Source organism: Prionailurus viverrinus, unplaced genomic scaffold (genome assembly GCF_022837055.1).
Source record: "Prionailurus viverrinus isolate Anna unplaced genomic scaffold, UM_Priviv_1.0 scaffold_101, whole genome shotgun sequence".
Taxonomy (NCBI): Eukaryota; Metazoa; Chordata; class Mammalia; order Carnivora; family Felidae; genus Prionailurus; species Prionailurus viverrinus.
This window is the reverse complement of record NW_025927491.1, coordinates 1-58,303: the sequence shown is the minus strand read 5'-3', so window position 1 is coordinate 58,303 and position 58,303 is coordinate 1. Positions and strand designations below refer to the sequence as shown.

The window sequence follows — 58,303 nt, the reverse complement described above, 5'->3', positions numbered from 1 at the left end:
TGAGCCAAGACCTAGTCGGTTGCGCAAATGAGGCACCCAGGTGCCCCACAGTCTTTGGTTTAAGGACTGTTTTGTCTAACAAAAGTATCGCTATTTTTTCTTTTAACGTGATAAATTTTTCTCCATCCCCTCGCTTTTCATTTTTTTAAATAGAATTCATTGTCAACTTGGCTAACATACAGTGTGTATAGTGTGCTCTTGGTTTCGGGAGTAGATTCCGGTGGTTCATCAATTGTAGACAACACCCAGGGCTCTTCCCAACAAGGGCCCTCCTCAATGCCCACCACCCACTTTCCCTTCTCACTCACCGCCCCCATCAACCCTCTATTTGTTCTCTGCATTCAAGAATATCCTATGGTTTGCCCCTCGCCTTCTCTGTTTGTAACTATTTTTCCCCTTCCCTTCCCCCACGGTCTTCTGTTAAGTTTCTCAAGCTCCACATAGGAGCAAAAACATATGATATCTGTCTTTCTGTGACTTATTTCATGTAGCATATTACCTTCCAGTTCCATCCACATTGCAAGAGATAGCATGATTTCACTCTTTCTCCTTGCCAGGTAGTATTTCAGTGTATATATAAACCACATCTCTTTATCCATTTATCAGTTGATGGGCATTTAGGCTTTTTCCAGAATTTGGCTATTGTTGAAAGCACTGCTATAGACACTGGAGTACATGTGCCCCTATGAATCAGCACTCCTGTATCCTTTGCATAAATTCCCAGTAGTGCTATTGAGGGGTCTTAAGGTAGTTCGATTTTCAATTGTTTTAAGGAACGTACGCACTGTTTTCCAGAGGGGCTGCACCAGTTTGCATTACCACCAACAGTGCAAGCATCCCCTCACTTTCAATCTTCAGGTGTCTTTATGTCTAAAATGAGGTTTTTCTAGGCAGCATACAGATGGGTCTTGTTTTTTAATCCATCCTGTCACCTTAGGTCTTTTGGTTGGAGTGTTTATTCCATTTATATCCAAAGTAATTATTGACAGGTATGTATTTATTGTCATTTTACTACTTGTTTTGTGGTTGTTTCTGGAGATTTTCTCAAATCCTTTATTCTTTTTCTCCCTTTGATGTCTTTCTAATTTGCTTTCATGATATATTTGGATTTCTTTCTCTTTATTCTTTGCATGGTTATTAGTGGGTTTTGGTATATGATAAGCATTAATTTGTATATCACCTCTTCTGCGTGTAGCAGTCTATATTAAGTTGATGGTCACTTAAGTTAGAGCTCATTTTTTTTCTCCTCCCCATGTTTTGATAAGCTATTATATTGTGTATCTTTTTTTGGGGCATTCCTTGACGATTTTTTTGCAGAAATATACATTTTTACTGCTTTTACATTTCCTGCCTTTATACTGTCACTTTTGATCTCTCCTTTCCACTCAGAATTGCCGATAATATTTCTTACAGGCTGATTTATTGGTCACAAACTCCTTCCATTTTTGTTTGTCTGAGAAATTCTTTATCTCTCCTTCTATTATGAATGATAGCCTTACTGGATAGAGTATATTTGGCTGCAGATTCTTCTCATTCAGCACTTTGAATATATCATGCCATTTCCTTCTGTCTTGCAAAGTTTCTGTTGAAAAATCTCCTGGTAGACTTGGGGGTTTCCATTAGAAGTGAATGACTTGTTTTGCTGCTTTTAAGATTTGTAGCAGTGGGGCGCCTGCGTGGCTTAGTCGGTGAAGCATGACTTAATCTTAGCTCAAGTCGTGACCTCGCAGTTCGTAGGTTTAAGCCCTCCAGTGGGCTCTGCAGCGACAGCACAGAGAGTGCTTGGGATTCTCTCTCTCTTTCTCTCTCTCTGCCCCTCCCCGGTTGTGTCTGAGTTTTGTCACGGAAATAAAAAAAAAAAAACAAAAGCAAAAAACAAAACACTAAAAAAAAAGATGTTAGCAGTATAAGTTGCAAATTTAATTACAACATGTCTTGGATGTTGATTTTAATGGAAATTCTTTGTGCCTCCTGGATCTGGATGTCTGTTTTCTTCTCCACATTACGGAATTTTTCAGTTATTGTGTCTTCAAATCAATTATCTGTCCCCTTCTGTCTGCTTCTTCTGGGACTCTTATCATATGAATGTTTTTACATTTGATGGAGTCGCCGAGTGCCTTAAGTCTATTCTTGCATTGGATAATTCTTCTTTGTCTTCTTCAGCTTCACTGCTTTCCATTACGTTGCCTTCTAGGTCATTAATTTGTTCCTCTGCTTCCAGCTTGCCGTTCATTTTTAATGCACTCTTCATCTCTGACTCTTCAGCTCTTTTATGTCTGTGGTAAGGGTCTCTCGGATGTCTTCCATTCTTTTCTCAAGTCCAGTGAATATCCTTATGATCATGGTTTTAAATTCTCCATTAGGCATGTTATTTATATCTGTCCCATTTAGGTCTCTGGCCATGGCCTTATCCTGTCCTTTCATTTGGGATAAATGCTTCTGTCTTTTCATTTTTTCTACGTATCTGCCAGCTTCTGTGTGTTAGAGAAGCCAGTTATGTCACCTGCTCCCGAAAGTAATGGACTTAGGAAAAAGACGTCGTGTAATGCCCAGGGTCTAGCACTTCAGGGAGTGTCACCAGTGTGTGCTGCATGTGTTCTGCTCTTGTGTTCTGGCTATGCTATCCTTCAGGAGAGTCGTCTGCAGAGGCTCTCCTTGCCTGGTCTGGTGAGTGTTTGGTCCCTGGCCTGAACGTAGCGAGTTTAACTAGATGTGCTCTGGTCTGCTTATGATATAAGACCTGTCACCACCTCTACTGGAACTGAGGCCAAGGGAAACTCTCTGGTTGGGAGATGTGGAGTGGGCAGGCATTTGTCCTGGTCTTCTGGGGGAGGGGTCTGCTGTGCTGGAACTCAAGCAAGAGTGATTGAGAAAGGTAGTTCCACCAGTGTGCAAGGGGGTGGTGTTTGGTGTAAGCAAGTTAGGTAACCAGTGTTAGCAATGCACTGCTTCCTGCAGGTGGCTTTATGTTTGTGGTGAGGGGCAGGAGGAGATGGTGCCAGCCAGCAGTTTTGTTCCTACATACAGGTCTCTCTGAACTTTGCTTCTGAAGAATGTGCTCTGAGAAGAGCAAATTATCTCCCCACTGTGTGCCCCAGGCACTCTTCATACCACTGTACCCATGCTATATGCTCCCACGTTGTTTGCCTGCCCTCTGTCCAAGAGCAGTGCAGTACCTCAGGGCTCTAAACCAGCTAAATCGGATGCCCTTTAAAACTCCAGACTTTATGCACTACTGGTTGCAAGAACTCACGAAATGCAGCCCTCGTTTTCCAAGCCAGTGGGTATGGGGAAATGTTCTGTTTGTGCATTCCCTTGTGCATTCCTCTCTCTCACCCTTACCCAAATCCTCGACTCCCTCCCCTCTGCAGAAGCCAGAATCTGTTTGTCTTCTAGATGACATTTCTGCATCAAGGACCTTCTTGTGGCCTCTTCTCTCCCTTTTGTTGTGAGTTTGTTCTGTCAGTCTTCAGGTCGCTTTCTGGGGTTTTTAGGGTGAGCTGATTATCTAGTTGTATTCGTGGGATGAGGCAAGCCTAGAGTCCTCCTACTCCTCTGCCATCTTCCTGTCTCTAAGATCTTTTTCTAAGATTCCCTTCACTTCCAACAATTCTTACAAGTAGGCAGGAATGCCTCTTTAGAATGTCCCCTCAGGTTAAGGTAGAAGCACAGAGACCTACAATTTGAAGCACAATAGTTGAAAAACTAGAAAGAGTCAATTTGATAACCAAAATTGGGCCTTTGGTCTGATTTCAATGAAAGGAAATAGGCAGCTTTGAGTATTTTTTAATCCATTGAATACTCAATCTTCATTCTCCTTTCCTCAGTGAGGAAATAAAGAGAATGTCATGGAATCATTTTTCATCTTTTCAGTAGCAAAACAAATGTATTGTCCTTTAGAACTACTTAAATTAACTGCACATTCTCCTTTACCTTATTCCAACCTTCTTTGTGTGGGGAGGTAAGACCATTTCATCTTTGTGTTGTCCCACAATGCTTCTCCATATCATACAAGTTGGCTTCAAAAATTTGTTGTCATTCAAATTACCAATCTAGTATTTGTCTCTGATAAATCAACTTAATAGTACCTCACTTTGTACAGCTGTATTATTTGAATGATGTAATGTTTATTCCATTAATTATACGCTGAGCTATAAAATATAGCTATGCATATCTTTCTATTTAAGTGAAAGAACGGGAAACAGGCTACTGTGTTTTCCAAGAATGTAGGATCTGTGCCAAGAACAGGATTAACACTAGTGTTACACACAAGAACCAAGTCAGAAGAGGATCTCATTGTGAATTGCAAGATGATGGGTTAGCAAGGTTGTTTAAGAGGAAAGAGGAATAAGCCCAGGGTTAATCTTTTCCTTCCTAGATGGTGAAAACTATGGAAGAGTCTATGCATTATAAAGAGATAAAAAAACATACTGAAGTAAATGGTAGACTGAGTCAAGAGATCCTATGGCCAAGATTTGATGGAAATGAAAGTGGGCAGCACTGACTGAGACACCAAAAGTTTGCACAGGCGGGTAACCTGGGTGGCTCAGTCAGTTGAGCCTCAACTTCTCAGGTCATGATCCCAGGGTCATGGGATCAAGACCCCTGTCAGCCTCCACACTAAGTGTGAAGCCTGCTAAAAATTCTCTCTCCTCTCTCTTCTCTCTCTCTCTCTCTCTCCCTACACAGCCCCTTGTCTTGCTTGTGCACGCACTAAAAAATAAATAAATAAATAAATAAATATCTGAACACACTAAAGAAAGAGCATTTTATCTTTTTGAGCCTGACTTCACATTGAGTCATGGGTTCAGCAAGGCATAGTCTGGCGAAAGGGTCCTTCAAGAAGCAAAAGTCTCTATAGGAACAAAGTTAAGTTCTACTACATTGATTTTTTATTATTACATAAGTGACTGGTAATTTGCAAGATAACTAGGAAAAAGTTTTCATAAAATTTGATATGGTACTGGCATAAGGACAGACATATAGATCAATGTATTAACATTGAGCATCTAAACATAAACTCTCACATTATAGTGAACTGATTTTCCACAAGGGTGCCAGACAATTAAATGGAATAAGACTAGTCTTTGTAACAAAAGTTACTGGGACAAATGGATATCCACATGCAAAGTAATAAAATCAGACCTCTACCCCATAGCATATATACAAAATTAACTTACTATCTAAGAGCTAAAACGATAAAACTCTTAGAAAAAAGCTTACGTGTATATGTTCGTGACTGGAATTGACAATGATTTCTTAGACATGACACCAAAAGACAAAAGCAGATTAAGTTTACTTCATCAAAATTAAACACTACTATGCTTCAAATATCACCATCAAGAAAGTGAATAGGCAAGTGACTAAATAGGAGAAAGTACCTGAAAATCCTGTATCTGCTAAGTGATTTGTATGTAGGCTATTTAAATAACTCTTCCAATAATGAAAAGACAATCCAATATAAAAACTGGAAAAAGAATGGATTAGTTCTGTAAAGACGATACATAAATGGATAATAATCACGTTAAAAGGGAGATGTTTGGGGTGCGTGTGTGCCTCAGTCAGTTAAGTTTCTGACTTTGGCTCAGGTTACGATCTCACGGTTCGTGAGTTCGAGCCCCTCATCTAGCTCTGTGCTGACAGCTGGGAACCTGGAGCCTGTTTCAGATTCTGTGTCTCCCTCTCTCTCTGCCCCTCCCCTGTTCACACTGTCTCTCTCAAAAGTAAAAGAGACACGTTCAACATTATTAGTTGTAAAAATGCAAACCAAAAACCACATGATGCCATTTCTTAGCCACTAGAAATGCTACCATAAAAGCAACAGATAATGACAAACATTGGCAAGAATCAAGAAAATGGGAACTCTCAAAAACTGCTGATGAAAATGTAATGTTGCTGCCACTTTGGAAACAGTCTGGCAGTTCCTCAAAAGGTTAAACTAGAAAAACAATTGTTTTAAACTTATTTGAGAGAGAGTGCACAAGTAGGGTAGAGGAACAGAGGAGAGGGAAGGAGAGAATCCCAAGCAGGCTCCATGCTCAGAGCAGAGCCCAATGTAGGACTCGATTCCACAACCATGAGATAATGACCTGAGCTGAAATCAAGAGCCAGCCACTCAACCGGCTGAGCCACCCACGTGCCTGCCCCTCCTCAAAAGGTTGAAAAAACAAAACAAAAACAAACAAAAAAGGTTTATTTAACAAAGTTACCATATGAACTAGCAACTGTATTTATAGGTATATACCCAAGAGAAATCAAAACATGTTCACATAAAAAGGTGTTCATCACACAAACAATAACCTCAAAATGGATGAAAGACCTCAATGGAAGACAGGAAGCCATCAAAATCCTCGAGGAGAAACCAGGCAAAACCCTCTTTGATCTTGCCCACAGCAACTTCTTATTCAAAACGTCTCCGGAGGCAAGGGAAACAAAGGCAAAAATGAACTAGGGGGACCTCATCAAAATAAAAAGCTTCTGCACAGTGAAGGAAACAATCACCAAAACTAAAAGGCAACCGACAGAATGGGAGAAGGTATTTGCAAATGACAGATCAGATAAAGGGTTAGTATCCAAAATCTACACAGAACTTCTCAAACTCAACACCCGGAACACAAGTAATCCAGTGAAATAATGGGCAAAAGACATGAATAGACACTGCTCCAAAGAAGACATCCAGATGGCCATACAAATCAAAACCACACTGAGATACCACCTTGCGCCTGTCTCTGTTTTCTAAGAAATTAAAGAAACGAAACGAAACAAACAAAAAACTATAATCAGTAGTATCTTTTTATACTGGGTCTGATAGTTCTGTTTTTTCTAGAACTATCCCTGTTACTTCTTTTGATTCCTATCTGCCAGAAAAGTGAACTAAGTCCTAGTTAGTTGGAGAAAATTAACTAATTTTTCATATTTGAGAGGAACTTGTATATGGTAGAACATAGTGGCAACCACCAGGATTCTTTTTTTTTCCTTCTGAGTAAAATAGGATTGTTGCTTGTTTCACACATTCTGACATCATGATTTTATCTATTCTTTTTAAACCTTTCTTCAAATGGATATAAAGGAATGTAGGAAATTTCAAGGCAAATACCAAGAAAAAGATTTTCCAAGAAAGATATTCTGTGACATAGCCTTCTGACTGTAACCATGTGTAACACATCAACCCAAATAATAAAAAATTCATATAACGCCGTTGTGTTAAAGGCATCCCAACAACACCCAGATTTGATTATTGACCAGAAGAGCTCCCAGACCTCAGCATATAGTTGTTTGTACTCATGCCGGTGGTTTGGTATGGGGAGAGGATAGAAAGGCCAATCAGCACAGAGAAAAGGTGCATGGGGCGAAGGCCAGAGGAGACCAAGCACAGGCTTCCAGGAATCCTTTCTCTATGGAGTTAGCAGGATGTGCTTAATTCCTCCAACATCAGATTAGGACAGCACAGGTAAAATATTGTCTGCCAGTATGAGGCTTATGGATACTCAGTGCCCGAGTTCTCATCAAATGCTAATCACATAGGCATCTTCTCCTTAGCATGTCCCAAAATTCCAGGTTTTCAGAAGGAAATCAAGTGTACGGCCTTAAGCACATTGTACCAGCACTTAGGCAGAGTGAACCACTCTTAAGCAGCTAGGGAATGGTGGGAACCCTCCTTAAATCCAAGATCCCAGGGCACCACCAAGGGCCAGTCATTCAAGTAGGATGTTCTGAGGGTAGCCATCTTTGGCCTGCTGAATGAAACCTGTTCTTCATAGGAATTATACCCTTGACGTCATTTTTGGTGGTGTCTTCAAGTTTTATTTTACTAGCAAGTAACATGATGGTTACCATGGTACTGGTTTCAGTTTCATCATCCATATGAAGTAGGTATTTGTACAAAAATTACTAAGGCAATATTAGGTCGTTATAATCTTTTTTTATGTGATTAAGTTTTCATTATGATTCTAAGATACAATCAACATAATGATTTTGGATTTAAAATTAGAATAAAATCTCTTAATTATATGGAAAACCCAGGTTTGATTCATATAGTGCTCAATCCCTGTTTATAGTTATAAGATATTTGATCCTATTCACCAATTGTTTTCTTGCCTAAGTATATGAATAACTTTTGTATTTTTGTGTATTGCTTTATGTATTTTCATATACTTTCATATGGGAGAGAGTCTCCATATTGTGTTAATTTGATCTCTATCTTAATTTTTAAGGTGACTCTATCATGTGTTAATATATGCAAAGAGTAGCTTCAACGGACACCCTGTTTTGTTGTTGCTGTTGTTTTATACATTTAATAAGCCTTATTTTTCACAGCACTTTTAAGTTCACAGCAAAATATAATAGAAAGTACAGAGAGTCTCCATATACCATACCATGCTCCCATACATGCCTAGCCTCCCCTGTTGTTGTCAACATCTTGCACGACAGTGGTCCATTTTAGTAGTATATATTTTTTTCAGTTCCTTTGTTTAATGTTGAGCGAGAGAGCATGCATGTGTGTGAGCAGCAAAGGGGCAGAGAGAGAGGGGAGAAAGAATCCTGTGCTGTCAGCACAGAGCCTGATGCAGGACTTGATCCAATGAACAGTGAGATCATGACCTGAGCTCACATCCAGACTTGGACACTGAACCAAATGAGCCACCCAGGCACCCTGAGAACTGTGATACATTTTATATGGACACTAAGTCATCATTTTAAGGCAAAGTCTCTAATGTGCATTAGTGTTCAGCCTTGGTGTTATACATTCTATGAGTTTTCACAAATGTGTAATGCTGTGAAACCACCTTTGTGATATCGTGTGAAAGAGTTTCACTGCCTTAAAAGTCCTCTGTGCTGTGCCCCTTTATCCTTACATTCACCCCAACCCTTACCTCCATAGTCTTGCTCTTTCCAGAGTGTCATATAGTAAGAATCATACAGTGGATATCGTTGAATGTTTAGAAAATTAAAATTCCCCGGCAATTGAATGTAGGCATTCAAGATATTCTTTGCCCTTTGTTTTGTTTAGTTGATCATCAGTAGAGGATCTGATGGCCTCTGCTTTCCATGAAAAAAGCATGATTTCTCTAGATGTGTGTCACCTAATGGGGAGGGTTGAGAAAAATGACATCGTGAACCACTACATAGCACTCACATTAGGATCATCCTCCTCTGTGTTGTGCGGTGGGTCTAGTTAGACTCTCTAGCAATGGAAGGAGATAGTCTCAAGAGGTTAGAACTTTATCAAACTGGAATGCCAATGTCTTCTTACTTACCTTGCCATTGGAAATAAGGCCAGGGAGAGTCTGTTTGCTATGGTTTGGCCATGCTGCAAAGTACAATAGCTATGGAGCTCTAGCTCTATAGAGCCCACTTTGTGAGGGGGTGTTTCATCCTAAATCTGAACAGTCTCTACTGAAGGGCTGGGGAAGTTCTGCTGTGTGACTGCAAAGTAAACATACTCTCTTTTAACTCCTCTCATAGTGGAGGTCCAGAAAAATCATGCTAGTTTCAGCTTGACATTGTTAGCTTATGATCATCATTCTCCTAACGATACCAGTTTCCTCCAGTGTCATAGAGTCAGTCAGTGATGGTCATTGTAAACATCATTCACCTGTAGGTGTCAAATTCCGATAAAACCTATTCTTGCTTTTGGTCAATATAGAGGAGAAAGTAAGATTTCTTAGTGCTTTAAGCCTCCCAATAGTATAATAACCATTCAGTGTAGTGTGGTTTCCAGGTGTGGTCCCAAAGCAATACTTTTTGACAAATCATAAGCCATACACTTGTAATTTCCTCTATTTTTCAATTGTTGATTTACCATGTCTTTTGCTTTCTTCTTTAGGAGCAGATAAGAATCCTGAGGAAGACTCTATATCCAGGTAGGATTTTTATGGATTTGTAAAAATGACATTTGTTGGGGCACCTGGGGGCTCAGCCGGTTAAGGGTGTGACTCTTGATTTCAACTCAGGTTTGTGAGTTCAAGACCCACGTCGGGTTTTGCACTGACAGCCTACTTGGGATATCATTCCCTCCTGTGTGCACTCACTCTCAAAGTATAAAGGAATGAAATGAAATGAAACAGAAAATTAAAGGAAAGGAAAGGAAAGGAATGAACTGAAAATTATGTGTTTCCTAAGGGAACACAGAGAACAAAAGCAGTTGGTGAGTGTTCTACCCTGGACTAAACACTATATCCTATACATAACATCTGTTAAGTTATACCGTCATTGCATAGCTTTGCAAAGTATCTATGTTATTGTAGCCTACTTTTTATTACTATCGCAACTGTTGTTCAAGGAGGTTGATTACTCGACCATGATTCCATAGTTAATGAGTAACTGAGGGGTTTGCCCGTCAGCTTGTGTAGCTTCCACATCCATTCTCTGGTTCCTCAGCAGCACTAAGATGAAGACACAGATCCTAGGGCAGATCAACTCAGAATGTCAAAGCTAATGATGTCGGAACTCTAATTTAGGGTTTTCTTAAGAACCCAGGTTAGTCCAAGCATTTGGCCTTATATATTTGACCAGTAGTGCTAGCAAAAGTAATCAGTGCAGTGGTAACAAATCCCTTGTTTTTACCACCCGAGATTTTAGGGTGGATGACAGCTACGGCCATGGTGTCATGGCTTTTACATAATAAGCAAGATCAAGTCAGGCATATCCTTAGATGTTGTAATATCTCCTATTCTTGAGACAAATGAGTTTTCTGTAAGGGAAGGATATCTAGTTGTTACGTTATGTTAATTAAATTCAGCCTCTATTTCGAGGATATTGCTATATGATTCCCTTTGGGCTAGTATGCTTAACCAGTTCTAGGAAGCTTTTTCTTTTTTTGGAGATTGTTTTCCCCCATGATTTTTTTATACTGTGTTTTTGCCTTTTTACTTTCTTCTCTGGTTTTCTTGGTATTTTTTTTCCATTAATTTTTCCAATTGTGCCAGCTAAGGACTCTCCATTTTTCCAGAGGCCAAATCAAAAGCACTTAGAATCTCAAGATTTAGTGAACCTCAGAGATTAATTCATCACAATACCCTCTGGTACTTCAACCTATGTTTAACCTCCTTGCCCAATGGTTGTACCCATGGAGATTTGAAACTCAAGAGAGATTGAAGTCACCTAGTGGGATATGATAAGTGACAGAAATGAGATTTAAATTTGGGTTCTTTTCTTTTTTTCTTTACTTCCTTTCTTTCTTTGTTTTTTGTGTTCATCTTGTAGGCAAATGTTTTAATAATAGAAAGCTGGGAAGTGGGTATAATGAATACAATGACAGAGGGTAAGAATCGAATTAGCAGAGGAGATCAGGTTTCAATAAGAACAACACTGAGTTGTATAGGAATAAGACTTTTAAAGAAGATGTCAGAATATGGGGGTTTATGCCAAGTGAGATAAAGGTGAATGACAGGAATGAAGGTCCTAGGATTAGGGGAGTTGTTTAGAATAGCATATTCAAATAGAGAGTTCAAGAGTGTCCTGACCAGGTTTCTGCTTTTGTGTGTGTTGGTATCATTGAAGGTGCGAGCATACCTCAGATTTTCTGATGAGACAGATTAAAAATCATTTGAGCTGCTGGGAAGTGTCTGTTTACAGCAAATAGAAATAAGATATCCCCTACTTCCACCCCAACTGAGGGAGGATGGCTTAGATCCTCTGAAGGAATTGGAGGTGGGGGGTGGAGATTCTGAACTACAGAGATGTATGGCCCAAGACAAGCTGTCTCCTCACTCCACCTCTTTTCCTAAATCTGTGATGCCCTTCCCATGTACCTGTAGGGCTGGGCAGGGCTAGGATTGACTTGTCAAATCAGTAAGGGAGCTTCATCTGGATCGGTGATAACATGCCTAGGTTGAGGTGACTGTGTGGATGACTGAGACTCCCAATTCGCTTGTTCTCCAGGAGCAGGACATGGCTCCTACCCTCGGTCATTTGAGCCCATCCTTGTTGTAGGAGTCTGTGCCTTCATAGGCTAAAGATCGAAAGTTTGGGCAATGCCACAGAACCGTGTGGAAGAGTGATGTAGGAGTGGGAGCTCATAGGGAAGAAAATATTCAGGCAGTGTATAAAGAAATAGAGGCACAACTACCAGGACCATTTTGATCGCAGTCTCTGTCCTTGGGTAGCTAAATGCCCCTGAAGGCTTGGAATGTCTTGCTAGTTATTATGGACCTAAATAAGGCAAGACAAGTGTAGGAACAAAGTTGGCCTTGGGAACTTGTAATCTTTTAATCTCTAGTTAGTACTGCCATTCATAACATAGAAATTTTACTTGGATATATTTACTTAAATGGAGGTCTACCTGACACACAATGTAATATGTGATGCAAGTACTCTGGATGTTCCATCATGCTCGCCATAAGCGTAGCTCCCATCTGTTAATGTATGATGCTATGACGATACCACTGACTAGATTCCCTATGCTGTACCTTTGAGCCTTGTGAGTTATTCATTCTATAACTGGAACCCTGAACTTCCCTCTCCCCTACCCCCGTTTTGTCCATCCCCCCACCTCCCTTCCCTTCTGGCAAGAGTCAAATCTCTGCATTTATGGGTCTGTTTCTGCTTTTTCTCTGTTCATTTGTTACCCTTTTTAGATTCTACATAGAAATGAAACCATATAGGATTTGTCTTTGTCTGACTTATTTCACTTAGCCTCCTACCGTCTAGGTATATCCATGATGTTTCAGATGGCACGATCTCATTCTGTTTTATAGCGGCATAATATTCCATTGTGTGTGTGTGTAAGTGTGTGTGTGTGTGTGTGGTCTGTTCATGTATTGGTGGACACTTGGGTTGCTTCCATATCTTGCCGATTGTAAATAATGCTATAATAAATATAGGGTGCATATATCTTTTCAAATTAGTATTCCCATTTCCCTTGGGTAAATAAATACCCAGTAGTGGAATTACTGGATCCTATGGTATTTGTATTTTTAATTTGTTGAGGCCCTTCCTTACTGGCTTTCATTGTGGCGATACCAATTTACATCCCATGACCAGCGCACACAGTTTTTTTTTTCCACACCCTGAGCAACCCTTGTTGTTTCCTGTGTATTGAAACTGAGCCATTGTGACAGATGTGAGGTGAGAAGTCATTCTGGTAATGTTTATAGATACAATTTTCAACATTTCAGAGAATTCTCTGCCTGTCACACTTGGTTATGGAAACTCAGACTGGGTCTTTTCTGGAGATTTCACAGGTTAGGAGAGGTGGAGGCAAAATAGAGAACTTAAAGTTTTTTTTTCAATATATGAAGTTTGTTGTCATATTGGTTTCCATCCAACACACAGTGATCATCCCAAAAGGTACACTTCTCAATACTCATCACCCACCCTCCCTTCCCTCCCACCCCCATCGACTCTCAGTTTGTTCTCAGTTTTTAAGAGTCTCTTATGATTTGGCTACCTTCCACTCTAACTTCTTTTTTTTTTTCCTTCCTCTCCCCCATGGTTTCTGTTAAGTTTCTCAGGATCCACATAAGAGTGAAACCGTATGTTATCTGTCATTCTCTGTATGGTTATTTCACTTAGCATAACACTCTCCAGTTCCATCCATGTTGCTACAAAGGGCAATATTTCATTCTTTCTCATTTCCACATAGTACTCCATTGTGTATATAAAGCACAATTTCTTTAACAGGTCCAAATGTTGAAAGACCTATACTCTGAAAACCGTAAAACACTTATGAAAGAAATTGCAGGTGACGGAAAGAGAAAGACATACAATGCTCATAGATGGGAAAAATACATAGTTTTAAAGTGTCTACACTACCCAAAGCAATCTACAGGTGTAATGCAAGCCCTGTCAACATACCAACAACATTTGCCAGAGAGGTAGACATACAATCCTAAACGTTGTATAGAACCACAAAAGGCCTTGAATGGCCAAAGCAATATTGAAAAAGAGGAAACATGGTGGTATCACAATCTCAGCTTTCAAGTTTTATTTCAAAGCTGTAGTAATCCAAACAGAATGGTGGGTACTGGCGTACAAAATAGACTCATAGCTCAGTGGACTAGAACCAAAAAGCCAGAATTAAATCCACCACTGTATGGTCAGTTCATCTTCCACAAACAGGAAAGACTATCCAGTGAGGAAAAGGCAGTCTCTTCACCAAATGGTGTTGGGAAACCGGACAAGCCACATGCCAAAGAATGAACCTGGACCAATTTCTTTACCATAACAGAAATAAACTCAAAATGAATTAAATACCTAAGTGTGAGACCTGAAACCATAAAAAATCCTTGAAGAGTTCCCTTGTCATGATGAGCACGGGGTGAGTACGTTTTTGGTGAATCACTATATTAATAAACTAAAATAACCCTGGATGTTACTATTACTGGAATTAAAATAAAAATTAATGAAAAAACAAGTGGCCACCTTTTAATTATACCAAGAAATTTTATTTAATAAACAGCTGAACTTTCACTTAATTTTTGAAATTTTGTTTTTAAATAAATGAACATGTTTTTGTTGTATATTTTTGCTCTAAAGGATTTGCGACACACCTGATCCTGATGATTCATGGTCTATATCAGCTAGCCAAGACTTAGATTTTGGTACCAAGGTAAAGTACCCTCCTGTGAAACTCACTTTCCTGCTCTGAATAGAGTTTTCTCCCTTATTTACTCTGAAAATTTAAGAGGAGACTGTGTATCGTCATTTTATGTGTGTCATGGAAAGTTAGCAAAAACAAACCACTCTACAGATACATGACATGTTGAATGTTTTGTTTTGTTTTGTTTTACTTTGGTATCCTAGAGATGGAGGCTGATAAAAGAATGGGCTGTAAAATATATAATGACCGTCAAATTATATTGGGAAAAGCTTTCCCATAATGGAGGCAATATGACATTTGGTTAAGGATAAAGATTCTTACTGTGATGACTGATAATGACTGATAATACTCATGCCTAAATGAAATCTTATTGGGTCCAAGTATCTATTGTAGGTTGCCCCCGCCCCGGGCAAGTTTTATTTTGGTGAGATACAGGATTTTCCTTTGGCTCTATCCTTTGTTCTACATTTAGACTAAAATCATATTAGAAATGTAGAAAATTAGATGTTTACATTATTTCTCAACATTTACGTTACAAAGGTTTTTCCCTGTAGTTTTGAAATAACTCCACAAAGAGTAAGTTAAAATTGTGCATCTCCCCGAAGAATACGTATTTTGCTGAAAAGAGTAGCTCTATGAGCAGAGGCTCTTCATAGCCAAGTTGTCAAATTTATAATTTCAGAAGTCTTTCATATTCTAGCTTTTAAAAATATCTCCTCCTAGTTCTTGTGTCAGATTCTAAAATTTAAAGTTTCAGACATGTGATATTTATTTAAATATTCATTTCAAAACCCCTAAATCATTATAAGCTCCTGGAGGTTAGGAAACACAATTGTTTGACTCCTGGAGCTGCTAGAATAAAGTCTTGCTTAGAAGAAGCAATGTCATAGTTTTTTAATGTGAATAAATGAGTAGGGAAATGCAATTCCATAGAATGGAGTTTGAAAAGCAACGAAATACGCATGATATAGCACAATTAAATATGTGAATTTAAAAAGTCAGGCTTCAGTTTATATTCCGTTTTAGTGTTTAATACGTATAAACGCAAATGAATTCTATTGAGGAAATCAGGAGTTACATACGAAAGAAGGTTACAGTATATTTTTAGTATCCTCCCATTGTGAGCTTAGAATTGCAGAGAAAAAGTCCTCAGCCTTTGTGTAACCCCAACTGTGTCCCATTACATACATCCTTTGAAGGTTCCCATATCTTCCTAGAATTCTCATTCCCAATTATTTTTCCATAGTGAAAGTTGATGTGTTAAGAACCTTTCCTTTTTCCATTCTTTTGTTAGTCTAGTAATAGTTTATAGCTTTTCGGAAGGGATAGATGCCAGGAAGTGAACATTTGTTTATACTGAAAAAACTTAAATTCTTTATTACAGTATTTGTAAGCAGATAACTGTAGAGTGATAAAAGTCAGTATTATTAGAGACATACTGTGAATCGAAGCCTCTGTTTTGCATATAGTTTTATATATATATATCTTTAAAAGGTTTAAAAAAGACTATTGTTCATAGTATATTCCCAATCCTACTTATGTACCCGTTAAAAAGTGTATGTTGTTTCCCCTTACCTTATTTTGCTCACATTTCTCCTTTTCTTCCTTGTCTTAAGCTCATGCTTGATTGTTCATGTTTTTTTTTCCCTTTTTTCCTCTTCTCCCCCCATGCTTTGTAAGGCATTTTTGATGTTTTTAAAGTTTATTTTGGAGGGAGAGAGAGAGACAGAGTGCAAGCAGGGTAGGGGCAGAGACAGAGGGAGACAGAATCCAAAGCAGGCTCCAGACTCCCAGCTGTCAACACAGAGCTCAATATGGGTCTCAAATCCACAAACCATGAGATCATGACTCATGAGCTGAAGTTGGACGCTGAACTGACTGAGCCACCTACGTGTTCCCCCCACCATGCTTTTTTTTTTCATGGTTTACCCCCACAATAAGGTTTCCTTGCAGAAAACATTTCTTTAGTGCCTGTTCTTTTAGTACATCACTTTCTGTCAACTCCGTTTTCAACATATTGGTTATGGAATTCTACTGTCTGTGTGTGGTTTTCATCCATGACTTATTGCCCCACAAGGTTTATTATTTTTTCCTCTTTCTTGGAAGGAGCTGAGCTAAATGTTTTTGTAGTGTTTGTATTTCTCTTGGAAAGGGAGGGAGAGAGAGAGAGAATGAGCAAGTGCTAGTAGGGAGGGGCAGACATAGAGGGAAGGAGGGAATCTCAAGCAGGTTCTGCACTGTCAGCACAGAGCCTGTTGTGTGGCTTGAGCCCCACTAACAGTGAGTTCATGACCTGAGCTGAAATCAAAAGTGGGTCACCTAACTGACTGAGCCACCCAGTGGTCCTGTAAGGAGCTACATTTAAACAGTCATATTTGTCTTTAGTGTTTTGAGGAACAGAAGCCACTTAAACTGTTTGCAATTCCAACTTACCGACATAAGATACCACTGAAGAGTAAGTTTGTATATTTACTCTTACAAGAGGTACTTCATGCCAGTCTAAATCATGCAAACACTTCACAAGATAACATATTTAAATTTCTTAGTGTTAGTTTTTTCAACATGCTTTCAATTACCTAGGGTTCAATGTTTATCTGAGATTATTTTGGTAAAGCATTTACCCGATATTAATCAGTTACAGGTACGGCGAGTAACATTTTGAGACTACCTATGAGATCCCTCACCACATGAAAAAATGGAGACTGGTAATAAATAGTAAATGGCATAACTGAGATGTGAATCTACATTTGAATGATTCCAAAGCCTGTGTTCCTTGTGTAATGGTGCTCATTTGGTAATGGTGAATATTACAATGATTTTATTGAATTGGATTCTTATAATCCTTAAAGCTATTAATTCTATTCTAGAATGTCCCAAAACCACACATAGCAAAGCTACTGCATTCTTCTTGGCAATTCATTAAAAACGGCAAGCTATTGGAAGACTTGTATTATTCACTAATTCTTGTCCCTTCTTGTGTTATTCACTAATTTGAAGTTACAGATATTTTCATGTCCTCTTTACTTTGTTTTCTACTAAGAGAGCAAAACGTGGCACTGTGAAACCAGAAGGGGGAACCTTATCTGAGGACAACAATCCTGATTCTGAAAATAAAGATATGGCTGAAACCCTTTCCAAACCACCAGTCAGAGTTTACGGCGATCCTCTTCCTGTTTTACCATCATCTAAATCTCTTCTGAAACCTTCTCCAAGACGTTAGCTGTCCTTGGTCTTGCAAAGGTAAGTTGTTTTGTTTTATACTGCCCCACCCCGTACCATCCTCTTGCTCCTTATAATGATGAAAAGGATCTTAGGAAGAAATGGATGTCCTCAAGATCATAATAGAAATCAGTGTAATGACAACAGAGAGGAAGGTACAGGATTGAAATTTAGAAAGTTTGGTGGGAGTAGACAATTCTCTTGTATGCCTTTATGGAAGCAAAGAAAGAGAAGGCAGATGGAAAGAATAGCTCGATGCATATGAAGATGAAGAGGGGGGGGAAGGGGAAGAATTCATTTTAGAGGGGCGAGAGGAACTTAAAGTATGAAGAGTTGAGAGAAAGTATCATAAAATCACAGCAGCAATAGTGGGATTAAGGCAGAGCAGATGCTCTTTAAATTATAAAATGTGGGAGAAAATATTAAGTGAAAATTAAGAAAAAAAAGCCAGGTAACAAAAAAAATATATGCTTAGACTCTTCTGAATGACTTACAGCTGATTTCTGTGAAGAACTGGAAGAAATTTTTGCCCTTACGTTTCAGTTTAATAAAGGTGATATCCTAGATTTAGTTTAGCAAAACCTGTTTCTAAGGAATGCAAAGTGAAATCTGTTTTAGGCCATACCAGGTTGATTGCGAATTTTCAATTTTTGGCTATTGTTTTTTTGGGGCTTCTAAGGTAACTTACAGTGTGGTATAATCTTAGTATATTTTAGGTCTTTTTGAGTAGAAAGAGAGGAAATAAACATTTATTCTTTTCATTAAGTAAAATTTCTGGTGATGTAAATAAGGTTCTTTATCCGTGAAATGAAAAACTAAATTTGAAGCTGCAACACTGAATTTGGTTTTTTTTGTTTTTTAGCTTATTTATTTATTTTGAGAGAGAGAGCAAGCAGGGTAGGGACAGGGAGAAAGGGGAGAGACATAGAGAATCCCAGACAGGCTCTTCATTGTCAGCACAGAGCTCGACGCATAGCTCAGACTCACAAACCGGTTTGCGAGATGATGACCTGAGCCCAAATCAAGATGCTTAACTGCCTGAGCCACCCAGGTGCCACTTAAGCTGCCACACTCTGAAAAAATATATATATATAAAATATGTTTTCTGCATTCTGAATTATCTTTTTTAAATTTTAAGTTTTCAACTGTTTATGTATTTTGAGAGAGAGAGAGAGAGAGTGAGACAGGCAGAGAGAGAGAGTGAGCAGAGGCAGAGAGAGAGACAGAGACAGAGACAGAGAGAGAGAGAGAGAATCCTAAGCAGGCTCTGTGCTGCTGGTGTCAAACCTGACACAGAGCTTGAATAACCTGAGCCAAAATTAAGTTGGACGCCTAACCAGCTGAGCCACCCAGGTGCCACTCTTTTTTTAATAGTATCTGCATAGAATAGACACATGCACACATACCAAATGAATGAACTCAACATGTATAAATTTTTGTCTAATATGAACTCTTTGTCATGACAGAATCATAAGGCAGGAAAGTTTCCAAGAGAGTATGCAAAATTCTTTGTAGGAGATGATTTTTACTTTTTTGAAGATTTCTGACAATAGATACATTTTTAAAAGAATATTTATTTATTTTTGAGAGAGATGGAGCATGAGCGGGGGAAGGGCAGAGAGAGAGGGAGACACAGAATCTGAAGCAGGCTTCAGGCTGAGCTGTCAGCACACAGCCTGACACGCGGGGCTCGAGCTCAGGAACCATGAGATCAAGACCTGAGCTGAAGTCAGATGCTTAGCCGACTGAGTCCCCCAGGCACCCCAAGATACATTTTATATTATTCAGGGGAAACTTTAGTATTCATAGTTGTTCAATTTAGCATGTAAATTCTTTCATGTCTAAAACTGAGAAAGACTGCTGAGTTGATTTTTTTTTAGTCCCTTTCTTCTTTCCTCCTGGGAATGTTCAGTCCTGCTTGATAATCACACATGTATTTGAAGACTTTAAAATCTTCGAATTGGATGATCATAAACATATTAGTTGCTTAATGCTAGATTCCTTCTCGGGTCCTTAACGACCTTCCAATATGGTGTAGATAGGAAATTAGAGCTCTTCATATGCTGTTCCCAGTGGAATAATAAAACTATATGAAATTTTAAATCGGTTTTTATATTTTTATTAGACTTCATGGTAGTTCTGGAAAATGGCTCAAAATTCTGTAATCCTGTATTTCTCTTCTATACTTTAAATCTTGTGCCTTAAGATTAATATTTTTGTTTGTTTTACTATTTTTTTTAATGTTGATTCTTGAGAGAGAGTGAGGGAGCATATGAATTGCAAGCCAACTCCATGCTTCGTGTGGACCTGGTGCAGGGCTTGATCCCACGGCCTTGGGATCATGACTCGAGCTGAAACTAAGAGTTGGACGCCCAACTGACTGAGACACCCAGGTGTCCCAAGATTAATTTTTAAAAGCAGTATTCATATAAAATCCTGAATTAGTGTTTCACAGTTAAAACATTTTATGACTCTTAATGCCATTCATTACAGAAATGAATATTTGTCTATATTAGTAAAAGCATATTTTACATCCTTAAAACTAATGTTGAAATATAGAGTTGAAATCTTGAATCTCATGGTTTTTTCCCCCCTGCTTTAGGTATTGTATTACTTTTACTCTTTAAAAATATTTTTAGTGTTTGTTTATTTTTGAGAGAGAGAAAGTGAGGGAGAAGGGGAAGGGTAGAGAGAGGGAGACAGAGGATCCCAAGCAGGCTCTGTGCTGACAGCAGAGAGCCTGATGCGGAGCTCGAACTCATGAACCAAGAGCTCATGACGTGAGTCAAATTCGGAGACTTAACTGACTGAGCCACCCAGGCGCCCCTCCCCTGTTTTCATTATTATTCTTTGTTTATTCTTTATTTTTATTATTTTACAATTTAGTGTCCAGTTAGGGAATATATAGTGTGTACAGTGTAGTTTTGGATTCAGGAGTAGATTCCCGTGATTCATCACTTCCGGATAACCCCAGGGCTCATTCCAACATGTGCCCTCCTCAATGCCCACCATCCCTTTTTTCCACCCCTTTAACTCCCCATCCCCATCAACCCTCAGCTTGTTCTCTGTCTTTTAAGAGCATCGTATGGTTTGCCTCCCTCTAGGTATTTGTAACTATTTTTTCTTTCCCTTCCCCTATTGTCTTGTGTGAAGTTTTCAAATTCCACATATGAGTGAAAACATACGATATCTTTCTCTTGACCGACTTATTTCACTTAGCATCATACCTTCCAGTTGCTTCCACAGTGTTGCAAATGCTAAGATTCCATTCTTATTCATCGCCAAGTCGTATTATTCCATTGTATATAGACCACCACCTCTTCTTTAGCCATTCATGAGTTGATGGACATTTAGGCTCTTTCCATAATGTGGCAATTGTTGATAGAACTGCTATCAACCCTGGGGTACATGTGCCCTTACAAATCAGCACTCCTGTATCCTTTGGATAAATGCCTAATAGTGCTGTTGCTGGGTTGTAGGGTAATTCTATTTTAAATTTTTTGAGGAACCTCCACACTGTTTTCCAGAGTGGCTGCACCAGTTTGCATTGCCACCAACATGGCAAGAGGGTTCCCGTTTCACCACATCCTCGCCAACATCTGTTATTTCCGGAGTTGTGAATGTCACCACCACACTCTGACCGATTGAGGTGGTATCCCAGTGGGGTTTGATTTGTATGTCCTGGATGATGCGTGATGTTGAGCATCTTTGCATGTGTCCGTTGGCCATCTGGATGTCTCCTTTGGGAAAGTGTCTATCCATGTCCTCTTCCCCTTTCTTCGCTTACTTGGTTTTCAGGTGTTGAGTTTGGCAAGTTCCTTATAGACTTTTTTATCCTAACCCTTTATGTGATATGCCATTTGCAAATACATATCTTCTCCCATTCCATCGGTTGCCTTTAAGGTTTGTTGATTGTTGCCTTTGCTATGTGGCAGCTTAGTATCTTGATGAGGTACCAAAAGTTCATTTTTGCTTTTATTTCCCTTGCCTCTGAAAGTAAGTAATTTGAGCCTTTGTCTCAACTAAGTAATTGCTGCAGCAGAAGTCAGAGAGGTTGTTGCCTGTTTTCTCCTCTAGGATTTTGATGGTTTCCTGTCTCACAGTAAGCTTTTTCATGCATTGGAGTTTATGTTTGTGTAAGGTGTAAGAAAGTGGTCCAGGTTCACTCGTGCATGTTGCTGTCCAGTTCTCCCAGCACCATTAGCTAAAGAGACTGTCTTTTTTGCATTGGCTACTCTTTCCTGCTTTGTTGGAGCTTAGTTGGCCACACATCGGTGGGCCCATTTCTGGGTTCTCTATTCTATTCCATTGGCCTCTGTGCTTGTTTGGAGCTAATACCGTGCGTTTGAGGAGTCCAGCTTTGTAGTTCAGGCTAAAGTCCGGGATTGTGATGCCTCCCCCACTCTGGTTTTCTTTTTCAATCTTACTTTGGTTGTTCTCGGTCTTTTGTGGTTCTTTCCAAAGTTTAGGATTGTTCTAGTTCTGTGAAGAATGCTGCTGTAATGATTGGGATTGCATTGAATGTACAGATTGCTTTGGGTAGTATTGACATTTTAACAATGATTGTTCTTGCAACCCATGAGCATGGAATATTTTCCAGGTTCTTTGTGTGTTCTTCAGTTTCTTTCATAAGTTGTCTATAGTTTTCAGCATACAGATCTTTTACCTCTTTGGTTAGGTTTAATGCTAGGTATTTTATGGTTTGGTGCAGTGGTAAATGGGATCGATTCCTTGATATCTCTTTCTAATGCTTCATGATTGGTGTGTAGACATGCAACCGATTTGGGTGCATGGATTTTTTTATCCTGCAGCTTTGCTATTCAGCAAAGCACGTATCAGTTCTAGCAGTTTTTTGGTGGAGGCTTTCAGGATGTCCACATAGAGTATCGTGTCATCTGCAAACTGTGAAAGTTTGACCTCTTCTTTGCCAACTTGGATGCCTTTTATTCCATTTTGTTGTGTCATGTCTGATTCTAGGACTTCCAACATCATGTTAAACAACAGTGGAGAGAGTAGAAATCCCTTCATGTTCCTGATCTCAGGGGAAAAGCTCTCAGTGTTTCTCCATGGAGGAGGCTATTAGCTGTGGGCCGTTCATATGTGGCTTTTAGGGTTTGAAGGTCTATTCCTTCTATCCGACTTTCTTGAGGGTTGTATTAAGAAAGGGTGCTGTATTTTGTCAAATGCTTTTTCTGCATCTATTGACAGGATCGTATGGTTCTTATCCTTTCTTCTCTTCATGGGATGTGTCATGTTGATTGATTTCTGAATATTGAACCAGCCCTGCCGCCCAGGAATGAATCGCCCTTGATCCTGGTGAATCATTCTCTTAATATACTGTTGCATTATGTTTGCTAGTATCTTGTTGAGAAGAAGAAGAAGGATAAACTCTGCTTTAAATGTCTGGTAGGATTCCCCTGGGAAGCCATCCTGCCCAGGACTCTTATTTGTTGGGAGATTTTTAATAACTGATTGAATGTCTTCACGGGTTATGGGTCTGTTCACGTTTTCTATTTCTTCCCGTTTGGCTTTTGGTAGTGTGTGGGTGTCTAGGAATTTTTCCATGTCTTCCAGGTTGTCCAGGTTGTTGGCGTATACTTTTTCATAGTATCCTCGGATTCTTGTATTTCTGTGGTATTGGTTGTGATCTCTCGTCTTTCATTTGTGATTTTATCTGTTTGGGCCTCTCTTTCTTCCTTTTGAGAAGTGTGGCTAGGGGGTTATCAATTTTGTTTATTTAAAAAAAACACATCTCTTAGATTCATTGATGTGTGCAACCTTGTTTTTGGATTCCATAGGATTTATTTCTACCCGACTCTTTTTTGGTTCTCTTCTTCTGACGTTGGGCTTTCTTTGCTGCTGTGTTTCTAGTTCATTTAGGAGTGAAATTAGTTTCTGTATTTGGGACCATCCTTGCTTCTGGAGATGGGCCTGGATTACAATGTATTTTCCTCTAAGGACTGCCTTTGCTGCATCCCAAAGGGTTTGGTTTGCGTGTTTTCATTTTCATTTGCTTCCATATGGTTTTTAATTTCTTCCTTAATCGCCTGGTGGACCCATTCTTTCTTGAGTAGGAAGTTCTGTAACCTCCATGCATTTGGAGGTTTTCAATTTTTGTTCTTGTGGTTGATTCCAAGTGTCTGAGCGTTGTGATCTGAAAATATGCATGGTATGATCTCAGTCCTTTTATATTTGTGGAGGGCTGTTTTGTGACCCAGGATGTGATCTATATTGGAGAATGTTCTATGTGTACTTAAGAAGAATGTGCATTCTACTGTTGTTGGATGAAAAGATCTCAATATATCGGTGTTGATATCCATGTATATAAATGTATATATTAAGGCCAATATATATCTATGTATATCTGAATACATCTGGTCCAATGACACATTGGATCAGTGTTTCCTTACTGATTTTCTGCCTTGATGATGCGCCTATTGCCATGAGTGGAGTCTTAAAGTCGTCTACAATCATGGTATTTGTATGTATACATTTATTCATGTTTGTGATTAATCGATTCATATATGTGGGCCTCACTTTGGGGACATAACCATTTGCAACTGTTAGCTCCTCTTGATGGATAGACCCCTTAATTTTGATATAATGCCTTTCTGAATCTGTTACTACAGTCTTTGGTTTAAAATCTGGTCTGTCTGATGGAAGTATGGTGACTTCAGCTTTCTTTTGACTTCTAGTAGCATGATAGGTGGTTCCCCATACCTTCACTTTGAATCTGGAGGTGTCCTGGTGTGTAAAATCAGTGTCTTGTTGACAGCATATAGATGGATCTTGTTCTTTGGTTTGGTTTTGTGTTTTATCCATTCTGATTCCCTGTGTCTTTTGATTGGGGCATTGAGTCCATTCACACTCAGAGTGATTAGTTAAAGATATGGATTTAGTGTCATTGTATTATCTGAAGGTTTCATGCTTTTGGTGAAGCCTCTGGTCCTTTGTAGTTTCTGCTGCTTTCCACTCACATACTCGCCCCTTAGGGTCTCCTGCAGGGCTGATTTAGTGTTCATGAACTCCATTAGGTTTTGTTTGTCTTGGAAAGCCTTTCTGTCATTTTCTATTCTAAATGACAGCCTTGCTGGGGAAAGGATTCTTCGCTGCATATGTTCCCATTTATCACATTGAATGTTTCCTACCCCTCCCTTCTGCCCTGCCAAGTTTCATTGGATAGGTCTGCTGCTACCCTTTTGTGTCTTCCCTTGTCGATTAAGACCTGTTTGTCCCTAGATGCTTTCAGAATTCTCTCTTTATCTTTGTATTTTTCCAGTTTCGCTTTGACATGTCGTGGTGTTGACCTGGTTTTGTTGATTTGGAAGGGAATTCTCTGTGCTGCCAGGACTTGGATGCCTGTTTCCTTCCCCAGATGAGGGAAGGTCTCAGATACTTTGTATCTTTTCCTATAATTGGAACCTCACAATAGATGCCTTTGTGTCTGCCCACACATTCTAAGATGCAACAGATTAATTTCTGTATTTTGTGTTTATTTGAAAGAGAATTTTTCTCATTTGATATTGAAATCCCCGAAGAATTAAATGTTGGATGTGAAAAAATTAGACCCCTTTGGTAAAATTGGTCATTACCTTGGGGGTAGAGGCTCCTGTTCCTTCTGTGACACCATAGCCTGATGCCAGAGAAGATATGGTTGTTGCCCCTTTGGTGAAAACTTAAAGAAGGAAATGCAGAAAGCTGGACAGTGGCACCACATAGGGGAAAAGTGTTACAACCCAACTCCAGAGAAACGTTTCCCAAGCCTCTGTTCCCAAAATACTCCAAAGTCCATGTGTTCCTGGGATGAAGAGCAAACACATGCAGGTCCAAGGGGAGGCGACCTCCATGGGGAGCAGTTGTCAGAGATGTGGGACTTTCCTGGAAGGAATTCAGGCAAATTAAACCCTATGGGGCAGTGCTGATCGCCCTCAGATGGTGGTTTATGGTCTGGGGAGCAACAGGTCCGTTGACAACATAAGGAAACCAAACCCCAGGAGATTCACAGTGAGAAATCCTGACCTGAAGGGGAGCAGCTGTTCAGTACCAGGAGAGTTCATGGAGCCCAACTCATCTGGTATCAAGAGAGACCACAGAGCCCTGGTGGTCCCATACTGGGAGAGCCTACAGTGCCCAGGGTCCTCCCTTTCCCAGCCACCATGTCTGGTCCCAGGCTGATGGCTCAGCTCTGCTCCCCTGAGTTCAGTGGGGCCTCATGGCAGGAGAGTGGGGTGCTCTAGGAGGTGGGATCTGAGTTCCAGAATGCTGAGATACAGGCCTGATGTTATGACAATCGAAATCAAGGGTACTGGGATGCTCACCTAGCTTGTTTTACTAGTGAACCCAGGCTGTGATGTTAGCTTTAGTTTCCACATCTGTGACTGGAGGACATAACTTGGCCTTCTTGATGGGTTGTCTGTTGGATTCTCTGAGAGATGTGGTGGAATCATTGCCTGGTGCCTACAAGACATAAAGAGCCACCTGGCAGGATGCCACATGATCCTCTAGGGCAGGGCACTCCTGAAAGACCCTGCTCAGGTCTCTGCCTGGTTCCCACTCCTGGGAACATTCAGCATTGTCTGAGGAGATGGAGATAATCCCGGATGTCAGCAGGTGCTACACGAAGGAAGGCCAGCCATAGGAGGAAAGCAGTACACAGCCTGTGCCACCTTCTAGGACCCAGGCTGCTACACCCTCTGACCTCAGCCCCAAAAAATTCCCCTGCTATGTGGACTTGACCTCCATCATTCACTTCTTCACTCCCTCTCTCATTCACTCCCTCATTCACTCACTTCTTCCTCATTAAGCAGGTGATCTCTGGTCCCTGCCATGTGCCCAGCACACTGACTCCATCCATGAGCATGACCCCAAGGGGTCACCACATGAGGCATCTTCCTTTGCAGTGTCTGCGCCTTCCTGCACTCTGCCTCCTTTGACGAGGCTCAAGTCTGCTGGGTGACCATGTCCCCCTGACCAGCTCTGTCCCCAGGGCTTGAGATCCTCAGGATATCTGTGCTCCCAGGCTGCCAGGAGAGGATGTGCCTGTGACTGTGGTGAAGGACCGAATCCTCTGGTAGATTTCAGGCTCACAGATGCGACTCTTCTGCAGGGGCAGGTGGACTCTGGGGGCATGAGGTGTCATCAGCAGGACTGCAGTGCTGTCCTAATGCATTGCCAGCTTCAGTTTCCCAAATCCAGGACCAATACCCTAACAGCACCTGCCATACACCCTTGTGCTGTCAAAGTGACAATCCCCATCCTGTGTCCCTGCTTGCAGCCTGCTCTCTTTGCATTTGATCATGTTCTGTCCCGACTTGGGGAGGTGGGGTCCTTCTTCTGTGTGATAAGATTATAAACAAGGAACATGGAGGATCCTGCCCTTGTGCAGATTTGGATTCTTAGTGTTTCTCTTGTCTAGAAATAGAGTGGATGCAGAACTGAATAAAAGAGTGGCTACTGTCAGGAAGGAGAAAAGATCCCTGAGTAAGGGTCTTTGCTCTGTATTTTTAGCATCAGAAGGCTTACCAACATGATGGATGTATAGAAAGAATAAAAGGGTGATTATTAACCTATGTGTGTGAGAGAAAGGAGCTTTTTATGTTACGTGGTGTTAGGGTTTGGGTCAATATAAAAAAAAAAATCCTGGCATCCAGCAGATGGCTGTTCATGACAGGCATGAGACACATTGTCTGTTTATCTTAATTTCCCTACGGATAAGACAGAGAATGCTACCTCAGAGTTAAGAAGGCAGGTTTCTGTTGCTGGTTAGCTCTGCTCCAGGTGATTTCACCCTGTTGAGGCTGTCTTTATCCCTCTTTACATGTATACCTATTCTGGAGCTTCCATCTTCTGAAAACAGCTTTCTGCTTTTATACTATGCTGGGGGTGCTTTTGCCCTGTTTACTTAATCTTGGATGCTTTCACTCTGTGTCTTCCTATTCCTGTGTCTTTGTTCTATGCTGGGGGTGCTTTCGCCTTGCTTACCTCTTCTGGATGCTTTCATCCTGCGACTTCCTATTCCTCTGTCTTTTTCCATGCTCAGGACACTTTTGCCCTGCTTACCTAAACTTGGATGCTTTCATCCTTAGCCTTGTTAACCCATTGGTACAAGCTCAGGGATTCCTGTACTCAATTCCCACAGTCCCACCTTTTTTTTTCTTGGTTTTCTCCAGTTTTTTGTTCACAGACCGTCATGACAAGTTCCTGGTCCTTCTTTTGTTTTTGGGTGGCTTGGCGGGTGACTCTGCAAAGATATAAAAAGAGACACGGTATAAGTATTCTGCTTCCCAGAGTTATCCAGAATTTCACATGTGTGCTGGCTGTAAGTGAGAAAAGATTTAAGTCATGCCACATTGCCCACGAATCAGGCCATTCATTTCTAATTTGGTCTTCTGTATATTGTAGCTGTTGGCTCAATGTCACAACCAAATTTCCTATAATGTTAGAGGCATAGAAAGGAAAAAAAAAACACTGTAAAGGTGTGTCTGGAAAGCATCCCAGGCTTGGGAGTGACTATAAGGAATGGCAGTTATGCAAATATGCTGGTCGTTAAGGTCACGGGGCAGTTTACAGTGGAAGAACAAGGTCTTTTTCCAATAAATTCCACTGCAGCTTCAAAAGCTTCAAGGCAGGCCAAAGCTTGTCTATAAATAGAAATTTGGTTTATTAATTTTTTGGTAGTATTGACCACAAATTTAACGAGGACATGGGCTGTTTGATGCAGGCCGATTCCAGTGACACTGGCAGAGGGGATAATGCTTACTGCTGCTAAGGTGCCCATGATTAAACGGCCAACAAATCATTTTTGCCTTAAAGCTGAATACCAGTGTTTAACAAGCTTGGAAAGTGAGCCTCATCCTGATGGATGCATATAGGGATCAGAGCTATTAATAGGAACCCAGGCTGAGACACAATAAGAACTAATAAAGAGGAGAAATTTAATTGGTAGATGTTATATTTACTCAGGACATAAACACACCCATGGTGGTAGAAATGTTATACTTATTTTCTATTGGTTGGGTTTGCAAATTGGAGGTAATAAAGAGAATGTAAGTAGAAGGAATGCAAATAGTAGCCAATGCAAATGGGTCAGGGAGTCCCATGTTTTGTTAATATGTTTATTTATATAAATTCCATCATGGCTAACACTATGCGTCAAGAAAGGAAGGCCTAGGTCTCAAAGATTAACAACCATTTTACATTTTCCTTTATGAGTAGAAATATAGGGCCATACCAACCTCTGTCTTTCCAAAAAAAAATATATTATTCTTACTAGGTTGGTCGAAGGATATGGTCTTATTCGAATATTTTGTTACAAGGTGGCCTCTGGGACCCCAGTCAATTAAAGTCCAAGTGACCTAGCGAATATTATGCTCAGTCTCTCCATACCAGGTTGTCCAAGGAATATTATTCCAGCGGTGGTATGAATACTTGAGACTAGAACAAGCTAGAAGTTTAGGAGTGTGAGATAAGTTTGTTTTTGAGGTATATCAAGATTTGTGGCTGAGAAAAATTTTAAATTGTTTGGCCTTGTAGAGGTTTTGGGCTGTACATGTAAATGCCAGTTGATTCTTCATTTGAGACAAGCACATAAGTTACTAAGTTTAGTAACACACCTAAGGAGGTTCTGAAGTAAGCCACAATTGTGGTCTGGTCATATAAAGCCAGTGCTCTTGTTCAGCTTGGAAGGGTGGGTTAAGATTGGCTCCTCCCATGATCTCCATGTCATTATTGCTAATAGGTATATCCCCATCTAGGAGTGTTAAGCTTGTCACATATAGGTGTGTTATGTAGATGAGCATAATATAAATATTGAGCTTGGCCTGGACAAATGAAAGCAAGGAGGAGAATCAGGGTTACCTGTATTGAATTCCTGTCAGTGATTGAGATCATGGCTATCAGATGCGTTTCAGAAGTATATGCAATACCATTGTGTTGTAAGAGGATGCTTGCCTGGTTAGACAGATATCTGAGGCTTCCCAATGTTATATCAGGGACAAAGACTTGCATTTGCGAAGTGGCTTCAGGGTGAAGAGTCACTGAAGAGGGTTCTTCCAAAAAGGGGGGCGTGGATGCCCATTGAGACTCATTCTCTGGAAGTCCTGGTCATTTGGAAGATATCATGGTGGTCTCCACCATGCCAGAGGGAACCCACAGAAGTCCAAGAACAAAATCCTAAAAGAACACAAGCATATCCTCAACCCAGGTGGAAGTTTAGTGGGCCCAGTCTGTGTGGGCCCCCCTCCAGGGGTTTTGTATAGCACCATAGAATGAGAAGGTTTATATGATTTTGAAGAATGTGGCATAGCTGTGGTTAGTCCTTGAGGATTAAGATTTTAGAAGTTAAGAATAATCACAGCACAAAAAGGAGCTGAGGTTGTTATGCAGACAGCCAAGGTATCCCCCCCCCCTTTTCTGACATATATTTGAGCTTATTATGTGCTCATTTTACAATGGCTTCGCCTTATAGATTAAAAGGAATGCATAATTCTGACCAAGCCTTAAGTAAACAACTCAAAAGGTCATGCTATTCTGTTTTTTTAAACCCTATTTGTTAAGATTGTGTTTTTATTTATTTATTTATATCCTTAACAAAAATATGTTTTTATTTTCATATCTACTTTTCCATATCTCTTACTCTTTTATACACAGAATGACTTTCTTTATTTACATTAGCCTAATTACATTTAGCAGAATTTTAAAGCTTAGAGACCTAAGTCTCTAGTGAAAACTTAGTAGTAACATTTGTGAACTCTGCTATATCAGAAATTTTGTAGGTGGCAGACTTATTAAGCACAAGTTATATTTTTAATAGATTTTAGTAACCTTAGTTTTTTTTTTTTTGCCATAGAAACCCATAACACAAATCTATATTTACTAAGCAATGCTTCAGCATTCTATTTGTTGTGGAAGAGACGTCAATGTCCAAAGGATTTAACTTAATTTATCATTTAAATAAAAACTAAAGTGTAAGGATACCAAAGTCCCTGAAGGGCATTTAAACAATTACCCATGAAAAGTAGAGATAGACAAAGTTAACGATTGCTTTAAGTTTTCTTTTTGCTAGCAAATTGGAACACAGATAACATGAGCTAATTTGACCTTCAGTAAACCTTAGTAGAATGAATGAATATTTATTATTCAATTCTGATCATTTAAAAGAAATGAGCCCTGCGTGTTGTCTGCAAATCAATTTGTCAATAAATTATATTAAAATAAATAAAATGCATGTCTATCCTAATTTTATTTCATTTGTGTCCTCTTAAAAGTTTACCATTGTCATTTTTTTCCTGTGGAACCAGTGAGGAAATCTGAAGTGGGTGGTGAAAGTCTAAGGGGGAAATTTTTTGCTCTTTGACAATGTGGAGGTAGTAGGTAATGTTGCTTGAGACACTGAAGAGCCAGATATGCAGACCTCACCCCAGGTGGTGCAGAAATTGTAAGAGGGGGAAGGGAAGGCAGAAAAAGTGAGGTGCCACCAAGTAGCCTGGAGGCAGACAAAGGCACAGAGGGTAGAGAAAGAGTTCTCATGGTCCCAAAGCCTGTCAGCTCAGATAGATGAGCAGGTACAGATTTTTGTTTTGTTTGGTTTGGTTTTGCACTAGTGGATTAGGCAGTCCATGTCAGGCCAGAGAAGACAGGGACATTCCGCAAAGCAAAAGGAGTTTCAGCGGCTGCTAGGGAATATTCCTTAAAGTCTCCATCCCGAAGTACACTAATCAGAGACAATTGGCTCTATTCATTATAGTCATTGGCCCAGGAAATGAATGAGAGAGAAGCTCCCACAGAAAGTTAGATATTGGGAGAAACGGGGATAGACAGTTAGAGTCCCCTTCAATAGGGATGGCCTGTGTAGAATATGACACACTATTTTAGTGAATTGTTGTTTGACAATTATTTGAAGCTGGGCTAGCTGCCTTAGTTGGGAATAGTGTCCTTGGCCAGAAAATTGTTCAAAAGACACCAGAATAGCAGCATCAACGTTATGCATGGCATGAGTCACACAAGCAAGCATATAAAACTCTTGGGCATACACAGCATAGATGGCTGGGGTCAAAATGATTTTCATGAGAGCCCCCATCACAGGCAGACATGGAATAAGTGCCACAAATAGGTTCTAAACTGATGATTTTATTTATTTTTTTTAATTTTAATTTTTTTTTTGCTCTTATTTTTTTTATATATGAAATTTATTGTCAAATTGGTTTCCATACAACACCCAGTGCTCATCCCAAAAGGTGCCCTCCTCAATACCCATCACCCACCCTCTCCTCCCTCCCACCCCCCATCAACCCTCAGTTTGTTCTCAGTTTTTAACAGTCTCATGCTTTGGCTGTCTCCCACTCTAACCTCTTTTTTTTTTCCTTCCCCTCCCCCATGGGTTCCTGTTAAGTTTCTCAGGATCCACATAAGAGTGAAACCATATGGTATCTGTCTTTCTCTGTATGGCTTCTTTCACTTAGCATCACACTCTCCAGTTCCATCCACGTTGCTACAAATAAACTGATGATTTTAAAAGGGCTGTGGAGACCATTCAACTGAACTGATTTCTGCAATTCTTTTTCTATTTGGCAGATCAGGACTTCATGGACATATTGCCCATTTTGCCTGACAGTGTGAAATGGCTGGAAGTCACCGGCCTTATGGGCATCCTTAATGTACTTTTGCATTGGGGTGAGGGCTTTATCAGAACTAGTCGGTGAGGTTTCTGGACGCTCAATATCTTCTAACCCTTTTGAGTTGGGGGAGGAGTATCTTTTGGCTGTAAAGGCACCAAAGGCACAGGCTGACTATAAAAGCTTAGTTTATTTCCCCCCTCTATTGGGTAATTCTACATCTTCATATACATCGTCTGAACTCAAGGGGACAAGGGCAGAATGGACAAGGGACTGAGTGAGGATTACCTCGGGGTTGAGGGCTTTAGCCCCCTCAGAATGTTGAGCTTTTAATGTTTTCTGTACTCGTTCCCAGATATCCAGATCATAAGTTCCTTGTTTGGGGAACCAAGTGCATTGTTGCTTGTTAATCATTTATAACTTAAGGAGTGCTTTCTGATTGAGTACAGTGGTGAACCTATCCCAATGATTGTAAAATATGAATGTTATTTCTGCTCTGGGGATAGGAATTCTCCCATAAAAATTCTCTCAAAAGTCCCATGACAGCAAATCCTAATATAGTTTCACTTTTCTCTGACCTCGTCAAGGAAAGATTGAGGTCTGATGCATTTTTTTTGTAGAGATCTTTAGTCATTCTGCAGAGTTCTGCTGTCCTTGAGTTGTATCAGCTTCTGGCCATGTTCATTTCTAATCACGTTGACTTCTAGTCACATCAGGGTCACGATCTGTCACAGAATTTGAGTCTGGAGTTCTCTCTTGTCCTAAATTTTCCCTCCTCATTTTTTCTTTCTTTCTTTCTTTCTTTCTTTCTTTTTTTACTTTCTTTATTTATTATGAAGAGAGAGAGAGAGAACCAGTGGGGGTGGGGCAGAGAGAGAGGATGATATAGGACCCTATGTGGGCTCTGTGCTGACAGCAGAGAGCCCAATGAGAAGCTCAAACCTATAAACCACGAGATCATGATCTGAGGTGAAGTCGAATGCCCAATGCACTGAGCGCCCCAGGCAACCCTAAGTTTTCTCTCACTAAATAATCAACATTACTTTAGGATACAATTACTTCTTTTTTTCCTCAAGAAAAAGTGCATCTTCTTTTCTTTTACTGAAAGCAAAGGTTGGGCCCTGCTGATAAAATGACAATTCAACACTTCAGGACATTTTGTTGCTGTGGCCAAGATTGTTTACATTAATAACTCCTTTTTTCTGGAAAACTCAATGGAAGCCACAGGCACAAAATCAGTAATTTGCAGAGACAACAGTGGGAAAGGAAATCAGGAACAAAAAATCAAGCTAACTCTGACTCAGCAGCAAGCCACCTGCTCCCTCTGCCCACTGTGCCTGCACCATAACCCCAGGTGACATGTTTGCTCTTCAAGGTGTCAGGAGAAAGGGACTGGGTTTTCATTTAGCAGTTAATTCTGGGGACCTCAGTCCAAGGACACCTTGTGCCTTGTGCCAGCAGTGCACGGTTGAGTGTGAGGAAGAGACAAGGCTGAAAGCTAAGGTCCTAAATTCATGATGCTCTTCCATGATCCTTCTCCTCATGCATGCTTGGCCGTGGTGGGATTACGGTTCTGAAATCTCAGAACTGTTAGAGCCCTGAGGAAGCCATGGGTTCCCTGGAGCCCTGGTCATAGCCAAATATCTTTCATCCTGAGAATGGAGTCTCCATGCTGGTGGACAGGTCGATAGCTGTCACCACACCCCATCTCCAAATCCTATTTCCTGAGATTTTCTTTGGCCCCTTCACTGACTGCACTGAGGGCAAGGAGTCCAGGTCCTGGTGCTGATGCTGACTGTGCTGTAAATTCCCCAAGGACCGTTCTGGGTGTATTAGGGGGTGCTGTAGGTGGAGGAGTGATGAGGGGTAAAGGACAAACCTGGTTCTAGGCGTGTGCGCCTCTTATTTTGGCTCAGTGCTGCCACAATCCCTTTCTTCTAGAAGAGGACAGCAGGAGCCAGAGGCTACAGTGCACATCTTAGTATGTGAGCAGGCTGCCCCGCCACAGAAACTCCTCACTTACAGCTGCATAGTTGCCTGGTCGCAGCCCCACTGAGGCTGCAGAGCCACAGGGCATCCAAGACATTTCTTAAATGATCACTTGGTTGAAGAGATGTAGGAGCAGATATGGGGACAGGGAGGGGAAATTCAACTTGTATAAAAAAAGGCACTGGAGTAGTTAAAATAGGTACCTGTTGATTTAAAGAGGTGAGAAGCCAGTTAACCTACCGTTCCGCCCACTTTTATCCCAAGCTCTTTTTATGCTCAGTGGCTTGTGTTGAGGGAAGCTGAATGCCTGAGGCATGGGGACATGCCTGCTCCTGGGCTGTCTTGTCTGGAGACAGAGACTTCTCCAACCTCATGCTGTGTCTTCAGTATTCTCACAGCCATCCTGGCTGGAAGAACTTCCCTTACAGCCTCCAAATCCACCTGCAAAGCAAAGAGGTTGTGTCCTGTATGGTCACCATCTGCTCCTGCAGAATTTTGGGCAGAAGTAATTCCTGCATCCCCCAAGGCCAGCCACACAGAGGTTCAGGGTGCCCTGGGGGTGACGTACCTGGCAAGCACTTCTGCCCCTGAACCAGTGGCCTAAGTGAGCCATTATGCAGAGCAGTCCATACAGAAGGCTGAAGTCGCTCAGGATGCAGAAGCCGGAGGTTGGGCACAGAGCCCAAAGTGGGACACGAGGATACCAGTGACCACCACACCTCACCTGTTGCCCTAAGGAGCATGGGCTGGTAGGTGCCCATGGGCAGTGCCTACTTGATGTCTGTGTGAGGAACCCGGAGTCTGAAATGTGCCCCATATATGTGGTCCTGGGCCTTTCAGAGCTGTGGCTTTACTCCCCACCCCCTACCATGGTCCTGTCCTGAGGCTCCATCTGCCCCGAGTCTCGTATCCATTTGGATTTAATGCATGGTTTACCCAACAACAAATCAAGCCTACTCTGGGTTCAGGGCCCATTCAGAGGAAAACCAGATTCCCCCTGTGGCCTCCACAGTGCTGTGGGGTCTGGCCCACCCTCCCTGCTGATCTTCTGCCCCTCCCCTCACGACCCCACTCTCAGCCACCTTCAAGCAGCTTCCTGGTCCTCAATTCTACAAAACCCATGGCTGCCTCAGGGCCTTTGCATGCACTGTTGCCTCCACCTAGGAAGCTCCTTAATAACTTAGGTGCCCAATGTCACCTGCTCAGAGAAGTCCTCTGTTTCACCCGCAGGAGACCTTCCCTACACCCTCCTGCCATCATTCTGTCCCTTTGTCCTTGAGACCAAGGGTTAGAGCCTGCCTTTGTGCTAGGCATTCGTTCATGACCAGCCCTGTTCACTGCTTTCATCCTGAGCTGGGCCTAGTGAAAAGTAGACTCTCTGTCCTTAATCTTTGAAGAATCCGCATTCCCATGGCCCCTTGTAAGACTCTCCCTCCAAAGTGCATTCCACTTTCCCTCTGCATTCTGCTCCTCCCCGGGTAGAGGAGCCCCAATCTTGGAAGTCTGACATGCTGTGTGATGTTGGCAGGCTGGGCCTGGATCTGGGCCCCATATTGGGGACTCAGGGGAGGGACCAGGCAGGCCCCAGGGTGGGTGGCTGATGCAGGGTGCCTGAGCGAGGAGGTCCAGGCCAGCTCTCCAGTCATTGCCACACGGGAGCACAGGCCCAGGGGTGCCAGACGGCCTGATTTTTCAAGAGAAGCCAGAAATCTGGATTCTGTGTTGAGCTCTCCCAATTTCTAAATGCTGGCGACTAACTAGAATTCTTTCCACTAATGTCGCATGAGCTAAAGAAAGCCCATCTGTGGGCTTGCCACGGTGACCCCTTGCCACAGGGCTGGGGTCCTGTAGGGGCTGGCGTGGAGCAGGGCTGTGAGGGAGCATGGCCTGCCCTGACCACAGCATGAGCAGCTGAGTGGCTGGGGAGGCCTGGGACGGGAGCAGTTCTAGGTTGGATACACCAGAGTCATGGGGAGGAATGGGGTATGTGGCAGGGGGTGGAGGTGGGGTCCCACCAGGGGTGGGGGAGCAATGCTACTCTGTCACCACTTCTGTGCTGGGCCCAGCTGGCCAGCAGTTGCTCCCTGCCAAAACTCCTGAAGGTGATGTTAGGGTGTGTGGTCATCCTGGGGTAAAAATAGCAAGGTCACCTTGCAGCAGGAAGTTTGCTTTCGCTGGCAGGTGGAAATACAGTATCTGCTGGACGCTGCTGTCAGCCAGGAGCTGCGTGGTTTACAGGGACAGGTGGACACTGGCTCTCACCTTCCAGGCTCCTGGGGGACAGCAGTACACGGATCTCTACCTGCTGGAGCAAGGGAGGGGGCGGCTCCCAGTTAGTGGGTAGCCCTGCTGACCTCACCCCTGCACGGTGCCAGGTACACCACAGCGGTTCCACAGCTCCTTGGGCCCATCTGAGGCTCGGGGGTTGTCAGAGGACACCTGCTTTCCAAGGGTCACACATGCGGCCCCGTCACACCACCCTGTGAGGTCAGCCAAGCCTGTCCTGGGCCTCCTGCCCAGCCCCTGAGGGGGCTCCCTCCACCACAGCCCACCAGGGCCCCATGGCTCCCAGTGCAGGTGGACACACTCAGCCCTGCAGGGCCAGCCCAGCCCTTCCTGGAAACTCCCTTTGCCCAGGAGGGGTCAATGCTGCACCTTTGCTTCCTCTCCCATAAGTTGGAGCTAGTCACGAGAACCTTCCACGGTGCTTACCGCACAGATCATTCCAGGCACCTGACTCTGTTCAAACTCAGGAAGTCCTTACAAGGGTGGTTGAGGCCCCTGGTGAGGTGACGGGGCTGTCAGGCTCCTAAACAGCCCAGGTTACAAGAGTACCAACCGGCAGGGGGAGTGTGAGAAGTAAGTTAATATGTGTAGGTGCTTGGACATTGGTGCTCAGAGTAAGTGCTCAGCGCCTATTAGAGACTGTTTACTCTCGGTGGGTGGAGGGCAGGCCAGCATATGCTGGGCAGGGGGTTCCAGTCTGCCTGGCTGTGAAGTACAGGCAGTGCAGAGTGGTGGGGGGGGCGGGGAGGGTCCCTGCTCCAGCACCCGTGCCCACACTCCTGCCAGTGGCCCAGTCCCAGCCCACGCCCGTTGCACAGTCTGGGCACTCCCGGGTTCCCCCATATTGCGGGCTCCAGGCGGAACAGGATAGGGCACTTAGGGTACCCAGGGAGGAGAGAGGCAAGCCAGGAGGGGCTGGGACAGCCAGGGCTAAGCCTTTGTCTCGTCCCATCCCCAGGAAGCCTGAGAAGGGTGTCCAGTACCTCATCGAACGTGGCTTTGTGCCTGACACGCCAGTGGGGGTGGCCCACTTCCTGCTGCAGCGCAAGGGCCTCAGCAGGCAGATGATCGGCGAGTTCCTGGGCAACTGACAGAAACAGTTCAACAGAGATGTGCTGGAGTGAGTTCCACGGCTGGGGGGGGCGGGGGCAGGGACCTGCGCCACACACAGCGTCAGATTCGCCTGCTTGCTGGAGCATACACCCAATCCTCCCCTTATCTCTTTATTGCTCTGAGACACAGACGGACGCCCCCCGCGGGTTCGTACATCACACCCTACCGCATACGTGCGTGCTTGCACCCTCGGGCACCGTCTGTCACACATGGACCCCACGGGCCCCCTGGCACACACCCTCAGCACCTCCATCCCTCTCCAGCAGAGCCGAGCCACTGCAGGGCTGGGGGGTTGGAGTTCTGGGCTCCCTTCCCCAGCCTGGCTGCCAGCTGTCCCAAAACGCCCTCAGGGCGAGGGGTGGGGAGCTCAGAGAGACCCCCGGTGCCTCCCTCCCCTGCCTCTTTCCTGCCTCTCCTGGCTGGGAGATCTCAGGGTGAGAGTCCAACCATGGCTGATGGCCAGAGCCCTCCCAGCTAAATGGAACTCTGCAGAAAGCCGGGTTTCCAGCTCCCTGGAAACTGCCGACAGTTTGAAAACCTCGGACCCCAAATCTCTCCATTCCTCCTTGAGACTGCCCTGAGTAGACAGGCACCCCGCGCTTGGACCCTTGGGTCTGTTGTAGTGCAGTTACTGTGCACAAGCCCTGTGTCTTCCCCTCACAAGCAGGGGTCGGGGGATGCCGGGTCTCCCTAACTCCCTCTCTCAGAAGAGGAGCCAAAGCTGCAGAATAGCATGGCACAAGGTGGCTCAGGGCCTGGGGGAGCACCTCCAGCCCGTTGAGGATTTTCCTGACCAGGCAGCTGCACAGAGATGTAGGCCAGGAGCAGAAATCAGAGCAGGGTAAAGAGCGGACTGTTAGTAACAAGGGCAGCGCCCTCCATCCGTCCAGCTCTGCCCCATGGGATGAACGAACAAAGCAAGGGGGGCGGGCTCAGGCCTGCTGGGGCAAGGCGCCTCTGCAATAAGGAAGAGCCTGGCCATGCGTGTTCCCGCCATCTCTACACTTCCCTGGGAGGAGGCGGGCATCTGCCTGGGGCCTCTTTTTTGGCTCAGGGAGGGGCTGGCCTCGGTGCTCCCCCCATCCCCACACACACACCCAGACTCACATACACACGTTTGTCCTCATTTGGGCACACGGACACCCACTTGTACACACAGGTAGATGCGCAGGCACACAGGATGCAGTGAGCCAGGCCTTTGGTGGCAGCTGGCTGTGCCTGGCACCAGGCATGCCCACCTGGGCTGCTTTCTCCCTGCTTGGCATTTGTGTTCCCCCATCAGGAAAAGCCTGCTGCATTGTTAGTGTGGCTAGTGCCCCTCTCTCCCTTTAACCCAGCCTCAGGAAACAGTCCAGGGGAAAGCAGATGAGGTCCTTAGAGAATTGGGCCTTAGGCTGTCTTGGGCCAGCCCCCCCATCCCCTGCCCCCGTTCCTGCATTCCCCCCCACACACCCCAAGCTGGCTGCTGGTGGTAGGAAATCCAGGCATTGTTCTTCCCCATCAGAAAATAGCAGCAGCCTGAAGAAGTAGCAATCCTAACCCCACCCCCCAACCCCCCACCCCCACCCCCCACACCAGGCGTACAGCTCAGATGCTAGTCAGCAAAATTACTCCATGTGGCCCCCTCCCCCTACCCCACCTGCTCTGCCCCAGCCTCTGAGGATGCTGCCCCGAGAGCCGTGAGCACTCAGAGAAGTTGGGGGCAGCACAGTTTATGCCCAAGCCCATGGCACCCAACAGAAGGAGGGCGGCCCTGGAAGTGAGGACTAGGCCCCCATGGCTGAGGCCTCTGCAGCCACACCTGAGGTGGCCATGGCTTTGTTGCAAATGGATACACTAGATACCAGAGCCTGCTGAGTGGGTCCCTGGTGCAGACCCCGCCTTCTCTGTTCAGGAAACGGAGCATGCTGTGCTGGGGGGCAGAGCTGGGATGAGTGGAATGAACCAAAACCCGGTTACCAGTGCCTTCTGTCAGCTCCGCCTCCACTCGGCGGATTGGCAGATGAGGATGGCAGAGGTTCTCCAAGATGCCTCTCGAAAATCCCCGGCAAAACCCAGGCACCTCGCCCCAAACCCTCCACGTGGGAGGACCGGCTCAGGGCAGAGTCACTGCCCGGCGAGTTAGCACCCTGGGCCTCCGCTTCCTCCTGGAGAAGATGGGCGCGTGCTCCTGGCATCCCTCGCAGACAGCCCGAGCTGACCGGAGCAGTAACGTCTCACTTTGTGCCCTGTGGACGTCTCGCTTTGTGCCCTGTGGACCAAAGAGCCGATTGTTTGTGCTCCGGCGGCCTTTATCAGGAGCAGCCATAGGCTCTGTCTGGCTCCTCTGTAGAAAATCACACACGTACGAGGTGCCCGGGTGGCGCAGTTGGTTAAGTGTCTGGCCCTTGATTTCATCTCGGGCCATGATCTTGCAGTTGTGTGACTTCAAGCCCCACGTCGGGCTCTGCGCTGGCAGCAGGGAGCCTGCTTGCAATTCTCTCTCTCCGTTGCTCTCTGCCCCTCCCCCACTCACGCTGTCTCTGTCTCTCTCAAATAATTTTTAGAAAAAAGAAAAAATTACACACATAGATATAAGCACTAATGTATTCCCATAGTTTCAGGGGGGTCTGTAGACATCCCAGAAGCATGGGGGTCTTGGGCTACATAATCTGAAGTGTTTGCTGATTGGAGGAAGCCGGCGGAGGACCCGCCTGGACAAGAGGCGGCCGGCCGTCCTGGCTCCAGGCAGCTCAGCACCTGCCCCTGCACTGACTCCCTTTGCGCTCCGCCCCCAGCAGGAAGTCTGGCAGAGGCCCTGCGGGCAGCAGGCGCTGACGTGGCCTTGGTGTCTCTTTCCAGCTGCGTGGTAGACAAGATGGATTTCTCTGCCATGGAGCTGGACAAAGCTCTCCGGAAGTTCCAGGCACACATCCGGGTCCAAGGGGAGGCTCAGAAGGTGGAGCGGCTCATCGAGGCGTTCAGGTCGCGGGCGAGGCAAGGCGTGGGTGGGTGTGGGCAAGAGGAAGGTTGCTGGTCGTGAGGCCCAGGGCCGGGGCCCAAATCCCCCTTCACCCCCTCCCCTAAGCAGGGTCAGGTGACCTTGCCCTTGCCTGGGGAGATGAGGCAGTGGCCCCTTCTGCATGCCAGGGGCTGTGCTGGTTATTGCCAGAAGCAGACTTTTGGACAGTCCGCCTTCCTCCAGGTCCTCATGAGCGTCACTCACTCGTGAACCCGTGTCCCCATCGTCTGCCCATTCACAGAGGGCAGCGAGTCTCACACAGTGACCCAGAGCACAAGCTGCAGAGCCACACAGCCTGGCTGTAGCACCCACTCCACCACTTACTAGCTGTGTGACTTTGCCCTAGTGACTTCATCTCTCTGTGCCTCCTGTCCTTGCCTATAGAGTGGGGATAACGAAAGCACCTACCCTGGACAGAGTGGAAGGACTGAACCCCTTTGGACGTGTGGGCACGCTTAGCCCATGCCTAGCATGACAGAGCCCACAGTCAAGGGCAGCTACGACCCTACAGTCATTCATCCTGGGACTGTGTGCACAGTGACTGGGTGGGATCCTCTGTGCCCTTGCTGGGTATGGGACACACGAGTCAGCCACTGACCCAGCCCTCCAGGCTCAGCACCACTGGTGGGGCCAAGGTAGGGAATGAGGACACACTAGGAGGACAACTCTGGGGCCCTGAGCGGGGGGTTGTTCAGGCACTTCCTTCCAGGAGGGCTTCTTGGAGGTGGCGGCACTAATGGAAAAGGCAGGATTGAAGCCCACGTCATCTGAGCTGTGATAGCCACTGCCTTAGTCCTGGCACCCCATGGTTCTTCTTCTCTGATCTGCCCCCCTCACCCAACTCCCCCTGAAGTCCCCAGTGGATGGGGGCCTCTTGGAGTTTGGGGCAGGGGTGCACATTTGAGGCAATGAGAACAATAAGCAGAATACATTAGTGAGGCTGTTGCTTCAGCTGCTGTAACAAAGATGCTCCAGCAGCCGTGGCTGAAACAAGATGGAAGTGCATCTCCCTCTGAGCTGGCATGAAGGAGGCCCAAGCCAGGCTCCCTTCATCTCAGGGTCCCAGGGAACAGGGCCAACACCCATCACCACAGGGGAGAGGAGTGGGCTCTGCCTTTTAAGGTACAGCCTCTAAGATGCCCACATCCCATCTGCTCTTATCCCATTGGCCAGAACTTAATCACCTTCTGGGCTGCATCCAATCCCGAGGGAGACTGGAGCATGCAGTCCTCGTCCTAAGAAGGCATTGCCAGCCTAAATACAGGTAGGAGATGTAACCAGTGTGAGAAGGAGAGAGTGGATAGAGCGGCACTCTGCCTGGCAGGTGTTATTTACCCCCGTTTACCAGATGCAGAAACTGAGGCTTGTAAGGCAGCACCCGGCCTCAGCCATTAGGTGCCAGGGCCCAAGTGATCGTGGCTGCCGTGCGTGAGGGCTAGACCCACTCCCTGCCCTGACTGAAGTGGTCCTGACCCTGCTCCCTCTCCCGGCCCCCAGCCAGCGGTACTGCATCTGCAACCCTGGGGTGGTTCGGCAGTTCCGGAACCCAGACACATTTTCATCCTGGCCTTTGCCATCATCCTGCTCAGCACAGACATGTACAGCCCCAACGTCAAACCTGAGAAGATGAAGCTGGAGGACTTCGTCAAGAACCTGCGAGGTGAGCGGCCCCGGGACCCTGGCTGTGGCATACAGCCGTCCCACACTCTGCACACACACCCGGCTGGGCATGGGGCCAGGACGTGAGTGTGCTGGGCACAGGGCAGCGCAAGGGAGCTGGGCTCCAGCACACCCAGCCATCGCACACAGGGGCCTTGGGCAAGCACCGGCTCCACAGACAGGGCGCAAGTCATCCTGAAGAGGGCAGACTCCTGTCACACTCCGTGACACACACTGGGAGCATGGACGGAGTGACCCACACCCGGGTCTTGTGCTGTGATGGTTTTAGCTTGTTTCGCAAAGATGCACATGGATTTGACAGGTGGGCAAGCTCAGCCCAGCTCAGGAGGGCCAGGCCAGACATGGTCCACAGAGGCGGATGGGGTGATGTGAGGGAGCACAGTCAGGAACAGGGAAGGAGGGGGGAAGCCAGGCAGGGGAGGGGCCGGGCAGAGAGTCTGTGCCACCATCCCTGCTGTGCCCTCTCCTACACTCCGTGTTCCTCATGAAACTGACTTGACTTTTTTTTATGTTTATTTTATTTTTGAGAGAGAGAGGGACAGAGTGAGAGCAGGAGAGGGAGAGAGAGAGAGAGAGACACACACACACACACACACACACACACAATCTAAAGCAGGCTCCAGGATCCCGAGTTGTCAGCACAGAGCCTGACATGGGGCTCGAACCCACGAATCGTGAGATCATGACCTGAGTCGAAGTTGGACACGACTGACCGAGCCACCCAGGCATCCCCTGACTTGCCTTTTGTGTGTATTTTTTTTAAAATTTTTAACGTTTTTTATTTATTTTTGAGACAGGGAGAGACAGAGCATGAACGCGGGAGAGTCAGAGAGAGAGGGAGACACAGAATCTGAAACAGGCTCCAGGCTCTGAGCTGTCAGCACAGAGCCCAACACGGGGCTCGAACTCATGGGCAGTGAGATCGTGACCTGAGCGGAAGTCGGACGCTTAACTGACTGAGCCACCCAGGCGCCCCTTGTGTGTATTTTTAAGAGGAACCTTATATAAGCACACTGTAAACAGGAAGACCGTATCATTTGCCACACGTAGGCAACCATTGTAAAAATGAATTCAGTGGACGAGAACACCAGGCCGGGGCGAGTGGCCCATGTTAGACAGGGGCTTACGGTGGGCAGCAGGAAGGAAGGCCTTCCTGGTGTCGTTGCAGAGGAAAGGAATTGAAAAGTAGATGGCTGTCTCCCAAGTGGCACCATGTTAGCTGACAGCATGTCCTCGTTTACCTGGAGTCCCTGCAAGGAGGAGGAGGGATTATGTCCCTTTCCTTGGGAAACACCAAACTGCAGCAGGCTGAGATCCCCTTAGGGTGTCATATTTTTTTTAAAAAAGGAAAAAAGTTGGTCTGAATCAGGTCCAACTTTGTCAGCTTGTTGAGCTATTTTTTTTCCTATCCAGTTCTTTAAGTCTTCTGAATTGATGACAAAACTTTAAGTTTTTTGATCTTTGTTGCGCCATTTAAATTTCCTATAAAACCACCGCTCTGTCGTCCCCTTTCCTGGGGCAGGAAGGCCCACCGGGGTTTGAACTGTCCTGGTGCGCCCCCTGGTGGTGGGTACCCTGCAACAGGCCAGCTAATGGGGTGCCCATCCAGAAGAGTGCCAAGCTGCCCGCTTTTCCCAGCTGGGCTCCAGGCCCTGATCAGTCAGGGAAGCCAAGGGGCAGGGCTTGGTTCAGACCAACCAGACGACCATCCCCTGCCCAGAGCACTCATGGTGTGTGGCCCTCTGCTAGATCTCAGGGGTGCTGTGGACCCCAAGGAGTTCAGGTCTTAGCTACAGTTCCCAGGAAGCTAAGGAGTCTGGGAAATTTCTTAATGGCAATTCAGCACCAGAGCACGAGAGTGCAACCAGCAGATGCTTTGATGGGACAGGGGCTGTCTCTCCTCACAGGGCTGAGCCTGATTCTGGTCTTCACAGGGTCCCCCGTGGCCTTAGCGTGTAGCCCTGTGCTCCCTCGCTGCCCAGAGAGCAGGCTGTGTGCTGCACGCTGTTGGTGACCCCATGCGCTGCAGTTTAAAGGTCTTTGCGATTTGACTCTGATTTTTTTTTCTGCCTTTAGACCTCACCCACATAATTGGGACTCCCCTGTATGGGGAACAACAGGAGCAGCCTGAAATGATTAACCCAGAGGAGAGAAGTCCCGGGGAGGGAAGGGTTGCTCAGTCAGATTGCCAGTCGGCCACCCTCACATCAGTGGCTTTGTCGTTTGTATCCAGCCTTGCACCCGACCATCCCAGCAGTCTGGGGGAGTTATCATCCCACTTCTCAGGAGATTGAGCTGTCGGCTGTCTCCCAAGCCTGGACCGTTCCCTCCAAATGCCATCTTTTCAAGCCAGGAACTCAGGAGTGTTCTCTTCAGTCTTCCTTGTGTTCAGAAGGGTAGCCAAGGCAGAGGGAAGGGATCTGCCCAAGGTCACGTCCATGGGGGCAGGACTCTGGTCTCCCACAGCCTGGTTGGTGCTCCACACCAGGCAGACGTCCAGCTTGGTGTTTGTAGAAGAGACCTTTCCCCCTGCACACACTGGGCACATTTTCTCTGGAATTCCTCACTCTGGTTCCCCCGGGGAGACTCTCAGCAGGAGTGCCTTTGGGGGGTTGGAGGGTAAGCGGGGGAGGAATCGCTCACCAGCATGGCAGCCAGACGAGCAATGATTTTCTTTTATTGATGTTTGTTTTTAAGTTTTCTAGATTGATTTCTTTTTAATGACTATTATCCTCACATAGTTTCAAAAAAAAAAAAAAACCACAAAGTAAGACAAGCTAGCAATCAAATTCTTTGGTATTTACCCAAAGGAATTGAAAACCCCGTACATCCACACAAAATCCTGCATAGGATGTTTATAGCAGTTTTATTCATAGTTGCCAAAACTTGGCAGCAGTCAAGAGATGTTGTTCGGTGGGGGAACGGATACATAAACGGTAGTCCATGCAGACAATGGAATATTATTCAGCACTAAAAAGAAAAGAAGCCATGAGAAAACAGGGAGGAACCTTAAAAATGCATACCACCAAGTGAAGGAAGCCAGTCTTAAATGGTTGCATACCATAGGAGGCCAGCCATATGACCTTCTGGAAAAGGCAAAACTATGGAGACATAAGAGATCAGTGGTCACCAGGGGTTGGAGGGAGGAGGGGTGGAGGAGGTAGAGCTCGGGGGAGTTTTCGGGCAGTGAAACTATTCCACCTGACTCCGTGGTGGTGGAGACGTGTCGGTAAACGTTTATTATCGAACGCACAACACCAAGAGTGAATCCCAATGTAAATTATGGATTTCGGGTGATAGTGTGTCAGTGTGAGTTCACTGGTTCTAATAAATATATGACTCCGATGTGGGAAGTTGGTAGTGGGTGGGGGCCGGTGTTACAGGGAAATCTCTGGGCTTTCCCCTGAATTTTGCTGTGAACCTAATTGCGCTAAAACACAGTTCTAAAAAATAGTCTGGTTTTAAAAAATGTGTGGGGTGCCTGGGTGGCTCAGTCAGTTGAGCGTCCGACTCTTGATTTCAGCTCAGGTCATGATCCCAGGGTCATGGGATTGAGCCCTGTGTTGGGCTCTGCTTAGGATTCTCTCCCTCTCTCTCTGTCCCCCCCTCTTCCCTCTGCCACTCTCCCCGCTCTCACACTCTCTCTGTAAAATTAAAAAAAAAAAGTATGAACGGTCAGTAGCAGAGCCCCTCCCACCCCTACCTGTGTGCCCAAGGGTGTGTGCCCAAGGTGTGCCACACCCTCCCCCTTACTGTTCCGTGTCGGTTCCCTGTGGTCGTCCTCATTTTCCTGGAAGCTGTGTGGTATTCCATTGCACCCGTGCAGGGATGACTTAACCAGTCCCCTATTAATGGGTAAATGGGTGAATCCCAGTCTTCCGCTCTTTGGAAACCATGCTGCCATGAGTGCCCTGGTCTGTGCATCATGGCCCATGGGATAAATTTCCCCCGGACTCAACCAGTGGCCCAGAGGGGCTTTGAGTGTATATTTGTGACCCTCCCACCATCAGTGGCTGGGAGGCCCCTTCCCACAGCCTCGCCAACTGCGCAGGTTACCAAACCTCTGGACCTCTGCCAGTCTGTGGTCTGAGGACTGGCGTGGGGTTGCATTTCTCTCTTGAGTGGGGCCGAGTTTTCCTCGCAGCAGTTTTTCAGGGTATAGTGGAAAGGGTGCATGCCTGTCGTCAAAACAACCTGGCTTTAAGGCCAGACCCCAGCTTCTGCGCACGTGATGTGGGACAACAGCTGGTGGCGCTGCTCAGGTGCACAGAGTTCTCACTTTCTGGGAATGCAACACCGCTGCTCTGTCTTCTTCACGAGACCTCCGTGAAGTCACACGTGCTCTTGGTGGCCCACTTCACCGAGGACCCCCAGCGCAGAGACTCGGTCCCACAGCTCGTGAGGGGCAAAGCAAGAACTTAGGCCCACGCCTGTGGGAGCCGAAAGCCACAAACACCAGCTTCACAGCCACCCCCAACCCCGGACCCTTCCCTGAGCCTTGCTTTCCCAGCTGCGGAATGGAGACGGTCACACCCACCCAGCGGGGCCATGGTCAGGATTAGCAAGCTGATGTTTACAAAGCCCTTGGAGCATGGCTGGAAGCTGGCACAGCCCTCTGCGTGCTGATCTGGGTGGCTATGCTGGCCTTGTCCTGGTGGAAGGATCCTAAGGCATTTCATAATTGACTGAAGGTGTTCAGTGGCTCTGGAAGGTCTTTGGTTCTGCTGAGGATTGATGAAAGGGATTGATATTCTGATTGGGTTTAGAAACTTGGTAAATCAGGGGTGAGCCTGGGGCCCCGAAGCTGAGTGGTGCCACAGCCACCCAGACCCTGGCCTGCCCTGATGCCTGGCTACTGTCTCCTGCCCAGGTGTGGACGATGGTGAGGACATTCCCCGGGAGATGCTAATTGGGATCTAGGAGCGCATTCGCAAGCGGGAACTGAAAACCAACGAAGACCACGTGTCCCAGGTGCAGAAGGTGGAAAAGCTCATTGTGGGGAAAAATCCGGTATGTGGTGGCCCTGCATCCCTGGCTCCCTCACTCCCACCCACCCCCCCTCCATGCGACCCCAGGCCTGCCCCACTGGCATTAGCTTTGGACAGGGGCCCTGATGCCATTTGGAACCTGGCTTCTTCAGCGCATAGTTGGGGGGGGCGGTTCCTTTAGGTTTAGGGTGGCTCCTGCCCAATATTGGGGAATAATAACCATTGGCCCTGGGTTATATTTAAAGAGAGCCTGAGGCTCTTAAGAAACCAGCCCAGGGGTGCCTAGGTGGCGCAGTTGGTTAAGCATCCGACTTCAGCCAGGTCACGATGTCGCGGTCCGTGAGTTCGAGCCCCGCGTCAGGCTCTGGGCTGATGGCTCAGAGCCTGGAGCCTGTTTCCGATTCTGTGTCTCCCTCTCTCTCTGCCCCTCCCCCGTTCATGCTCTGTCTCTCTCTGTCCCAAAAAAAATAAATAAACGTTGAAAAAAAATTAAAAAAAAAAAAAAAAGAAACCAGCCCAAGTTGCGCAGTGGTCCCTTGGTGGCCTGGGAATGCTCTTATCGGCCTTTCCAAGTTCTGGCAGCGAGGAGGTCTCCTGAGCTGTGTGTGGCATGTCTGGACAAAGGCTATGGGAATGTGCCTCTGGAGGGGTGCTTACCTACTCGGATGTCATCCCATTAGCTCTCTCAGGTCCCAGGTGCATGCTTTGGATCATTAATATCTTTTCTTGTTTGTTTAATGTTTCCCATATAGATTGGATCCCTGCATCACGGGCTTGGCTGTGTGGGTATCCCTCTGCTTTTACATCCTGGCTGATATCCCGCCCCGGGTTGGGGTTGGGGTGGGAGCAGGGAGGTCCACCATGTTCTGTGTTCACCTCCCTGCATCCCCTGGTTCCCAGATCCACAATTCTGGCTGCTTGAGTTCCTTTCCGGAGTGATAAGAAATTTGATTTTCATAGTTCTCCCAGCCTCGAACCTCTGCAGGCCCAGACTGCAGCCACCTGGGGAGGGTTGTGTACCGTCAGGCCAGGGCAGATGGTGTCCCTCCCTCTCACCCGGCCCGGTTGAGCACAGAGGCCAAGGCTTGCCTCCGACCCGAGGCACTGTGCCCAAAACAGATGAGGCTGATGGGCCATTGCAGGCCTGCCCACCCAACCCGCCCTCTGCCGCCCACACTCCACTGTCACCACCTTGAGCAGGTCTGCCTCCCTGCTCACCCCAGGAGCAGCAAGGCTAGCCTTGCAGTCACCTGGCACTTTCCTTATGTGTCTGTCTTTACCCTTCACCGGGCACCTGCACTGCAAGAGTCAGCATCACAAACCTGTCTGCTCCCCCCTCTTCCCACCTTGGCCTAAAGACAAACCACTAGACGCTGCCGTGGCCAGCCCTCACCCACCTCTCCAGCCCCGCCTCCCGCCATCCTCTCCCCTTCACGCTTTTATTCCAAACGATGCCCCTCCCTGAGCACGCCAGCCTGGGCCAAGCCCTTCCTCCCATCTTCCTGATGCACTGAGCTCGGGCCTCCCACCACCAGGGCACCCGTTGCAGAGTGAACCCTCCCTGCCATCACATCCCTTTACTAACCCGCTGTGTCCTGCGTGAGCCTGGGTGCTCTCAGAGCCACCACTGGGCCTCCCCAGTGACTTGTCCTCACAGCCCTTAGGCACCATACAGGTTGCACCTGGCCTTGCGAGTGGCTCGGACTTCAGCAGAGTGGGGGCTCACATGAACTCATGGCAGGCGTGCTCCGCGTGGAGGCCCAGGCCAGGCCCCATGGGGTGGTGTGGCTGCCAGCCGAGGAGTTGGGGCAGGGAACCATCAGAAGCGTCGGGATTCTTTAGGAGGGGCCTGGAATCCTCTCTCCTCTCTGCACCTTCCCAGTTGTGTGGCTGAGGCAAGTTGCTCAACCTCTCTGTGCCTCAGTGTCCTCATCTCAAGTAGACACTCTGGAGAAATCCTCGCCGGGACTAACAGGCTTGTGTGTGTGATGGGCACTTTATGGGGACTGAGAAATCACAAATTCCTCACTGTGGGGTCTCCGGTGTGCACGTGATGCTCTAAGACGTCTGGGACCTGCCTGAAGGAAAGGAAAGGAAAGGAGGTGTCGCGAGAGGCAGGGACGCTTTCCATGGCCCTTCAGGAGAGCTCCTGAGGAAGAGCAGGGAAAGTTGCAAGGAGTCCAGACATGTCTGCTGTGTGCGGTTGGTGGGAGAAGGCGTTTTCGAAGGCCAGGCCTACAGGCTGGGTTCCCAGCGCACAGGGACTGCAGCGGAGGGGCTGGGGGCTGACGCAGCGCTTCCTCCCCATACAGGTGCTCTCTCTGCCCCACCAGCGGGCTGGTCTGCTACTGCCGGCTCTTCCAGGTTCCAGACCCAAACAAGCCCCAGAAGCTCGGGCTGCACCAGTGAGAAATCTTCCTGTTTAATGACCTCCTGGTGGTATGTAGTTCCCCAGAGCGTGTCATGGCTGGGACCCGTGGCTTGGGGCGGCCTTAAACTGCAGCTCTGGTCTCCCATCTGGCCTTGTGTGCCTGTGCTTGGGGAAAGGCACCCACGTGCGTGGGGTGGAGGTGAAGGGGATGGAGTCAGCCCCACGGTCTTGGGTTACAAGAGGCAGAATCTAACTCACAGTGCGGCTGACGAAAACGGGGCTTCGTCAGCTTATGTAAAAGCCCAGAGGGGGGTGTGGGTCTTCAGCCCCAACTATTTATAGAAGCTTACACAGCGTCAGCGGGACTCCTTTATTAGGCTCTCTGTCTCTCAGCTGCGTGGGCTCCCTTCTCAGGAGCTCTGTCCACAAAGAGAAAGTCAGTCTCGGCAGTTGCAGGCTTAATCCTGCCCCCTCCCTGCATCCCCGGCCACCAGGGGCATTTTCTTGGGAAGAGTCCGGGCAGAGGTCTCACTGGTTCCCATGCCCATGCTTGAGCCGCTCACAGGGGCCAGGCAGGTGCAGTGCTGTCTCATTGGCTAAACCTGGGTCACTGCTCACCCCCAGGAGTGCCAGGTGGCAAAGAGGGGGTTCCCCAAAGGGAAACTGCAGAGGTCTTGCCCAAAAAAAGGTGGCATGGATGCTGGGCTTTATCCCCGGGGATAAAGATGCCCCTGGAGACAACGGGGGGAGACTGTCCCTTGGGTCTTTGTCTCTCCTGCATGCCCCGGGCTTTCTTGCTAGAGGCCCTTGTCCCTGACCCCTACCTGCCTGAGGACCAGCCACTTCTCTCTGACTGCTGAGGTTGGAATCTGGACCTGTGGGCTTCAAGTCTTTGTCAAGGGTCCCTGACCTCAAGCGAGTGACTTCAAATTCCTGAGCCTCCGTTTCCGCCTCCAAAATCTCTCAGGCAGTCACAGAGCTCAGGTGGGGTCCTGGGTGTCCGAGCCCGGCCTGGCGCCCTCGGGGTCATGTGCAGCGTGGCGCCTGCCACCTCTCTGCTGAGGGGCTTCGTCGCCAGCCAGGACGACAGCTGGGATTCACGGGAGCGGAAGCCAGCATCCATGTCAGGATGTGCCTGGACACACAGGCCTGCCCTGCCCCAGAGGCCTCCCGACCTCTGCACTCCCGAGAGGGTTTTGACGTTAGTCTCGGTCAGAATCCCGAGCGCCCAGAGTTGCCCCTGAGCGGTGCAGGCGATACGACTCAGCCTCTGTCTCTGGCGGCCCCCAGGTGACCAAGATCTTCCAGAAAAAGAAGAACTCGGTGATGTACAGCTTCCGACAGTCCTTCTCCCTGTACGACATGCAGGTTCAGCTCTTCGAGGACCAGTGTAAGTCCGTGCTGGGGGCCTGCCGTGGCCCAGCCGCGAGTGTGCGTGCTGGAGCACTCGTCCACACGTGGCCGTGTGCCACGTGGCGGAAACGGTGTCACAACTCCCACCTTGTAGTCACGAAGTGCTGTGCTCCCCGAGGATCTCCCCCTGGGGATCTCCCCCAGCTCTCCCACGTGTGTTCCGTATTCCTGCTTCGCCAGCAGAGAGAAGGTTGCAGGCCAGGGGTCTGACGAGCGACAGTACCTGGGGAGAATTTGATAACATTGTACATGGTGGTGATCGCCTTTGCTTTTGCCCCTACGTCTTCTTACCGTGTGGTTAAGGTTGTTTTTAGTTCAGGGCGGAGTGGATTTATGCCAATAAAGTGTTGCCCGGAAGACACCAAGTAAATGGCACAGGTGATGTGCAAACACAGGCAAACAAACAGGCGCAGGCAAGGCCTGGGGGGCTGTAGGACAGGAGCCCGGTCCTGAGCAGAGAGCCCGGGTGCAAATGCGTCAGGACCTAGCGGTCCCCGGGCCACATTCCCTTTGTCTGTAAAGTGGGGTGACTTTACCTCAGGGACTTAGGTGAGTCCATACATGAAGTGCTTAGAGCAGGATTTATTCTTAGGTGTTATTGGAGTCTTCTCTGGGTATGAGTGGGCCATGGGGCCTGAGGACTTGGGGGAGGAGCTGACACCCCCACTGACTTTTCTCTGTTGACCTGGTCTTTCTCTGATACCCAAGCCCTTCCCTTTACCTTTCTCCCTCTTTGTCCCGTCCCTGTTGGAGGTCCCTGAGCTGTAGGCTGAGCCAGGCCTCCTGAGATGGGGGGTGAGGGGGAGGTCCTGTTGCCCTGCCCATTTTGCACCGGCCCCAGGGGAGGACCGTTCCAGTTGAGCATCATGATATCTCCAGCAGCAGGGAAGCCCTCATCCTCTCAGACAGGTTGCCAAGCTACCGTCTGATCCGCTTTCAATCTGCAGGTTGAAAAAGAACCAGGGACCTGTGCCTGGGCCATCCCTGCCTTGCCTTGGTTTCTACCATGGTGGAAGGTGGCCTCAGGGAGCATGGTGCCACCCCACATTGTCCTGACCGGCAGGCCCTCTTTCCAAAGGCGTGGCGGTGGTTGTGATGATCCCAGCAGTGGGCCCGACCAGACTGAATCCGCAGGCAGAGGCTGTGCCCTCCTCGTTTTTACATTCCCAGAGCTCAGCCCTCAGCCCTGAACCCACAGTCCTGGCATAAGCCCAAGAGTCAACACTGACATTTCTATGGGACATGCCTTCGTAGCAGGGATCTCAAAGTGGTAGCTGTGGGTCAGTCACAGCCCAGTTATGTATTTGGTTTACACATTTTAAAAAATTTGTTGAGCTGATACTTAATATCTAAAATTACTAAAATTGGGGGCACCTGGGTGGCTCAGTCCGTTAAGCGTCCAACTTCATCTCAGGTCATAATCTCACAGTTCGTGAGTTTGAGCCCTGCATCCGGCTCTGTGGTGATGGCTCAGAGCCTGGAACCTGCTTTGGATTCTGTCTCCCTCTCTCTCTCTTTGCCCCCTCCCCCCTCACACTCTGCCTCTCTCTCTCTCTCTGTCTCTCTCAAAAATAAACATTAAAAAAATTAATTAAAAAACAAAATAACTAAAATTTTAGATATTTTTGAGTTTTCTTGAAAACCGAGAAGGTTTTTGCTAGGCCCACATTCCCACGTCATGTGGCTGTCATGGGCTGCACGCCCCTCCCCCCCCCACTCACTCTGTTGCTCAGTCTCATGTGGTTTACTTCCTACATTTATTGGAACACACTAGGCATTTGAGTTCCCAGCCTTGACCTAGGTCTGAGCAAAAGTGGGATTGGTGTTTGGACCAAGAACCTCCAAACATCCAGTAGCTGATGCTTGATTCCCGCTGAGGAGAGAGGCGCTACCAGGGGACCAGAGCCACAGAGACTCTGTGAGCTTGGAGGTGGCACCAGGCAGGTCACAGGCCAGAAAGACCGAGCACTCAGCATAGAGTGCATTGGGTATGGGGTGCCCATGAAGCACCCAAGGGAACTGAGGGTCTGGAGGCCACTTGTGAGAGAACAGAGCTCAGTGTGCACTCAGAATTGCCCAGGGAGACCAGATAAGACTCCCCCCCAGCACAGGACACTGACTGTGACTCCCAGACTCCACCCCTGGCCATTCTCAAGCTTCAGGCAATGACCAAGGACCTTGACTTGAAGGGTCTAGGCTCCATGACCTTCAGGTTGAGGAAGGATGGGGGCCCTGACCTCTGTTCAGATTGGCCAAATCTGCCCCAGACTTCTGCATAGAACAACACAGACCCAAGTCAGGAGATGGGGATTTCCTGGCAGTCTCTCTGGTCTTCCCTGTGGATGCCTTTCCTCCCTGGTTAGACGTGTCTGCTGAGAGCCTGGACCCTTAGACTTAGCATTTCCTTGACCAGCAGAGAGAGTGCAGAGAGCACCCAGGGATCCATGGGTTCTTCTCCTCCCCTTCTCCTTTGTAGACTACCCCAATGGCATCCGGCTCACATCTGCTGTCCCCGGAGCAGACATCAAAGTGTTAATAAACTTTAACGCTCCCAATCCTCAAGACCGGAAGAAGTTCACCGACTACCTGCGGGAGTCCATCATGGAAGTGCAGGAGATGGAGAAGCACAGGATAGAGTGTAAGTCCCAGGCCCTCTGGAGAGGAAGAGCCAGCAGCCCCGGCATCTCATGGGACTTGCTGGATGCGGCCGTTGGCTCCCATCTGGTGCCAGGGACTCTGGGGGCCCACAAAAGTGAGGTGCCCTGGTCTCACCTGGCCTTCCCACAGCCCTATGACAGGGCAGCCCCCGTACCCGGGCCGGAGGAGGTGGCGTGGGGAGGGCAGCAGAGGCCTCCACGTGAGAGTGAGGGCTTCTGCGGCCCAGGCCCATCCCGCCTGTGGGACCACCTGGCATGCCCTGAGAGAGCCTGGTTTCCCCGTCGCCCCACGAGACGAGATTTCCCGGAGATCCGGAGCTGATCTCGTTGCCCCTTGGTGTGCTTATTCTTCTTTCGTCTTCCATGTCAGGGAAGTCACCACCAAGCCCATCCTGTGGGTTTCATCAGACCTGATTATCATCTTTTCTCTCCTGGCTCCAAGCCTCACTCCCTGGAGACACACAACTACCCCCACCTTTGGGCCCCACCCACGGCAAGGTTGGGTTACCCCTTGCTCATCCGCAGACCCAGGCCAGCCAGTCTCCTTGCCAGCCCTCAAGCCTGCAAAGTGACAGTCTTTCCTGCAGAGCCCAAGGCCCGTGCCTCTCCAGCCTCCCTTTCAGAGTTTCCTCCTGGCTCCCTTTTGTCAAAGGCAGCGTTCACACCTTCTCTTTCTTTCCCAAGACAGCCGTGGGCCCTGACTTTTCCTCAGGCCAAACAGATGGCAGCTGGGTGCAATGCCAAGCCTACACAGAGGGCCCAGGGCCTCCCCCTCAAGGCTTTGTTTTCTCACTGGTCCCTCGCCCCCTCTGTTTCAGTGGAGCTCGAGAAGCAGAAAGGCGTCGTGTGGCCCAGCATGTCCCAGTGCTCCAGCCTCAAAGCGGAGTCCGGCAAGGGACGCTGAGCCGAGCCTGCCTGGATGACAGCCACGCCAGCGGTGAGGGCCTCAAGCGCAGCGCCCTCAGCAGCTCCTTGCGGGACTGTTCCGACGCGGGTAAGAGCAGGCCAGGACCCCCTTCCTAGCCCAGCACACGCAGGACTCAGACCGGGCAGCTGGGACGCACGTTGCGTGCCGGGAAAGGACCGCGGTGGCGGCTGGTGGCGGCAGGGCTCGGACGGAATGCCGTTGGGTTTCCCGTGACTGTCCCCAGACCGTAGTAGCATCTGACCACACAGAGAGGGCGTCCCAAAAAGGCCAGAGGAAACAGGATCCGGTTGTCAAGGCAGAACAGCCAGGAGGTTAACCCTATTCTCCCTTTCTTCTTCTAGGGGTTTTATTTATTCTTTTATTTATTTTCCAGAAACTGCTCTCACACAGAGTGAGCCAGGCCCCACTGATGGATGTGTCCCTTGCCCTCTGTGCTGCCGCGTCCCTGTGTTTTATGCTGATGAATGAAGTGGAGTGAAGCCCTCGAAACTGTGTTTGGAGAACCCCCTCTCCCACTGTCCCTGGTCTCATTTCCCTCACGGAGGTCTCCCTTCCTGGGAAACCGGGCCCCCATCCGGCCCAGAGGCAGTGGCCGCAGCTGCCCCCTGGATGTCGGGGTGGTGGGGAGACGGGGGGAGCCCTGGCACAACCGTGGTTTTTGTTACTGTTTCTTTGTTTCTGTGTGTGTTTATTTGCTGCCAGCCTCTTAACCCCTAAGCAAGTAGCACCCCTAGAGCCTCCCAGATTTCCCAGGGGAGGAGGTGTGTCTAGAGTGTCAGGGAGCTTTTGGGGGCAGCTCGCCCAGCCGGGTCCCCTGGGCCAGCCGCCCGTGAGTGTTGTTTAGCCTGCTTTGCCTGCAGTGCTGTCAGAGAAGCTGTGGAGGGACAGCCCCTGAAGCCCCCCAGTCACGTCTCAACAGGCAGCTTCTCCTGGGAGGAGGTTCCAGCTACAAAGGAGCAGAGGTTACAGGACGTTGTCCCACAGAGGGCACGCGGCTCCAGGTGTCCCGGCTCTAGGAGCCTGATTGCAGGCCCTGGGTTGTTGGAAAAGACCCTCTCGGGCCAAGATCAGCCGCCTCCTCTCCAGGGGCCCGGCATCCCCCTCCCCTTCTCGGGGCCTCACCCGCCCCACCCTGCCTTGGACATTACCTTGTGGCCAGCCCTGGGCCCCGCTACTAAAAGAGCCCAATCATGACTCCATCCCACACCTGCCCCACCGGCCGCACTGCCTCCCTCCAGCTTACTCATTTCCCAGAAATTTTTTTTCTTTTTTTTCTTTTTTTGAGTTGGAATTTTTTTGTCCTTATTTTGTCCTGTCATTTTTTTTTTTCATAGTAAAAATCAGAAATCCATTGCCAGCATGAGGGTTTACCCAGGGTTTCTCAACCCCAGCACCATTGACGTTTTGTGCCAGATAATTCCGTGCTTTTGGAGGGTGCTGTCCTGTGCACTGCAGGATATTTACCAGCATCCCGGGCCTCTACTTACGAGATGCCAAGAGTATCCCCACCCCCCAGTCATAACAGACAATAATGTCTCCAGAAATTTCCAGGGGTCCTCTGGGGGGGGCAAAAATCACCCCTAGTTGGCAAAGTGCCACGGGTTGAGAACCACTGGTTTTCCCTATGGCTTGTTAAACCTAGCTAAACGTAATTGGACAGCTCTGGGCCTCTGCAGGCTGGTAGCCAGGACCTCTGTTTGGGTTTGTGCAGTGGCGTTAGGCCTGGCCTCTCTGTTCCCTGATGCAGCACCTGGAGGGCGGATGGGTCCCGCCCAGTCCCTCAGGTAACAGTGGCTCTGTTGAAACCGAGGCTCCCAGCGTGGCCAGCCACACCTAGGACTCCAGCTCCTGGGGGTCAGATAGAGCTGCACCCCCAGGCCTGTGTGAGGGACAGAGAGCTGAGGTTCAGCTGCTTTCCTTCTATCGTCGCCGTTGCCATTGTCGTTTGGACATTCCGAACTAAGGAAAACTCTAGGGATTGAGTCTTCCCAGGAGACCATGTGAAGAATCCCCCGGGAAGGCAGCCCCCTGTCCCCAGGAAGCCTGGAGGGTGTGTTTGAGTCCTGGCAGCTGCCAAGGCCCCAGACTGGGAGCCCTCCACGTGCAGTCTCCAGAGGGAGACCGGCCAATGTCAGCAGCCATCCAGAAAGATGCTGGGCTCAGCACCCAAAGACGTGCCCCGGACTGGGTCGGAGTGAAGCTCTCCGGAGGCAACGTCACTCTCCCCACCGTGGCCCTCACTAAGAGGGCTGCTGGAGAAGAGGCAAGGCCTCGGGGATACTCTCTCCCTTCAGGAAAGCTAGCGCTCAGTTGTTGGCACGTCACTGCTCTGGGGGCGTCTGCCCTGGACCTGCAATCACACGTCATTCCGGGTGACTCTCCACACGGTCTTCCTTCGTCCAGGATCCATGCTCATTTCAGTGGCACCAGAGCCCTGTCGGCCTGTGATCAAGGGCCTGCGTGGACTGGGGACACAGGTGTGACTGCGGCCTTAACCCCTGGCCCAGATCAGTCAAGTCATGATGGACACTATCCCCAAGCCCCCAGGGTCCTCCTGCCCCTCCCAGCGAAGCTGCCCAACATCAGTCTCCAGAGAGAGGATGTCTCCCAGAGGCCATGGGACCTGCTCGCCCCTGTCATTGCTCCGGGGCCTAGCCAGAGACCTGCCATGTTCTGCCCCAGGGAACCCGGGAAGCCCTCTCAGGGGAGATTTGGTGGCTCCTGGTGGCCAGTGTCCAAAGCAGCACCTGCTCAGCCTCCAGCATTATTAAGGACCACAGGGTAGGACCCTGGGTTGAGAGCTCTTGCTGCATTCTGTGCCGATACCAAGAAGCAGGAGAAGGCTGTGAAGAGCCATGCTGGGAACTCCTTCCAGACGTGGTTACTGATCCTGGCCACAGTTGGCCTGGCAGGGCCTGATCAGGTTCTGGGAGAGGCACTGGGCGGGGCAGGGCTCACCTGTGGCTGGTGCAGGACCCCTTCCCCCACCAAGAGAGAGGGAGTGTAGCAGGAGATAGAGTGCAGGTGAGGGATAGTGTGGGTGCATGGGTGAGAGCCACTTTCCCAGCATGCTTCACCTCCATTAGCACATGATGTGCACCTGTGTGCACACACCCGGACACAGGTCTATAGTGAGCAGGTGTCTGTGGGGTGTGCCCATGACTAGGGGCTTGACTGCAGACAGCAGTGAGGTAGGGATACCTCACATCTCATGCTTATTTGTGAAGTTGAAAAGATGGATTCTGAGAAACTTAGCATCACTCAAAGACATCCAAGTTAAAACTGTCCTAAGTCTTGGCCCACTTGGGGGCAGGAGGAGGAGGGTTTTGTTGTACTTCAGGTCAGATACCACACAGAGCCCCTAAACCTAGCTCCAGGCCTGGCCTAAGTCCCCTTGAGAGAAGCACATCAGTCAGAAGACATTGCTGGGCACTGGTGGGGCGGGCTGGCCTTGCTGTGTCCCTGGTTTTCAGTTAGGGGAGCCCTCTAGGCTTCGAGGGGCCA

At 47.1% G+C, this 58,303-nt stretch overlaps 1 pseudogene; it reads left to right on the top strand.

Moving 5' to 3' along the window:
* The first annotated feature begins 36,340 nt into the window (after positions 1-36,340).
* Positions 36,341-55,344, top strand: LOC125158108 (IQ motif and SEC7 domain-containing protein 1-like; annotated as a pseudogene).
* Positions 55,345-58,303: the final 2,959 nt, after the last annotated feature.